This window comes from Aulonocara stuartgranti (assembly GCF_965226115.1).
Source record: "Aulonocara stuartgranti genome assembly, chromosome: 11".
Lineage (NCBI taxonomy): Eukaryota > Metazoa > Chordata > Actinopteri > Cichliformes > Cichlidae > Aulonocara > Aulonocara stuartgranti.
This window is the reverse complement of record NC_138947.1, coordinates 17158277-17230365: the sequence shown is the minus strand read 5'-3', so window position 1 is coordinate 17230365 and position 72089 is coordinate 17158277. Positions and strand designations below refer to the sequence as shown.

At 40.3% G+C, this 72089-nt stretch overlaps 2 protein-coding genes across 7 annotated transcripts; one reads left to right on the top strand and one right to left on the bottom strand.

The window, feature by feature from the left end:
- Positions 1-35809: 35809 nt before the first annotated feature.
- LOC309717325 (polycomb protein SCMH1) lies at positions 35810-59771 on the top strand. Of its 6 annotated transcripts, XM_082551817.1 has the most exons (17): positions 35845-35995; positions 36487-36619; positions 38137-38205; positions 38446-38523; positions 38771-38841; positions 38939-39173; positions 40824-40912; positions 41069-41312; positions 49717-49961; positions 50302-50493; positions 51775-51901; positions 52010-52210; positions 52512-52682; positions 53287-53409; positions 55566-55697; positions 58641-58774; positions 58920-59771. In XM_082551817.1, exons 3-17 carry the CDS (start codon positions 38181-38183, stop codon positions 59037-59039), a joined length of 2187 nt encoding a protein of 728 aa, XP_082407943.1. In that variant the 5' UTR covers positions 35845-35995; positions 36487-36619; positions 38137-38180; the 3' UTR covers positions 59040-59771. The 6 variants fall into 6 exon arrangements, with proteins under 6 accessions (XP_082407939.1, XP_082407941.1, XP_082407938.1 ...); XM_082551813.1 differs by having other exon boundaries at positions 35810-35903; positions 40824-41312; XM_082551812.1 differs by having other exon boundaries at positions 35843-35995; positions 40824-41312.
- An 8529-nt stretch (positions 59772-68300) lies between these two features.
- cited4b (Cbp/p300-interacting transactivator, with Glu/Asp-rich carboxy-terminal domain, 4b) lies at positions 68301-71149 on the bottom strand. The gene is made up of 2 exons (XM_082550398.1): positions 70902-71149; positions 68301-69956 (listed from the first exon to the last, which is right to left on the bottom strand). Exons 1-2 carry the CDS (start codon positions 70905-70907, stop codon positions 69192-69194), a joined length of 771 nt encoding a protein of 256 aa, XP_082406524.1. The 5' UTR covers positions 70908-71149; the 3' UTR covers positions 68301-69191.
- Positions 71150-72089: the final 940 nt, after the last annotated feature.

Sequence of the window (72089 nt, the reverse complement as noted above, 5' to 3'; positions counted from 1 at the left end):
TGTCTGTGAAGGTTTAGATGTGGTTTAAAAGGCTTTTCATGTTATGCAACTTTGAAGATGAAGCGTTTGATGTTTAGTTTGCTAGTTTGTTAGCTATTGGATTAATCTCTCTACCATCTACCTCTCTTTCCCTGCAATTTATCTGATTAGCGTTCGGAGCTTGCGTCACCCTCTTTTTGCCTTTGTCTAGAATGATACTCGGAAGGGTGTTTTTCAGTGTCTCTTCAGAAACTTGGCACCTATCATCTATTTATGGGAGAAGCAATTGAAACTGGAATAACGCTGCTATTTGCCCGCCTGTCTAGCCTTTCAAAAACACGACTGAATTGCTGATGGAACAATGACAACTATTTCTCCCTTTTTTCTCCCCCCTTCTCATCTCCCCGTTTCTCTCACTACTTCTTCCAATCTCGCCTCTCCACGTCCCCTCAGCATGGGTGATTCATTTGTCTCCAACACAATATAGCACAACATGGGCTCGCCGCAGTCCATATTGTCACAATACTTATTTGTTGAATGCTGAGGATTTCATAAATGTATTTCCACACTCTCTCCTCCCAGCATTTTCCTCCTTTGCCCTTTGTCTTTTCCCCTCTTTCACTTATTTCCCTTTCTCTATAGATGCAACACGCTCTTTCTTAGCTTCTCCCCCATTTCTATCTCCCGCTCCATCTTTTCCATCCCTCTTTTTTCCCCCTCTCTCATCAGAGGAATGTAAGAATAGAACAGGGGAAGCCCTCTCACCTCTCTCTGCACGTCGGCTAATTAGCATATTCATGAGAGGTTCCATAAATTATACATGAGATCCGGAGGGGAAACAGAGGCAGAAGAATGAGACGTGGACACACATTCTTACACATTAACGCACACACATGCACGTGAATTCACTCTCTTATGCAGGTACGCACACACACATTCTCACTTACTCCTCACCTCACACCCTCTCTCAATCACACGCCGCAGACTGTGAGATACAGACAGGTAATTGGTGAGAAAGAGTACAGTACATTGACAGTGTGCAGGGGAGACGATACACACAATATTGAAAAGGAGAAGTAGAAGTCACTCTTAGTCAAATAGAAAATGCAGCGCACAAACAGCCACAATGCTCAGAGTGGCTGTATTTTTCACCACACTCAAAGGTAAGAGGGTTTAGCCACTAAGTAATGTTAATGCAGCCAGAGTCGGTGCTAAAAGGAAAATGTAAAAAAGATACTGTTAGATTAAGACAAATTCTGAGGCGATAGAGGGAAAACTAAATGGCTTAAATGTCCCAGGGATTATTCCAAAATGTGGTCCCTATATTAGAGGGGAAAAAATACTGCCTGAATAGCTGGAATGCAATTAAAGTTTAGCTGGTTGTTGTCTTTTGCTCAGGAAAGAGCCTTTAAGTTATTTACAATCCTTCACATTGTACCATATTTGTTTTAAATCCAATTAATGTGTTTTTCTCTCTTACATGATAGATTTCCCAATTTGGAGCCAGATTCTGACTCAGCACCCTGACAGAAGACTAGACATCTTTATCCACATTTACATATGGTCCAAAATAAATGCAGTGAGATGAAAGCTGACAGGAGACTGGAAAGGCTCCAAGAAGTGTGCTCTTTTGGATCAAAAGGTTTTTCCATTATATATAACATCATCACTGAAATAAAAAATAATGGTTTTGCTTTATGAGATTACCGAGGGGAAAATTGATCTGGTTAAACTTACCAATACATTAGCACAAAAAAAAAGATATTAAGGAAATTGTTTTGTTGTTTTCTTTTTTGTTTTGTTTTGTTTTAAAGACATACCAAGCATGTTGATCTATAAAACTTTACAAAACTATGGCACAATTAAGAGCCTGTTATAGCTCAGATTTCCTCATATTGCTTATTTTCTCTAACCGCAACCTACTAGTTACACACATAAAGAAAATTAGGGTTATCATTTGTACTTAATAGTTAATTAATTAATTTAAAAAAATACAGTACACCTCATATATATATATACATATATATATATATATATATATATATATATGTGTGTGTGTGTGTGTGTGTGTGTGTGTGTGTGTGTGTGTGTGTGTGTGTGTGTGCGCGCGTTTGTGTGTGTGTGTGTGTGTGTGAGTAAAACACCTTTATTCTTCAACACAGCCTGAACGCTTGTCCTGAGCTCTTGTCATGTCTTTAAATGACATGTCTTTTTGAAGACGGCTGTAGCACTCTTTGTTGTATCTCTCCTAATCTCCTCCACACATATTGACAATCAAAAAAAGTTCAATTCTAGCCTGTTGCTACTGACTGTCAGTGCAGTTTTTGTATAATTTTCTAAGACCTTTGCATATTACTGTAACACTCTGACAGAAGTTAAATAAATTATGTGGATTCCTACATGATTCCTACGAGATTTCTCCTACTGTATTTTTAAGCCAAAGCATTTTTAACACTTCTTGATTATTACAGCAGAAATCAGAAAAAATTCAACTCTTCATCACACATAAAAGGCAGGTATAACTAAAAGGGGAATTAGTCTGTATCTCAGAGGAACACATATTTATTGGTTATACTAGGCATAGTTTACACATGTATAAATAAAACCACGTTTAATTTACACATTTCAAAAAGTAAGATCTCCTCCTTTCAATACAGACTCCAGATCAATATCAACATTTTAATAACCAGACCAGGCATTTATGCTTTCCATGCCAAAATAACTACACTAAATTTAGATTTCAATGCACAGATGCACAACATCAATAAGATATGCGTACCAAGTACAAAAGGCAGGCCGCTTTTGTGCACATTAGACATCCTTGCTGTTAATTGCTTGCTATCATCGTTTAAGTGTTGTCACAGTTTCTTTATTCAGTAGGAATGATCAAATATAAACAAAATCATATTAGAATTGTATATTTGTCACTTCATTTGCACTTTTTTGAAGAACTGCAAACAGGTGACAGTCTGTTCAATAAAATAAACTGAAACCTGCACAGTTACATGACAGTCATCATTCCTCTTCATTTGCATTAAGAAAGATGTGCCGAGGAACTAAGTAGATTATATCAGAGCAAGATGTGCTGTTACAGGATAACGCTGTGCATTGCCATTTGTAGATCCATATGGCACTTAAAGCAGACAGCTAGGCATGACTGGATGATGAAATCTCTATTGAAATGGCAATAGAGAACCTGTTGTGGAAAGCAATGAATTTAACCTTGCTGGCATCATAACTGAAAAGGAAAACCATATCATATATATATATATATACATATATATATATATATATATATATGTGTGTGTGTGTGTGTGTGTGTGTGTGTGTGTGTGTGTAGTTTTGGTGTATTTCAGAAGTTGGAGCATATTTCCTTTGTCCTCTGCACTGTAGTGTTCACTTAAAAGCTATTCCACTCTTTTCTTTTTCATAAATATGAATAACTAATTCTAAATGTGTGAGAATGTGCACCTCTGTGTCTGCCTACAAATGTGTGCACGCCTGTGTACATCTGTGTGCTTATGTGTGTATGTGCTCCCTTAGTGCGGGTGGCAGCAGCTAATATCAGATTACGGATGTAAATTGGCAGAGTGGCTCTCTCTCATTATCACTAATAAGACTATGGCCTTGCTCCCTGCTTCCACCCACCACCAACCCCCACCCCCGCCCCCATCTCTCAATGGTCGGTTAAATGAGAGAGAGGTGATCAGAGAGAGTGAGAGTGCGCTAGAAGGAGAGAGCGGAAGAGGGAGAGAGCCGGAGAGAGCTCTGCACCTGAATGCAAACGATTAAGAAAAAAAAAAAAAAGGTCCACATGTGCATGTTGATACATGTTGATACAACACACACTAATGTCAACCGTTAAACACCAATAGCAAAGCTTCACTTCACACTGTCACTCTAAAAATGTCTTAAAAGGAGATTGATTGAATTGTGCAGTTTCTCATGTATAGATGATTTTTTTATAATCACCTCTGTAATTAAGCCTTTCTTTCTTTCTTTCTTTCTTTCTTTCTTTCTTTCTTTCTTTCTTTCTTTCTTTCTTTCTTTCTTTCTTATCACTGTCACACATACAATACTGCACATTAAACGGTGCACTATTGTACAAACTTACAATGTGAAAGCATACAAAAAGGTTTGCACGTGTTTGTCTCAGGCAGATATGCATGTATACACACCACCATTCTTCACACATCAATCTCACTACATTACACTTAATGAGACAGATTTATATATAGTCACAAAGATATCTGAGGCAGAACTAACGTTTTCCATACAAACCAGCACAATTATTTTCCCTACTTACTGTCAAAAGTGCTCTGTGCTTTATAATCCTTTATAAGTGGCGAATCACTTTGGTATATGTGTACATCACTGAGCATATGCATTATAATTAACAATGGCAGAAAGAAACTTAAGTTGTTCTAATGACACTGCTGAGTCACCCTCAATGATGTAGCTGATTGGATATAGGGAGCAGTTCAAACAGATCTCTGTAACTCATTCAAACAAGTGCATATGCTTGTTTGGAAATACACAAAGCAACAGAATGCGTGAGTATAAATAAATGTTACAGATTTTATGTATGAATACATAAATATATGTATTTCCTAGCACATAAACCTTGAATGAAGCAAAAATGATCACAAAATTGGGTTTAACCATGTATTAATAACTTTGTTCTAACAAAGAGACTCACTCACAGACCTAATATACTCAATGAATGCAATTGCATTATTTTTTTCCCTCTGTATTTCTCTCGCTCAATGTCTCTGCTTTCCTCTGCGTCTTACTCATCTCTCCACGGACCGTATTCACTCAGTAATTACATTTCAGCCATTATTCTCAGCTGACATTTCTGTACAGTTAATCATGCCCATTTTGCCATCACGTACAGGTCAAAGTGTGTGTGAATGAGAAGGGGGCAAGAGAGGGAGAATAAGAGAGATTCAACCTAAAAGGATGAAACTGCATGTGAATTGTGAGTGCCAGCCACGATGTCTGCTGTTAGCAGCCTCTTGTATATTATTTGCTGCACTTATCCATTTAAAAAAGAGTGTTGGTGATATATGTAATTCTGCATGTGTGTTTGTACTGTTCATCCCTGCACTTTATCATGACACAATATTAGACCAGGGTAATGATGTGCAAAGTAGTAATGTTCAGCCTTTCACTCTCACCAAGAGGGTCACAACCCTCGGCCTTGGATGCACCCTTGTATACACTTGTTTTTGTGTGTTTATGCGTGTGAGTGTGTTTCAAGCCAATCCGACTGGCGTCTGCTCATTCCTCTATCCACTGCAAGTCGTCTGCTGTCTTTTATTTTGTCTTTAATGACCTATAAAGGGACTGTTACTTTTTAACTAAACCATAAAGCAAGGTCATAAAAGGGGAGTGCAATGCTGGGCAATGGCCAAGCGCTGAGAGAATTGTGTGTCTCAGTGTACGCATTCTTGGGTGCGTGTGTGTTGGCATATGTTACCAGTGTGCCACAATATGTCAAGCTGAATTTCCAACCAAGGTGATATCACAGTCTAAAAGCGCTGTGGATCAACTATGTGTTAAACGCAAGTCTGTAAATTGATAAAGATACATAAACGTTAACCTTGCTTCACATAGAGATGAGTGGGTGGGTGAGGAGCAGGTCCAAGGCTAGAGCTTTTTTTTTCCAAGCCACTGTCTTGGAGCTGCTGTAGTGGGTGTAGAAAGAACCGAGCCTGGGGCGGCTTCAGCAGCGCTTCGTACATTGAATAAACCCCTTTACAACAACTTGTATCACGGCGAAATCTTTTATATTCCCACGACTGACACAGGAAGCTTATGAAAGAGCGCAGAGATGCTGAGAAGTGGTTGAGGCAGGTTCAACCAAGCACTACTGACAGTAATATATGGGTCTTAATAGGTGCATGCTGGTGAAATCTGCAGGAGGTGTAATTTCAGTAATACTTGTAACAGAAAAAAGCAAAAAAGTTTAGAAAACGGTGAAGTGCCTGTCTTAGAAGAAAGGTCTTTGCACCATGCATATTTACGTCTTAGTTAGAGGAATGTGTGGGTGCAAGTCATCGCTCCCTGTCTCTCTCCTCTACCACCTCCTTATGCGCTGAGATTCCAAAGCCGAACATAAAAAAAGGGGGAAAAAAATAATTGCCCGTTTTAGCAGAGTGTAACGTTGAAAATGTGTGTCGCTCATGCAGAGCTTCAAACGGGCTCGGCGAGGAACAGAGAGCAAATCTTAGCACGCTGCGTTTAGGACATCAAACGGGCCGCAATCAACCGCTTCGCAGTGAGGAGGAGGAATGGGGAGGCAGGAGGGGCTCCGAGGTGGTGCCGGCAGTGGGGGCTCATTTCCTTTGACGTTCATGCACTTCTTCTTCACTCATGAGAAGAAGTTTAGGTACTTTAAGCATCTATTGAGAGAAAAAGAAGCACTGAATGCCAGACAAGGTATTGGGTTATAAAGATATATGCAAACGAAACAAAAGCCTGGAGGGGCTACATAGGTTGTGATTGCCGGTAAATTAGAAGGACGGAAGTACAAACCATGCGGGGCAGCAGACTGAAATCCTCAACTTTTTAAGATATTTCCCTGAGATGTCATCATCTTTTTGCAGCATTTTCATAATTAGAAGGCAATCTTATTTTCCGTGCAAGTGACAAGAGTGATTTTGGTTTTGGATTCAAGCAGCTTTTGTTGCAGCGACCCTGCAAGTGGAGCTGTTCTGGTGGGAAAGCTTCTTGTGCTATTTTGGAATAGTTTCAAATTCAGTGACAAGAAGAAAAAATTTATACACTTAGGAAAAACGTGAAAACATGGTCGCATATCTGGATCTCCTAATAAGTTTTATTATTTTACCATTTAAAATGTGTGAAAAGCAAGAAGGAAAAACAGCAGAACTCCAATACCTGTGGCACAGTGGGAAAGCTAGAGCTGTTTGTCCAGGTTTGGCAGTTCCATCTATGTGCTGAACAGTCCTTGGGTAAAACACTGAACCCTAAATATCTTCCAGTTTTGTGCATGTACGTGTGAGTGCACACTGTGCAGAAGTTTGTCAGACATAGCAGAGATTAAACAGTCAGGGAGATAGCATAAAATAGAGAAATATAGCAAATCCTGGAACCTGTACGCACTGCATAGCTCTAGGATTGGCCGTGTTATTCTGATTCATCCTGAAATATCTTAAAATTAAGTCTAACAGGCAAAAATAACAAGTTAAGTATTACACCTTTTATAAATCAAAAGGCTACAGTTGTCATTGTGATTATATTCACCTGTTAAGGTTAGCAAAGTGCTGACCCAAAGATGTTAGTTTAGTGATACAGTTTTAGGGTCAGGCTTACTAAAGGTCGTGTGCCAGGTCTTCTGTTACAAAAACAAAAACAAAACTGCTGTCGGTAAGAGGCACTAGTCAAATGCACAGTCCTTTTGTGGTTGGCGTCATTGTATAAATATTTCTAGTTTCCCTAGAAACCTGGAGTTGCCCTTTCACAGAGCAAATTTTGGGGAGGAGAGTATTTGAATAAATTATACATATGTGATTTACTAAGGTTTGCACACAGATACTAGTGCAGAAAGAAAAGGAATTGGAGAGCGCAAAAGCATCTGTGCAACTTTTCTTCATCAACACACATTCACACAGATCTCTGCACAAATTGACACATCACAAAGAGACTTATAGATATTTTTTGTCTGCAATATTAAAAAATATTACATATTATTACAGCTATCAAATGAACAGACATCTGAAGTGTGGAATATCAATTTCTGAATGTTGCAATATTAAAAATTGACTTTATACAACTTGCAGAAAAAAGAACAAGAGCTATGAGCACATTTAAACACATTGCACAGTAAAAGTACATTTTTTTAACATGCATTTGGGTTGGTATCTGATGGTAAATGTCTATTGCACATCCCATAGGATAGCTGTTGTACATAGATTTTAGGTCTCTAATAAGGCAGCCTTCCTCTGGATAAATCTTGCGATCTGTCTTCAATGTTAGGTTTATCCATAGGGCACCTATTCAAGACCCCCGACAATCCCCAGAAATTTTTTAGAGGGGTTTGCCCCTGTATCAGAAAATATTAATACTCCATGATTTGCCTCCCGTTGAGTTGAAATGCCACGCTGATTTCAGAGAGAAACACATGCATAAAACTTACACTGTATTTTTGTTAACTTATTAGTCATCTAATCTGGTCTGCTTGCTTTTGAACTGCTAATTTACACTGATCATGCATGATTGCATTGGTCATGATAAAAAAAATGAACTGGCTTCTGTGTTTATGAATTAACCTATTGTCAGTGGATCATCCCAAAAACCCTGGATTTTTGGAATTGCAATATTACTCCAATTTTAACCCTTGGTAAATCTAGTCCTTAGCCTTATGAATAAAACAGATTTTTAGTTTCATGTTATGCTTTTATCACTTATAATTATAATTGGTTTTAGCAAAAATGCAAACATTTGCTTCTGAGAGTATTTGTGCTTTTCCTGAGATTAAATGATAATAATCTAAGTATCTTTGGGTTTAAACCATTCATCAACCTGGAGTACATATTGTATCCATAATACGGGAATGTCATTAGAGATACTTAACCTAAAGGGACAAATTTGTACTTTAAAGGGATGGGTTGACATTATTTGACATTGACATTTTAACAGACGTTTTCAGCAACAGTTGGCCCAACATGAATAAATGTCTCTGCATTTGTCCTTGAGCATCATCACGAATTGAGCCTGCTAAAAAAAAAAAAAAACTGTTAAAAAGATTGTATGAATGTTAACAGTGTGAACACCATCTTCAGAAACTGCAGTGTGGTTCCTCAATGTGAAAAATATCTGTTGACAAAAATAACTAAACATATTCAAAATGTCAAGGTATGACTTTAATTGCTTTCCAATGTACCTTTTTCAAACGTTACAAATTTGCCCTTTTATGGGCACTGCCAAAGTGACAAACTGTTTGTTGGAAGTTGCTTTTAAAAAGCAGACAAAACATGTACGGAGAAACCTTTCCTCTGGATGCTTACTTCAGGGTAACAGACTGTTTTTTCATAAACCTGCAAAAGATTGACAGGCTGACAAGCTGCAATAAAGTGTTCTTTGATCCTTCTGCTGCTGCACTCATTTTAGTCATCAACTTGTAACTTTTACATTACAAAGATCCTCGCCTCCAATCGCCTCTTCAAACATATCACCTCTCTGCTGGTTTCACTGTATTTTTTTCTCTCCTTGCCTCACCACTCTTTCCTTTCTTTCTTTCCCTCATTCTCAATGCCTTTCTTTCTTAATGTTAATTCACCTGTGATCTTTCACTGCTCTCTCCGCGCTGTCTTTCTCTCTTTCCCCCTTTTTTCCTGCATCTCCCCTGCACTTCTTTTGTCCTTGATTACCTCGTAGTGAGCTCCTGGCTGTGTCTCCCTGCCACTGGGTAATGGACTATTTGCATGCAAATGGCAGTGCCTGGAAAGATTAGACAGGGTGGAGTGAATGGTGGAGGAAGCAAGGGAGGAGGAGGAGGAGAATGAAGAAAGCAAGGAGACAGGCAGACTCTACTGAAGGAGAGAAACCACATGAAAGGCAGGGATGAGTGCATTCTTTTTATCGTGGTGGCTGTCTAGAGGTCTAGATGATTGTCTTCGTTAAGACGCTATTATTGACAGTTACTTCCCTGTGTGTGCGCATATATGCGTCTCAGCGTGGCTGCATGTTTGTGTGTCTAAATGTACATGATGCTCAAAGACTGAGAGAGAAAAGTTTGAATGTCTGTGCCTCCGTATTTGCATGTTTATGTGCGCCTAACTAGCTTAGCTCTGAACTTGGGGAAGATAGGGCACTGCAGCATCTCCTATTTCTGAAAAATTAAAGCTAGAGACCAAAGGTTTTTTGTCTGGAGAGAGAAGCCCAGGCCTCGCTGCCTCCTCCCCCTCCTCCGACTCCTCCAAATAAATAAGAATTTTTGATTACAGTAATCAGGGCCATTAATAATGCAGACGCTGTGATGATGCAGAGGAGATGAAAGATGGCTCTTCTCAACCTTTCTGTGTTAGGAGCGAGGGGAGATAGCTGCTAGCTAGCCACACATACATTTACACATGCACAAGTGAACACACGCACCCACAAGTATTCAGCATTTGTGTAGACTTGAGACCCAAACCACAACCTAAAAGAGATGTAAAGTTTTAGGGCTATTTTCATCCGACTCCCAATTATATTTGGTACAACAGTCCCTTCTCGTTTTACTGCTTAGAACAAGGGTTACATTAAGGTTGTTTTGAGAGTTGTTGATAGACATTAGATATAATATGCTGCAGCAAGTAGCTCTTTATTTTTTATGTTATTTCGCAGCAAGGACGGGAGACAAAAGAGTTGTGAAGCAGATTTGCAGGGTCGGATTATTCTCTTTAGGACTTTTTGAATGGTCCCTTTTGCACCTATATCTCTCATACTCACACAAAATCAGAACATTAAACATACCTCACCTTCCCCGCTCTGTCTCTGTTGCGTGCACACATACACACACATGTGCGCATGCACTTCTCACAGTGTGTATACCTTTCCTTCCCTGAGGGTGAGTTGGCAGCAGGCCAGCAGTGGGGAGAGAATGCATAAAGAGCTATTGTGGCTGTTGTCGTTAATCAGGGCCGTATGCTTTCTGACAGCAGCATGCAAGGAGGCAAGACTGTCTCTTCTATAGTCTCTCTATACACTCGCTCTTCTCCATTAGCTTATACTAGCCAGACAGTCAGTCTCCAGTTACAAAATGCTGAAGCTTAATGGCACACAATATCGAAAGAGAAAAGGAGACAGAGGGAGAGCGAGTTGTGGGAGAGAGGTGTATAGCACCAGGGTGGCATGTGCTGAATGCCTCGCAGGCTCGACAGCGCCATGAAATTCACGGAGTCAAGTTGTAGGTGAGTGAGCTGTGATAAATGAGGGGTTAAAGATGGAGCAGTTTGTGTGTGACTGAGTCTGTCTGCTGTGTGTCTACATGTTGGCTCATGTCTGCAGATCCATCTGTTGGCATGTCTGTGAGAATGCACTTCTGCTGGTCACATGGATGTATTTACATCTGGATTCAGGTCCATAGCCGTGCATATGCGCTCATATACATGTCTGGGTGCTCATCACGCATCCACAGAGATCATGTCAAAGACTGTCTCCTACAGGTGTAAGCCCCGAACATCTGGCTGGCACATTTCAAGCGCTCAGAGAGGCAGGAGGGGTGGGGCAAAGCCACAGTTGAGGGTAGTACCATAGTCATTAAAAAGTGGAGGACCCGGGGGTGGGGACTAGAACGGCACCACTATACCATACACCTGCTCCTTGCATGCTTGTCTGCCCACAAACCAGTATTCCTTCCACTATGTGTGCGTGGTGTTCACTGGCCACCCATGGAAACAACAACAAGGCAGACATCTGGAGCCAATCAAAACCACAACAGTTCATCAGGAGCGAGAGGGGAATTCCAGTTTAGAAATTAGGGTGCATTATTTTGATGGCAAAGGCCAATCAGTGATGATGGCATAACAAGCCATTTAATAGTAGAAATTAAAAGAGAAATGTCAATTTTCATCAGTATTGATTAGACCCTGACTAATACTTTGGTCGGCCAGTCATACTGGCCAATATTGTGCAGCAAAAGTTGCTCAGCTAAGTTAGAAATCTTGTTATAGCAGAGTTTGTCCAGTAGAGTGACACTGTTGTTTATCACACTGTCAGAACTATCTGCAGCACATGTAGTGGAGTATGAATCACAGCTAAGCAGATGATGCCAAGTTGCCAAGATGTCTCCACAGTAGCATGCTAGTCTTCTATGACTTTATAATGATGTCACCATTTTTTAAAAAAGATATTATAATTAAATCTCCACTTTATTCCTTTTCTGAGACTAACATGCCTCTGACCTCAAATACTGAAGAAAAAAGTCGTAATTTCGAAGATTTGATAATGGGTTTTCATTTGCCCAGATTTTATGCAACTGTATCAATGACAGTCATGACATGAGGCACTATGCCTTCAAGCTGTTTGTCCGTCTCTCTGTATGTGCATTGATATCGCTGGGACACCCTGAAGGCATTTCTTCAAATTTGGAACAAACCTCCACAGAGACTGAAGCATAACGTGATTAGAAATTGGTGGCCAAGTCAAGGCTGTTATACCCCACACAACAGATTTTGGCCAGAATTTTAAAATTAAAATGCTAGTTATCTAAAAACTTCAACAAATGTCTTCTTCTTTCAGCTGCTCCCTTTAGGGCTCGTCACAGAGGATCAGCTGCCTCCATCTCCCCCCATCCCTATCATACTCCTCTGTCACAGGAACCCTCTGCATATCCTTCACTATATCCAATCTGAATCTCCTATGTTGCCTTCTTCTTTTCGCCCTGTCTGGCAGTTTCATATTCAACATCCGTTGTCCAATATGTCTAATAGAATAAAATGTAATAAATCCAAACTGCCAAAGGTCAGCTTCACTGGGAGATTATGATGGCCTATCAATGCCATACCACAGGAACAGAGAAAAGCATATTTCACACTGGACCTAGTGCTGACTGTGGAAGGAAAGGCAGCCACTGTACAATCTTTGCTAAATCAAAAATGTGGGTAATCGAGAAAGAGATTTCCATACTGGGTCAGTGCTGTTGTTCAACAGGGTGGAAATTGTGCTAATGTTAGCCAAAGACAAAGGAAGAGGAAAGTTGGAAGGCATGTTAAGAGAGAGAACGAGAGAATTAAATGCAGGAATTTTGAGGTGAGCAAGAGCTTTAAATTTGGCGACTCTGAACAAAATGGATACACTGGACAAACAATACTGAATAAGGAGCTGCCAGGCAGGAGGAAAAGAGGAAGACCACAGAAAAGGTTCATGGCGGTAGCGAAGGAGGACATGCAGAGGGGTGGTGTGACAGGGGGAGAGAAGAGTCTGATACTAATTTGGTGCTGCTGCTTTTGAGTTGTCATCTTGAGCCTGTTCTGACTGTATAGATCTTCTATGTTACCAGGCAGGAGATGTGTGTGTGAAACATCCACCTTTTAAAATTTGTGGCAGGAACATCTAGATTTCAAGCCTTGTCTGCCATCATAAATTAACTTAATTTGCCAAGCTTACACTTAATACTTTTTAAAAATCCTTCAAAGGCTTAACTGCATTTATTACATGGATATAAACTGCAACTGGGCTGGTTGGCAGAAGGATATAACTGTGGGGATGTAATTCTAGTTTGACTTTCAAAAACAGAAAAATTGACAGTCACCTTTTGAGAGTAATTGGCCAGGTGTGGAAGGGTGTGAAAACAGACTGAGCTCCAAGCTTATTTTTCGGTTGGCAGCAATGAAGGCGTTGCACTTTCAAAGAAATGAAATGAAAAGTTCTGAGCAACAGCTGTGACTGATATAATCCAACACTTTCCTTGTTTTGCTTTTAAATGCACTCTTCAATTTGAAATTAAAGACATAATAGGAGATAGAGATACCTCTGTGTTACCTGTAAATTCAATATTTTATATTCTGCACGTTGTACATTGATCTTTTATTTATTCCCTGACTAATTCTGGCTTGTTTTCTATTCCCTCGATACTACTTTTTGATTCTATTTTTGGTATAATGCGTGTTTTGATTCAGTGGTTTCACTTTTGGAACTAGGACCTTTCAAAAATTTTTATCAAGGTTTCGTGAAGGTTGCGAGTTTTATTATGGGAGCCTCTGTATATCTTGCAGTGTAAACATCATGTTGACGCTTCGAAGACATTTCTGGAGACTCTGACTCTGTGATGTACCAATACCACCCCTACTGCGGTATGCAGAGGATTGTAGTTGGCTCTGGACAATATTTGACCTGTGTTAGTTTCCCGTTACATCATCTCCAGCAGGGATTAATGCAAAGTACAGATACACAGCATACAGCTTACACATGGATGACAGAAGCACAGTGCTGGATTTAACATTCACACTATGGGCACTTACATGTCAGCACACATCAGCTGGAGTCAACTATGCTCATGGTGTACGTGATTCACATGACAGAGCGGAGAGTTAAGCTCAGAGCAAAGATTCTCTATGTGGTCTGAAGCTTCGGTCACGTCAGCTTCAATCGAATCTGGGTGAGTCAGGTTGAGAGGGTGATGCATGGCTGGACTGTCAATGCTTGTTCTGTTCGATCTCTCATTGAGCCAGCACGAGTTTTGAGTCGAGCTGGTCCCAATTTACCACCACGCCTGTCTGGATTTGGCTTATAGTTGCTTCTGCCATGATTCACACTGATTCAGACTGGACGTCCACTCACTTTATCATCTGTTTTTATTTGACAGAGAGTCACTTTATATGACAGCAGCGTCTCTCCACCACAACTCAGCATGAATGTGCCGGTCCAATCTACTTCAGTCACAGGCCGTGAATCGTGTTGCATGTCATCTGATGCCTGCTGTGCCTGCAGATGCCAGGGCTGCCACCTCTGTTGTAGGGTAGGGCACAGGTCACCACCCTCTGGCTCTGTCTCCCCCCACCACCCCCTTTAACAAAAAAATAAATATTTTACCTTTCCCTCAGTCTTCCTATCTCCCACTTCCTTTCACCTTCCTCCCTCTTCTCCCTTCTGCTTCCTCTCCCCCTCCCTCGCTCCCTCCTCTTTTTCACTCCTCTGCACCGACACGTTAGTCAAATCTGCCCATTATGCACTTCGTTGGTCATGCATCGCTTTTCATATCTGGCATAAAGCAGTCAATGACACTGAAAAGAGAGAGCACATGAAAAGGAAAATAAAAGTCCACACAGAGAAAGGAGTCTCATGGTTTGGTAGCCTTTAAATGTGAGCAACTAAGAGCAGGCATCAGTCATCAGTGTCACTGTTTGTTTTTTCTGAATGCCTCCTCGTCATTGGTGTATACAGGGTAAGACAGAAGGCTTGTTACAATAATTATACACTCTGCTGTTCGGCCTATCATCGGGCACAAAAGACAGGAGCATGTGTCTCAACAGGACCAGGCCAGAACTGTTTTACATAGAAAAGTGTTTGTGTGGATGCTTTTGGTTGGTGGTGCTCCAACTATATACGATTATTATACCAATAATAAATCATGTTTACATAGAGTTTTCTCCACAAAGTTATAAATAACAACTAATATCACCCACAAGTTAAAGATAAAATGAATAGCATAACGTAAAAAAGACGTTTTACAAAATAAGAGTTTTTATTGAACCTCCTCACATTAAAAAAACAAAAATTAAATATTACAGTTTTAATGTCTATCATATTTTCTGCATCTTGAATTTTTTTTGAAATTGCAATGATGCAATGATGAATGAAATCTCAAAAACTCACAAATACTCCTGTATAAAATATAATACACTAGACTACACTAAATCACATAAATATTTATTATAATACTTTTTTGAAAATTTAAAAACAATCAGAAATACCACCCAGTTGTACATATTTATTTACAGTAGGAAGCTTCCCAAATTTAAAGACTGTAATCAATCAAAGTTAAAAATAGACTAGTCCTAGTCCTGTTAAGCATCTTTTGTAGCGTGCACTAAACTGCAGTATCCAGCCTTAGGTGATAGATCTGTAAGGCTTTCACAATCATCTCCTCAAAAATTAGACTACACTTCAACATTTAAATTTGCTTTAGAACAGGGTAATCCTCAATCTTGAAATCACAATATGCCATGCACGGTAGTATCAATATATTAGTTCATACAGGTCCCATTGGGGCTGAATGCTCTATTTTTAGGCCAAGCTGTAGGTTTCAAAGCAATTCTGGATCCTGCACAGTGTTGCAACTTTTTGAAATATAGGGCTTTGGCCGTGGCTATAGTTGCCTGTGATGAGAGTGAGCTGTGAAAACTATAATCAGTGTCAGCTCACACAGCCAGACCTGACACCGCACACTGCGAGATGCAATAGTGCTCTTTCGCTCTCACAGACACACACATATGTAGCCTTCATGCACACATGCTCTCTTTTTCAATCTGTCTCTCCTTCTCCCCGTCTCTGTCTGTCTCAGTCTCACACCCACGCTTTCTCTCCCTCTTTCTCCTCACTGTCTTGCTCTTGCACTCACACACAAACACAGATGGATGCTGGGTACCATTACAGGGACTGACCAAGCACACAGACATGGGGGAAGACTGGACAAAGAGATTGTCACTCCACATTCAAGTGTGTGGAGTGTGTATTGCTCTTACCGGCACCGGAATGGCAGGACTTGTGTCTGTCTATGTGACAGTGGATATGATTCCCAATGAAATGTCTGTGTGTGTGTGTATCTGCCTGCGTATGCTTGTGCATCTCCTTTTATCTGGGTATAGCCTCAGAGCAATTCACAGCCTGTCACTCACTCTCTGGGCTTGGAACTAAGCGTAAGAGGGAAAGAAAGATGGATTGGAGAGAGAAAAAGAAAGCAAGGAAAAGGAAGAAAAGAGAGAGACTAACAATTGGGAGAAAGAGAAGGGCAGTGAGGAGCTCGGGGGGTGGGGGGAAGTGGGGGGAGCAAGAGAAGGAACGGAAGGGAGGGTGATATAGAGAGTAGCAGAGGCTGCTTGGTCCCTTGGGTGCATGGGTTAGGGCAGCCCGCAGGCGCAGTTGGCATGCAGCTGGGCACACTGTCGCTCAGTCCCTACGGCAGGCTGTGTGCTCGCAGTGCCCTCCCTTAGAGAGCAGAGGTCGAAGGGAAATAGGAGTGTATGTGAACAAGTGTGTGTGAGTGTGGTTGTGTGTTTGTGTGTGTTCATGGCTGCTGCCTCATCAAAAATGCCAACGCTGCTACGCATATCTGTTTATAGGCTCATTGCTCAGTCCTGTTGTTGCTCAGGGGGACCATTTGCAGTCACACTTGCATAATGATAATAATAGGGTGACTTGGAGTGGTTGCGAGTATGTGAGCATGCGTGCGTGCGTGCATGTGTGTGTGACTGGGCGTACATGTTTATGTGCACATTCTGTCCTTCTTTCTTTTGCCCTGACAAATACATTTGTCCATCGTTGTCTGCTCTGCAGTCCTGTTCTCACCTGATCTTATACTTATCTTATTAAATCCTTCCGTCTTCGTCCTTCTTCTCTACTCTATCAGCCCTCTAAGTTTTCTCCACCCTGTTTCTTCCCAGTGCTGTTTCAAGCACCAAGCACCCTACACACATGTCCTGGAGTGACCCCGTTGGCATGCTGCTAACGACCCGGGCACATCCCTCTTTAACAGTACGCCGGACGAAAGGTGAACATCGCGTCACATGCATCGCTGGTCTCCTTGCTCTTCCACCGAAACCAGCACCTCACCAACCCATCATTAGTTCACATGCCACATTGGGCGCGCTCATTTTTCTTCTTCCCCTTTTTCTAATTTTACAGGGCTGGGATCATTTTACACCCAGTGCGTTTTTTCTTTTTTTGTTAACCGCAGGGTGGTTTGGGCCTGCAAAGTATTTTACTGAGGGAGAGAAGCGAGTGAAAAACAGAGTGACAGTAAGCAGGAGGGCCTTGTGTATATACTGTAAAATTAAAAATCCTTTTGACTGTCAGTTTTTATACTCTTTTCGTGGGATTATATGTGTTCGCACGGATGGCAATTAATTTTTAAACATACATGAATCACCCAAAAATTACATCCATATTTTTGTTTGTTTCATGTTGCTACAGAGAGTGCGTGTAAATGGTAAATTGACTGGGAGTTTAAAATATCCTCTCATTTTAAGGGTGTAATTTAGGTCTTATCATTTATTTCATACAAACTGAGACAGCGTGTGTTAAGCTTACTTCACATTATTCATTTCAGACGTCAAACCCGAGTATGTTTTAGTGGCTTTATTTAAACAGGAAGATTTTTATATTTCCTCCAAAGTAAACTTAAGAGTCTCGTAAATATAGTGTGTGATTTGTACGCTGAACACTCCACAGTGGCCGTACAGGTGTCATTGATGCTTACAAGGACTGATTTCCTCTCTCAAGATGCCTCTACTCATTCTCAAGGCTGTTTCCAAAACCCTGCCAGCATAACAAGAACAGGGTTGCTCATCCTGCTAATTCAAAATCCTTCTCTTGAATAGACGAAGGACAATTTTTTTTAAAGATGGTGTGTTTAATCACATCAAACCTCGTCACACAAGTCTCGCTACGGCACAGTTTGCATGCCTCCTCTCTTACCTAACTTGACCTCGTACCACATGCATTTTCTGTAAGCATGTGTACGCGCCGTCCATATTGTTGGAACATCTGTGCCCACATATGAATCAGAGAGTCCAAAAAAATATATGTGTGTCATGGCACATTCCTGCCATCTGACTAACCACATTCCTGCCATAGCCTGGCAATTAAAAGCTGTTACCTCCAAATCCCCACCACATAGTCGAAGCCAGCAGTGAAATAAGAGCACAGAAAGCCCATTAAAATGGGAAGTGCATGCCAGCTTCTTAATCGAAACACATGTAAGCCATTAAGAGTACACTTTGAATTCTTCTCTCTGAGCTAAGGGGGGAAACAAGACACAGGCAGAGAGAGAGCCAAAGACAGACGTCAACCCACTGAGGAAATTTGGGATTCTCATCTCACTTTAAACAACTTCAAAGTCAGTAACAGACGGAAAGAAAGGGAGATAATAGAAATAGAGACAGTGACGAAAGCACAGACCATGTAAAGAGGAACTAGGAGCTTTGATTAGTGGGCTGGATGCTAGCAGTATATGCACTCTTTAAGCACTGATTCCACACTGCTGGGTCTTAGCATCTTCAAGCCCCCCACCCCCTTCCACATCTTTCAAATGGTTTGGCTGGGGGTTCTTTGAATTGGGTCCCTATGGCGACAGCCCGGCTGGCGGCCAGAGCAACACTCTTTCCTGATGCTGTTTGGAAGTGGCAGGGATCACAGAAGGCCACTTCTGAGCACTGACTCTGCAAGGGTTTTTCTGTCTGTCTCACTGGCTTTCTCTGTGTGTGGAGTGATACCTCTGGTAATTCAGTTATGTATAAGATGTTTTCTTTTTTACTTAAAATAAACATGCATATGTTTGTTTGTTTTTCGTTTAAAAACTTGAGCAGTTTTAAAGCCCTGTCTTACTTATGCTGTATAAAATGCTCCGTCTGTGGTTCCTTTCTGTCTCATTTTCTCTGCTTTATTCTTGCTCTCTTCCTCAATTTGTAATTCGAATTCAACCTCCCACTGACTATGTCTTGTGGTTGTTACATAAGTGAACCCTGCATCACACGCATATGTACACTCACACAGTAGAGTTTTCATTACTTCAGAGGACATTATTGGCTCGTGTTCATGTTCTTGAGGCAGCTAATACTTACATAAACCTAAATGTAACTCTACAACCTTAAACGGAGATTTCATTGCAAAATACTTACCTTAAGGGAACTGTGAACTGCATGTGACACATGCTTGTTGACTCACCTGTACAAAACTCCATTCATAGACTAAACTGATTGTGAATGGCACACACATTTATAGCATCTCTGTTCAGGTGTATCTGTTATATAAATATGTGCACTGCTACGTTACTCATGCCAATATTTAGTCAAAGAATGTAACCATTCTCCTGCAAATTAATTTTCAAGTATTTACTGATTTACTGTGCAGGGTTAAAATGTATCTGATGTAATAATTTCACACTGGCCTGCAGGATAGCAAGATATCAATCCATCAACCAGGACATGACAGAAATGTAATGGTGCTGTGTTAAGATACCAAGACCCATTACCTTTATAGATTCTATTTACAGAATTGATCACTTCCTTTATCAATTTTTGATCAATTTTCAGTGTGAAAAAAATGCTGTTATGCAGCAACAATACAAGTGTTTTTTTTCTTCTTTTTTTTAATCTCTGAGTCTAAACAAAGTATACAAAAATGTAACTCGTGTACAAAATCCTCTGCTATGAATTTATTATTACGGATTTGCAATGTGAACCTGTGATAAAAACGCATTAGAATTGGTCAAATGAAACTTGAGCTTATCAGTCCTATGGATCTGACTTTTCAGAACTGCATCTCACTTCCCATAGATTTATTATCTGAGGTATACATAAATCTCATACTTGTCAGCCTAAACATTACTTAGAGTCATGAAGTATAACATTTAAATTTCTTTATTATGATTATGATTATTATTACTTATTTCCTTTTTTTTACCCTTGGTGTTAACGTTTCCCTCTGTGAAATGTAAAACTTTATTTATCAAAATAATGAAAATCATGAGATTTGTCAGCTGTCCCAGAATTCCAGTACAAAAGTCCATACAAATACATTCTTTTGGGTCCTAAAAAACTCTGCAGGGCATAAATGGTTTCAGCACTGGCAGCTCTGTGGTAAACATACTACATGTGCACAAACACATATGTAATGGGCTGTGGTCAAAGTATTATTCATCCTCCTCTTTTTATTAGATATTTTCTTCACTTTGTGACCTGCTTATCAGTGCTTCTTTCCATTTGTTAGATCTGCTTTTTTCCTCATTCTTTGTCCTCTGTAAGCTCAACTTCTTTCTATCTACCCTCAAACATATGTATAAAAAACACTTGGATGCACCTGTTTCTCTCTATATGGTTCAACTTACTTTCATTCTTCCTGATTCCCTTCCTTACATCGTCCTCTGCCCATTTGTCCCTCATGTCTTTCCCTCCTGCTAAGCTAACTCATCCCTTAGTGTCTTTGATCCTGCTGGCCTCTGTGTTTGCTGGGCAGGCAGCCCTGCTGTGGGCTTATTGACCAGGGTCACAACAGAGGAATTCCCATTCAACCCTCTCCCTCTCAGTGCAACATAGGCAAGTCTAGCACACTGGCTCAATTACTGACAATGAAAACATCACTTGATTTGCCATCCATAATTACGAGAAAAAGGAAAGATGTTCAAGGTGAAGTATGTGCCTGTGTGTAAATTTCTTTTTAACAGGGTGCATTTGTTTTCTTTTGATTGGGCGTGCATGTACATGCATGGAATTACAGATTCAAACCAATCTTTTTGGGGATGGTGTGATATCTTGCATTTATACAAATAAAATATTCTCATTGTCTGTGGACCTGAATTAAATTTGAATTTCATTCAAAGATGTTTTCAGTACGGGCATTTATCCAGTGTTAGAATTTAATAGTGCAAATGAACCTCAAACATACAGATGCTACTTAAATGTTTAGCTCTGCTTTGTATCTTCATCCACTTAAGCTGGGCATACACTGTGTGATTTTTGGCCCATTTTGAGCAGATTTTTCAGTCGTGCGACCGTTTTGGTGATTGGCCCGAGTTTGGCCTTCATCGTGCGTCGTGCATCGTGTAGTATACGTGGGGTAACGAGAAGCGATTAACACCTCACGACCAACTCCCGATCATCAATCGCTTGGTCGGGAGGATTTCAAACCTGTTTGAAATCCTCAAACAGAGGGTGTCACCGCAGCTTGTCACACTGCGCACGAGCAAACACATAAATGTCGGCGAAAAAGACGGAGTAGCACGGCAGTGCAGCGTGTGATCTGGACACAAGCGATGTAGGCACTTGTAGAACTTTGGAAAGCTCATCCGAGCCTTCGATGTGGCCTCACAAAATTATCACGACCACAACAACCGGGAAAATAGTTGGATGGACATTGCTGCTCAATCACAGCTGCCTGATCAGTGTTTTTCATTAGCAATTTAGCAAAGTTGATGGTGGTGTGTCTGTGTGAGTGAAAGAGAGTGAGAGTGAGCGACAGATTTTCTGTTATAACCTTCATTTTCATGGACGCACAGTGTGAGCACTCAGGTCGCATCAGAGCATCGGGCCGTATAGTGTGAGACCCTGCATCGTGACCTACGAACTTCTAACCTCTGCGAGTCAATCGTACAGTTTGAGCAGGAGCGGAATCGCACTGTATCCTAGCTTTAACGCTCAAGCATTCTCCCAACTTGGCTTTCTAGCTCTAATCAATAAATAGATCAACCAGTCAGCTTACTTGACACACGGGCCCACGCCGCACTTTTTTGCCATTTGAATGCCATGTAACCTACAGTCAAATTTAATACCATTAAAGGTGAACCTATAGACATGTCTTTGGTGAAGTAATAATTCACTCTTTAGAAATATATTGATGTTTGTGACTGGGGAAAAGAAACACAACCAGTGATCCAGTTGTGAGTTGTTTTGGTACCACCTGGTTGAATTCATATGACACTTAAGTTTTTTGCAGCTCTCTCCTCAGTGTTTCCCTCAATTCTTTAGCTTTTGGTAACTGCATATTTAGTAAAGTTCTGTGTATGCATGTTAACCGTTTGTGTTCTACTGGCATAATATTTGCAGATTTAAAGCTTTTCCTACTTCATCAAAAAATAGCACAATCCTAATTCTCCTTTTGGCCCTACAGGTCTGTTTTGCATGCTGCCTAGAGTTGTCGTCTCGTTTCTTTTTTGGGCATTAAGGGGTAAGGGCTTTCTATCCCTTAAAATGGCTCTCTTACATTTTGTTTGGCACGCTTACTGACCACTACCTCAAAATAACCTATTTTACCTTATTTTAAGAGACTGTGCACCACAGGCTTTGTGGTTTGTGGTATCTTTCCACTGAAATCTGAATGTCAGGTGACATGTCCAAATGTCAGGTCAGACAGACAGTCCAAGGTTAGAAATAAGGTAAAAACAAAGGAAGACGCAGATAATAACTGCCCATTGACATACCAGATGTGTAATTGTAGTGACTGGATTCTTCTGGAGCACATATATGGCACATATGCATGCAAACTGTGTTTTGTGCAGTATGCATGTTTGTACAGCATACGTATGCATGCAAGGCTGTGCATGTGTGTACATTGCTCCCACAGGCAGACACATGGGAGCCTGAGGAGCGGTGAATATTACAGAGAAGTGGACCACAGAGGGACCAGACTCGTAGCCAAGAGACAGGCCCCACTCATAAATCCTCTCCACACTGACGCCTTTCCCCTCTGTCTCTCAGTCTCTCTCACTCTCTCTATCACTGTCTTTTCTCTTTTCTCCACTGTGCCTTTCTGTTTTGTCTCAATCCCCTACTTTGTCTGGCTTTGTCTCCATAGCTGGGAAAAGGGAGTTTTCACTTGTGAAATATTCAAAAACCACAAGTCTATCATATGAACAACTTGCAACCCTCTAGGTTTCTGAGCACGAGTTCATGGATTAATTCAGGAAGGAACAAGAAAAAAATGGGCCCATTATACTCCATTGGTATCTCAGTTGGAAACCCTACACAACAGCAACAACAGAGCAGTGTGCTTAAAATATTTAACATTTCGACCGATTTGAACCCTTTTTACAGTTTTATTAATACTTTTGTTTGTGCACAGGTGTCTAACATGCTACATGTATCATAATCAGTCTTTATATGTATTGTTTCTCCATGCTTTAACAACTGGATATACTGGAGAGAGTGCAGGAGACATAAGCCTGGATGCACAAGCTCCAAGCCATAAACAGTAATGAAGCAATGTCTAAATGAAATATCCAAAATGTGAATCTTTCAGAACTGGAGTCATTAGATCTAAATACAATCAATATAGAGAACTAAGCTCTCTGGGATCAATAAAGGTATTCTTATTCTTATTCTTAAGCAGCACCTAACTGAAGCCATAAAGGGGTGCAAGAAACAACTGTGGAAACTCTGAAGAAATTATATTAAATAAGTGCCCTGCAAAACAATACAGAAAAACAACTGCTACAGGACTGCTACACTTTTCTGCTCCAGCCCATTTGTACACCTTGACTTCCTCCCTTTTCTCTCACCAGCTGAGGTGTCAGAGTGGCTCGGATCTTTTCAGCAAGCAAAATGAGTTGTGAATAGCAGACATAAGATACATAAGATTGATTTTAATCAGAGAGCCTATAATTACATTGCTGTTGTTGTCACTGATGCTGACAACAGCCAGCCCTCCTATCTTCCTGTCCTTCGCTATGACTATATCTTTTTTGTCTCTTGCCTGAAGCCTGTCTCCTTTTCAGTTGGACTGCATCTCACTCTGCTTTTCAGGGTTCTTCTGCTGCCTCTACCTGTCTTTTGTCTGCTTGACTGTCAGCCAGACTTACAGCATTTTCTCACACCTATTTTTATTTTAAATGCAACGAAATAAAAAAATGTTCTTAATTGTTTATGTCGCTTTCATTTCTTTGAGTGTGGGAATATCTTTCGGTGAAGAGGAAAAAGCCTTGAAATGGCAGCTGAGAACAAAATAATCTTGGTGTGACTCAGAACCTTCTCGTGAATTCAGGCGTCCTGTCTGGTCTTAGTGTTTGCTTCCCCAGTTATACTTTGTATGAATGTAGTGGCTGCTCAGTAAATCAGTGGCCTTATGGACCGTAAACGTTCCTTTTGTACAGCGTCTACCTTCAAGGCTCCCTTTGGGGCTAATCAGTCAGAGCAAAATATTGATAGGGAAATCTATATGGAAAATGCATACAGATGATGTGCATGATTTCTGTCTATTTATTGATGGAAGATTGATGAAAAAATCAATATAAATTAAACAATACAAGACTAAATGGTTAAAACAAAGATAAAAAATAGTGCATCATGCCTTGTATATTGCTGTACTGCAACACGCGTTAGCATTGCATTACAAAATTTGCAGTGGCAGCAGTTACATGTGGTGGTCATAACTCAGTGGCTGGCTGATCACAATCTCTTTCTACCTTTTACAAAACTAGAGTTTTTAAATTACAGATTCAAAATAGCACTGGGAGTCAATAAGTAATCAACCAAATCCACAAAACATGATGTCATACTGGGTGAAAATTTGGATATATGTTTTAGTTAAAACTGCTGGAACAAAAGAAAAACAAACCACAACATTGTTAGTTCATACAATTTTGTAAGTTCAGTGTTTACTGTAAAGCATAAGAAACATTTTGAGGTCGATGAGTCAGACATATAGTTAAGCTGGATGCTGACAATAAATCAAGTACCTTTAAACTTTCCCACTGCATTTGAAAAATACACAGCAATTCAACATTTAACAGCAGAATTAAGAGAACTGAAATATTAATCAGAAAAATTGTTTTTATTATTAATATTATTGTACTCTAGCTTTGTATAATGCATGAATTAATGCAGATTTAATTAACTCATTGATAACTGCTTGGTACAGGATTAGATATTCAGCAGTAAGAGCTGTCTGAGCTAAAAAGGGATATATTTAAAGTGAAACTGTGGCGAACAATTATCTACTTGGTTTCATTTTTCAATGGTTCAGTTTTGACCTTCAGCGTTGGTTGCTCAGTTGACACTGAACGGTAACACTGGAAAAGTGTTTATAGAAATATTGTTAATTTACTATATGCACAGCTGGTTTGCTTGATTTCCACCATGTCATAGTGTTACTGTAGGAAAGCCTTTTAATTCTCTCTCTCTCTCTTTTTTTCATCCTGGAAAAAAAAATTATCCGATTATCCAAGTAGGACCTGGTCAGGCCAAAAGGTCCTACTTGTTCAGAAGCCTGTCGGTCTGTTGGTCCACTTGTATGTTTGACATGGCAGGAGGCAGTGTGGTAAACTCTGTTGCCTGCTGGCTCAAAGGACTTGTGACACTGCTCGTCCCCACGCGGTGCATAACATGACAGGATAGTATAGGTCAACTTCTCTCATCCCCCTCCATCACACTGAGTTCCAGCAGGCAGAGTGGACCCCCAGTTAAGTGACTGTGACTCCTTCATAAACACGGTCAAATGAACTGGAAACAGGGAGGGGGGGAGGAGATCATGCATGAGTATGGACCAAAGAAGCTAAAGGTGAGAGGATAACCACATACAGGTAGAGATACAGGGATCATGTGAGTATAGGGAGAGGGGCGGGGGGAGAAACTGGAAGGGAAAAAAAGAGACACAGAAAGAAGGGGAAAAGAGAGGGAGATTTGAGAGACAGAAGGAAAAGGCAGTATTAATATTCACAGACTCCCAGCGCTTCCTAAATATTTTATTACTTCCAGCTGTTTGATGTTAAGGAGACTCACCAGAGAGACACCCCCCCCCCCCCCCCCCAAACAACTAACACACACACACATTTACACTCACACACAAACTCACACTAATAAAAGTAGATACATGCACACACCATCACAAAGCCACATCGACAAACCCACATGCAAGTAAATACCAGCACATGCACACAAACAAAAACTCGCCGCCACAAACTCACACACAACATGCACAGAGACACGAACGCCAGCATAGGGGTAGACGTGCTTGCTAGTATTAAAAAAAAAAGGCACGCTTAACTCCCCAAACTGTCACACACAAAGTACCACGCAGCGTGGATCCCCAAATGTAAAAATTTATTTAGAAAAATTCATGCACATCCACAAATTGCACACTACCTTGTGTGCATCGATCACAGTCTGTCTTTCACGTTTATTCATTTATTTATTGGCTTATTTATTTATCTGCGTATTCATTATTCGTTGGACTGACTTTCTTTTTTATTTGCAAGCTCTGTTCCGAAGGGAGAGCGGGAGAACATTCATCTTGCGATGAGAGCAGTCATTAATTCAGAACAGGCCCATCCCTCCTTCTATTCCTCTGTCAGACTGTCTCTTTCTCTCTGTCCATCAGACGGGCTCTCGCTCCCTGTCTCAGCCCATCAGTCCGACTTTCTACCACCGTCTCTCCCTCTGTGTCAGTCTGTCTTTCCCTCTCTATATTTTCCAGACTCACCCATTCTTGGCCCGTGCCTCTCTCCCTCTCTCTTTCTTTTTTTTCAGTTTCCCAGAAATGCTTTCTCCTTATTTTGCACACTCTAGCCACACTGAGCAGACTAATTATGAAATCAATGCGTTTGCAGCTCCACACCATTGTTTTCAGGTCATCTTCAGAAAGATCTCACATGACCACACATCCCTCGCCACCTGATAAAATGTGTGTCAGACACAGTCCTGTGTCTATTCCTACTTTTTGCGTTACATAATATAACTGAACTCAGTATTCAGTTGTTTTCTTATTTTTATATGCATCATAAATTAGAATATTTCCTCATCGTTATTATTATTTGTGTGTGGCTCTGCTGAAAATAAAGTGGAATCACTACTAGAGGGGAAGAGGAAGTTTTTTTCCTAAAGTTTACTGTTACAAACCAAGATTTTCTCATTTTGATTTTTACAAAACCCACATTACTTTTAAGAGGATGTGTGTATATGTTGTGTTGAAATGAAAAAAATATTCAAAGCAGTATCATGGAATATCAAAAATTATCAGTTTCTAGAAGCTAAAGCTAAAAATTTTGTTTAGCCTTTTCTGTGAAGTTGTACCTATACGGCATTAGCATGCAGACTGGATTTGTTTCCAAAAAGCAATAACTTGAGTCTGGAGATTTTAGATTTTAAGCGCTTTGGAGAATGTCCATGCTACATTTGTATTTCTCACAAAACAGACCCACAACCACTTAAACAACGCACAATAGCCTGTATTAGTTAGTGTTTTTATTTGTGAGGTGGAATCATGATCAACTCCTCTAGTATTTATTGATTATTGTAAAATTATGGCCTTTGCATTGTATTTCCAGTTGTAATAACCATCCTTGCAGTATTAGGGACTGCTTTGAAATGCACGGAGCCGTGGATTACAGCTTTTGCCCTCTGCACCCACTGTGATAGCACATTTATCTCAATGAAATGAGGAGCTGCCAATTTGTTACACATTTCTATTTCGGTTTGAACATAGTCTTACTGTGGCCATATTCTAACTCGGATCTTCCCTTTTTCTTTCCCGCTCTCTCATTTCGCTGCTCTCTCTCTCTACTTCTGATCCATCTACCTCCCGTGTTCCCAAGCCTGTTAATCAGCAGATTGTTAATGAAGGCCCAAGTTCAAAGACACACACAGTGAGAGAGCGCACAAGAGAGAGTGAGAGCGGGCGCAGAGCAGAAAGACAGGGAGGAGTTTTGGACCAACTGTCTGTTTGTCAAAACATGTCCACCCGTCTGTCTCTTTGCCTGTTATCTCTTCTGATGTGAGTCCCTCAATGAGCTTCCCGCAAGGACCACAACACAGCACTCGCTCTTTGGGTTTCCCTTTCATGTTCCATTAAATGTGAGCAAGTAGGAGACAGAGAGACAGCCAGAGAGGGTGAGAAAGAGATTAATTACATGTTTCAATAATGGAGATTAATTAGTATTATTTAAACATTGACAGTATCAACTAGTTGTCAAGCATTTTGCGAGACACACACAAGAGCTGTGGCCTTAATGGGTAAATTCATGTCTCACTGTGGCAGCCTAAAAGTCATCTCTTCACATTTTTTCCCTCCTTCCAAAGCCTTTTCAATACTGTACATCAACTCCACTGGCATCTGAAATTGTTGTTTTTGTGCATATCATTTCATGTTTATTTCTACCTATATTAAGATTCACCAGCTAGACATAATCTTCTTGACATTTATTGTTTGCTGCCTCTCCAGTCCACAGACAAAACACTGCTTTTATGACAGACAGCAGCACAGAGAAAACTCTGAAAGTGAAAATGGTCAAGTTCGGCTAACAAAACATACCCTCCCCCTCTCGACGAACGCTAACACAAAAGTGAAAATACGGAAAGAGAAAAATCAGACCTAGTGGAAGACTAGTCACTGTCCCTGAAAAAAACCCATTTAAATGGGTGACAGGAAACGGTGAGGGGAGAGGGAACGACGACGGAGAGCGTGAGCTTTCAAACCACATCCCGACACCACAGGCTGACTTCACCCTTTTTAACAGCACTATATTTCCCCAAAATGTATCAGCACGGGACAGCATGTGAAAGCCAAATGGCAGTGAAATCTCTGATAAATCAAGGGAAGTTTTACTCTAGAGGGAAGTTCTGTCTGCTATAATCATTTACGAGGGAGTGACTGCAAGATCTGCAAATTATCACAAGTAAAATTAACTTGGACTTGTGGGCACAGCTTTGTGCTCATGCAAATGCGTACATATTAATGCAAACACGTACATCCACCTACAGCTAAATGGGCAAGAAGGAACAAAATATGTTATCGTAGTAGATCCCAAAATAAGGATCAGTCTCCGTTTTATTTGGTAAGATGTTACATCTTCTTTTCCTACTTGTTTTTCCAGCTTTGCTCATTCCAGGAGGTAGGCGTGCTTTTCCTCTACACTAACCAACTTCACATTTGTGCTGCATCCATGCTCTAACACCTGGAAACTGTCTGGTATTAGCTTAGGTGTTTTACGGTGAGCCCTGAAAATGAGGCTTATCTCCGTTAGAGCTCATATAGGCTAGGTTTGTGTGAGTGTTTTAGATGTATACTAAAGTAACAACATCTCTGGTTGAACTCTCAGCGAGGGAAGTGAGAAAAACCAAACAGCAGGCATCCGCCTCATACTTAGCTCTACAGGGTGCGTGTGTGCGTATTTCTGCATGTGTGTTTATTAGTGTTTGTGCCTGTATGTTATGAGTGTTTGTGCATCCTTTCTCCAGCAGGACCCCCAGATCAAAACCGCAACCCACTCTCCCTCCCCATGCCTCTCTCTTTCTCTTTCTGTCTCTCTCTCTCTTTCTCCATCTCTCCACCCCCTCTCTCATTAAAAACTGCAGGCCCTGGCTTCTAATTAAATCCCACTTGAAAAGTCTTAAAGTCAGCCTCAGATTGATTCAATTTGCATTTCTGAACAGAGAACATTGCCTAAAAGGATTAATAAATTGGACGAAAAAATGCCTTCTTTCTGCGCCATGCCGTCAGAGCTTGTAAGACAACATCCAAAGAGAAATATCCCCCCTCAACAAACGTCTATCCAACATATGCTCTTGCTCGCTCTCTCTCTCTCTTGCATTTCCCTCCCAGGATGCCAGCAGAGTTGGGAAATGTGTATCACGACTCTGTGAGTGTGTGCGCATGCATGTCCTCGTCTGTGGAAAAAGTGCAGAGTCCTCTGAGGCACGGATGGGAAGGAACACACGCAATGTGACTCTCGCTATGCGTACGTGTCTCGGTGTGCGCGCGCGTATGTTTGTGTGTGTTTGTGTGTGAGAGGGGCGACTTTGTTGGAGCGTGCCATAGTGCCGAAAGTGACAAGGAGGCACAGTGGGAAAAGATCCTTGCTGTACTGTCTGTATGTGCAGAAACAGACCACGGTGGTGGAGCCATGCCATTGGCTAGTGTACACCTACAGGCAACATGTTTGGAAATCTAAAGACTCGTTGCCAAATTTGAGAGCCAAATTCAATTAGTGCGATAAAATGAAAAGAGCAAAAGTAAGACATTCTGAACAGACCAAAAACTGACACGGCTTCAAAAAGAAAAGAGCAAAGACTAATATGAGAATTTAGATTCTAATAGACACAATGGGTTGTTTTGAAATTGTTCATGTACAGATTTGTTGTATTTATTGTGGAACAAAATAAGGGAAGATTACCTCTGAAATTTCTTCTGATTACAGCTATCAAAGGCATTTGTATCTGCAAATAAAGTGGTGCAATTTTTTTAATAAACGTTTGCATGTGCTTTGAGTATGTACAATCAAATATTTCAGTGTTTTCAACTCACACATTATTATAGAAAAAATGGCCTCAGATTATGTTGTTTATCTGGTTTGTATTACCTTTATCAAATGTCTGTGTTCATTATGTGGTTACAGTCACATACTGTCTTTCTTATAATGTCATTTTTTCCCTTATAAATTCTGTCTTGTGTGTTTGAAGAGGTTTTACGGAATCAGCAGGCAATTGGTTGTAAATATCACTTTGTATTTCAGTAGATTTTTACTGACTTTTTTGAAAACTGTACTTTGATTGGGGGGGGGGGGGGTATTTATAGAAAGCCGACTGTTGAGTGGGACACATTGTCACTGTTGTTATTTGCCAGTCAAACTAGCTTGTATAATGGCTGATGGGTTTTCATAGACTTCCCAGTGGCTCAGTGGGTGAAGCCTTATTAAAAAAAATAAAAACCGTAAAACCACATGGCAGAGAAAAGAACTCAGTTTACAGTAGACATGGCCTGACAATACTACAAGACAGCCAGAGAAGTTAGAATGTGAGATTTGAAGTATATGTAATAAATAGCTATTGGAAAAGAAAACCAAACCAAAATATTTTAACTACTACTAATTTTTTTAAAGGAAAATAAAAATGCACAATCAGAATAAATTTTAATGAGATTTTAAATGATAGTGAGTGGCAAAGATAAGCTGTAAAATCCAGTGGCCAGAGGAAAGCCAAGTTACATTATGATGCGATGAGAGCTTCCCTCTGATAGAATTATTTGCCCCTGCCTTGTATAAAACAACACTGACCCCTAGTGATAGTGGTGAGGATCATCCTGCAAGTGATTTGCATATTGTCTAAATGCAGACAACATGCATGGACATGGAGAACAGCAGTCCAGAATTTCTGTCTGAGTGCGTTTCTGTCTCTGTGTGTGCAGATTGCGTACAGTGCATGTCCATGCGCCAGTACATGCATGTGTGTTTCTGCGTGTTCTAATAATGGTGCCTAGTAGACTGGGGCTGTCTTTGATGCGATGAAGGCTGACAAGCGTGAAACAGGTCCAATCAGGCACGTGGGCGCTGCCAATTAACCCTTTTCACCGTGTGAAACCAAACATAATTGCCTGGGGTGCAGGGGGCCACTGGGGCATGGCCTGCCCAGCGTAGGCTGAAATGGGCATTAGCAGTACTGCCAGGTGACCATTACACACAATTGAACTGCTGGGTGTTTCTCTTAATCGCATGGTTACAGTTGCTACCCAGACCTAATTGGTATGGCATTACCAAATAGCTTCTATTTCTAATTCTGACATCTACACAATTTGCCTAGAATTTCTTTATACATATTGTGTTAGAATGTTTGGTACAGTACTGCACTTCTGTTATGTTTTGCTCCGATTTCATTGTGGAAGAATGTGGATTTTACTGCTTAGACAAAAAAAATCCTCTATTTAGTTTTATATGCTGCCACAGTTATCTTCATAGTGTCATAATAATCTCAACTGGAACAAATAGTGGTTATTAAGCAAGCTTTGCGTGCTTTGATAATTAAATTTTATTCATTTTATGCTCAAGACAAATACCGCACATCTTTAGTCAAACACCCAAAACTAGATCATTTCTCTGTACTGAAGCAAAAAGATTTTCTACTCCTATTTGTCTTCTTTTAATATTCTTGTGATCAATTAATTATCACAATAATTAACAAGAAGTACTTCAAGAGCGCAAACCTCCACCAAGGCAGCTCTCTCGCTCTAGGCAGTGTTTACATTTAAGGGAATAGTATTGAATAGTATTGTATTAGTATTGTATTTTGTTTTTTTGTTTTTTTCAGAAGTCAAATGTGATATATGTTGAATCATTATATATAACTTTCTATATTTTGACAATGCATACCACACTTGTATTAATCATAGTTTCTAACTTTGTGCAAATTTCTGACCAATAAATCATTAAAAGTACAGACAGTATTAGTTTGAGGTTATTTAAAAGAACAACTGTACTTCTAAATATACATTTACATTTTCAACAAACTGATGTATTCTCATAAACGTATAATTAATCCTGTTAAAAATACACAGAAGCAGATTTGTAGTTTGTGGAAGCAGCCATGTTCCCCCACGATGTACTAATGGCCTTTGCCCCATAGTACATCAAAACAGAGAAGAGGAGCAGTCACAAGCGTGCCATAAAGGGACATTTAAATTTGTCCCTGCGCCTTCAGACTCAAAATATGAAGGTTCATATCTATTTTTTATGTATTATGTATAAAATGCATTATGTATGTATTAAGAATATTATGTATTATGTTTATACCCCTTCACCAACATACCTTCACCAAAGGAACAAAAATGTGAAGGAAAGAGACAACCACCAGCATCTTAATAAAATGTCTCTTCTGTCTGAACTTACGCCTCCTCTAATGAATTTAACTCAGGGCTCTAAGCAAATGTACAGAAATATGCTTATTTATTCCAGATATTGTTGCAATTACTTATTGTCAGGTGTCAGGTGATTAGACATGCAATCACCTTTCTGGACGTCCAGACAGGTGAAAAGAGCAAGCTAAACAGCAGCAACAGCTACTTCTAAGCTAACATTATGCTAGCTAATGTTAGGCTTGAGAGTCCTAAAAAAAACACATTAATAATAAACAGTTTGATTACATTCTCACATTTCAAATTCAAATTCAAATTCAAATTTTATTTGTCACGTACACAGTCATACACAGTACGATATGTAGTGAAATGCTTGGACAACTGCTTGTGACCTAAAGAAAACAAAAAAGGAAAAGGCTATGAATAAGATAGGAAATAAATATGAAAAATTAAAAAGGGTAAATTTAACTAGGAAGGAATAAAATATAAATTAAGGTTAAAAATGAAATAACTGTACAACACAAATTAGAATGAAGGGTAAATTTAACTGGGAAGAATAAGATAAAGATAAATATATAAATTAAAGTTGAAAATAAAATAACTGTACAACAAAATACACAATATAGAACTATATAAGAATGTATGAAGAAATCTAAATATAAATAAATATATACACAATAACAGCAGCTGTACAAGTATTAACCGGAAATCCATTTCTCATCCATTTCAAATACAGTTTCACTAAAGTCAGTTAACAGCAGCTATCAGAGGTTAGCAATACCTAACAGTGACAAAAACAACAGCTAACCAACAGTTTAGCATATCCTAGACAACTCACCTCAGTATAACCATATCGGGCTCCTTTCAGAAACTTTTACAGCTTCTTCCAGAGTAAATAAAGGCGGTCCTTAGTTGACATTGACAGCTGAGGTAAACAGTGGACTGACTGCCTCCCACAGGATGGGAAAAGCTTCTGGGTGCAACCGGATCCAGTCCAAATACTAGCAGAAACACACCAGCCAGTAGGAGTCATTGTGGGCTACAGTCTAAATTTAACTTTTTTGATCTCTCTTTGTTGACTAAAACATGTTTGTCCTACAGTAGCCATACTAGGTAGGACTATGCACATCCAAAACTATATTTTAGAAAGAGTTATGTTTGGCGTTAATGTATTTCTAAAATTTGAACAATTAATTACATTCAAAAACAATAAATAAAGGGTGTTATAGAGATGTGAGTGTTTCCAGGTGCCTATGGTTGATGAACATTTGTCATTTTATTTAGTACTAAAATTCATACACAAACAGGAAAATTCACAATTTAAAAAAAAATCCGCATGATAAGTGTCATTGTAGTGTAATTACTTACTGAATACAAATACACTCATGGAGTAATTTTGGCAGGCCTGCGAAATTGGCTCTAAACATGGTTTGCTGGAATCCCAAAGCCTTGGAAATATATTTAAAACCCTTTCCAGACTGATAGATGAGCAGTGACTTTGTTTTGCAACTGTTTTATTAAGATTTTAGCATGATGTGTTACTTTGTGCAACCTTTAGTTCACTTTATGCGACAGGTTCTATTTGAGTGAAATCGGTTTGATGATCTGTAACATATAAGTATGTAAAATAATAATAATAATAATAATAATAATAATAATAATTATTATTATTATTATTATTATTATTATTATTATTATTATAAAACCTTTCCACTGCATTAAAAAAAAAATACCAGCTTTTGCCGCTAGGGGTCACTGTTGTGCCGTTTCCCCATCATTAGCTCGACTTGCCCGTTAGTGATGGGATTTCCGGCTCTTATTAGAGATCCGGCTCTTTCGGTTCGACTCACTAAAAAGAGCCGACTCTTTCGGCTCCGAACCGGCTCTTCAGGTTGTTTTGTTGCTTTAATTAATTTATTATTAACAATAATATAAAATTATGCACAAAAGGAATTACTAACGTAAAAAAAAGTGGTTTTATTTGTACATGTTTATATATAAATATATGCGGTGGCCCCTAGAGACAAAACACGTACAAACTCCAAAACACATTTCTAGCATGAACTGAACTTCCAAAGCAGAGCTACTAGATCACTTAAATTACACAATTGAAAGCATGTGTGTATTGTTTGTGTATTTATACACAGGCACTCATATATATTCAAATAATTTAAAAAAAAGTTCATTTACCTGTTACTACCACACACCGAATCCGGTCGCTGGTACTTGCTGGCTTGTGTAGCCACTAGGTAACAAAAGCTCAACACTGCGCCCAGCATCCTGGAGCACTTCTGTTGTCTTTTGTACGTGTTTTGAGTTTTTATGTGCTTCTGAGTTTTTTGTACGTGTTTTGGAGTTTTTACGTGTTTTGGAGTTTGTACGTGTTTTTACGTGTTTTGGAGTTTGTACGTGATTTGAAGTTTGTATGTGCTTTGTCTGTAGGGGCCACTGTAAATATACTTTTATTTTTTCACTCCACATAAAATGTAATAAATAAATCATATAATACAAAAATCAACTATTCACATTTCAAATTTTAACTATTTAAATTTTCAGCTTTTTCCTTTTACAAATTTAAAGTGAAAACAACACAAAACACTGCAAACCACAACACAATTAAATATAAATTATAATATGAAAACAAAAAGAAGATGCATATTCTCTGTCATATGGGTCTGCATGAATAAACTTTCTGAATCCTTTATCATCTGCAACCGAAAATAGTTGTGGATGATTACTATACCTTTCTAATGTGACGTTGTTGTCCCTGGCTCTCTTTCTCTCTCTCTCCCTCTGGCTCTGTTCCTGTGCTAGTGAGTGTAACTACCGCCCCTCCCCCCTCTGCCCAGCTTAAAGCACAAGGCTCAGGTGCCAAGTGAAGCGGAAAAAAAGTGCGAGAGAGAGAGAGAGGGTGAGAGAAAGAAAAAAAAAAACCCACGTGACGGCTCGCGATAAGGAGCCGGTTCGCGTCGTTCACGTCAAAGAGTCGGCTCTAAGAGCCATTTCGTTCGCGAACGACCCATCACTATTGCCCGTCTGCCGGACTGTCTGCCAGACAAGAAATGTTGGCAAAACACCCCTCCTCATCGTGTAGGGAAAAAATGGCGGACCCACAAAAGCGCTAGAAACAAATACACACGTTACAAAGCAAGGTAAACATCCTCGGATACACCGAGCGGCATCTCCGTTAAGGCTCGACTTCAGCGCTGAGCCGAAATGACCGCTAACTAACCTCACAGTGCTGGTACGCTCCCGTTTTGCTAATGCTAATATTTATAATCAGGTCGGCGAACTAGCGTGCCACCTAGCATGCTAAGCTAGCACGCTAAATCCGTGGGCATGTCTGTGAAGCCGTGCGTAGCATAGCCTGCTGGATGAGATGTCTGCACTGGCTTCATGCATGTTTGACTTTCATTCAGTGGTGTTTGGAGAGGCTTGTGCAGCAGGGGTTGCTGTTAAACTCCTGATTAATACAGTTAACGCTGCTGTCATGTAAATGAGTATTCATGGAAATAAAGCGTAGGAGAGGGCGGGGAAGAGGGTCCCATGTGCTGGCTTTGTGTTTTGAATGAAGCTCAGTAAATTTCTCCAATGTAGCCGGTGATGTTTTGTTTCTGAATATAAAGTTAGGAGCTCCATTTATGTGTGAAACAACTGTTACTCCCTGGAGTTTGCAACAGGAGGGATGTGCTGCTGCCGATCACTGATGCCAGTCCTCCTGTCACTTTTTTTCAGCCCGAAAAACAGGGAGCCGGTCGCTTTAATTTGGGAGCCGTCCCCCCTTTGGCGGCGGAAAAAGGCGCACTTCTATTGAAAAGGAGCTCATCCGATAAGGAGAAACGCAGCAAAACGGTTATGAAGTTATAAGGTAGGCGCGTTTATAATATGAACAGCCCATATCTGGTTTAAGCGACACTGTGGATGCTCTGCCTTTGCTCTTTTACATTTTCCACGCAAGCTCGGTTAATTTATAACAGCCCTCATAATAAAGCGGGAATATTTTTCCTCAGCAAATTCAAATGTTTGGCAGATGGTTAACATCTGCGTTGCGACTGTTACTAACGTCCTCACATTTCTGGCTAAAACTACTTAAATATCGGCCTTGTTTGATTACTTTGTGGTAATAAATGTCGCAGTGGGGTGTGGGGAAACTGCAGAAGCAGCCACTTGAAGCACTTGTTTATATCCGTTGACCTGCTGACCTGTGTGTTGTGTCTGGTTTGTAGTGTTTGTGAGCCGGGGTTAGGTAACAGGGGTCACTGAGCCTTAAAACATGTTGCTCTTGCCGTAACCTTGGCCTGCTGACAGACGGCGAGACATTCATGAGCATTCAAGACAGTATGCTTTATGTTATGGGCAATAAACCAATTTTCTGTAATCAATACTAGTTGTTTTTTTTTTAAATTAATTATTAAATTATTTGATCAAAGTTGAATAGAAAGTCATCCCTGGGTGCTATTTCTGCTGCTTTAACTGAGAGACCGGTGTCATTTTTTGGGATAAATCTCTTACATAAGCAGTCAATATCTCAAGAAAGTTATTCATTATGATCTCACAATGTATGTGTAACATGTGAAAAACTCCACAAGTCCACATGCAGTGCACTTTTGATCTTTGTGATGAACCCCTGAGAAGACAAGTAAGCTTTAGTAAAGTCTCCAGTTCTCTGTTGCCTTTGAATAACAATAGTACATTTTATATGTAGTAGCTGAGCCTTTGGCCTCAAGAATATATTATAGAATATATTAGTGTGATTGGTTCTTTGTCAGTGATGTAAATTAAGAGTTGTGCATTTTGATGGCCTTAATTATCTATGATTTTAGAAATATTCCGCCATCTGTTAGTATAATTTAGTTTTTTGGGGAATGTCTATGCTTAATAGAGTGGTGCGCAGTAAAGGTTACAAGTCTGTTTTTCCTTACTGAAGAGAAATCCTGGAATTTCCTGTTTATTTCTGGTCATTTCAGAAACAAAATGTTGCACTTGAGAAAATGAAACACAAGTTAACAGGTTAAAAACAATATATTTTTTCACAGTGCTTGTAAACTAGTTCACTTGCCTCAAGGTGTTTCTTTTGTGAGGTAAAGACACTAGAATAACACAGTTCCATTTAAACTGGCTGAAAATTTCAAATCCAACGTGTGTAAATGGATTTATTGAAGTTTGATGCTGCAGTGTTGTATCAAAAGCATCATGTTAGCTGCTTTATGCCCAACTGTCTCCAGACTTCAAGGTGACATTTTGTGTGTGTGTGTGTGTGTGTGTGTGTGTGTGTGTGTTAATGTTTCGAATGTGACTATTTTTAAATCGATAAAGGAAAAAATTGCCACAAACATGCGTGACTAAGCTTTAACTCAGTTTTTGTGTGTTTTATTGCCTTTACAGTGGAGGCCACTTTTGTTTTGTTAGTTGGTCAGTATTGTTGGAGCATGAGGAAACCTGTACCACAAAAAGGTGAGTTTGTTTTATGATTAATATATTTTTAACATGTTGTATTATTTCTAGATTGTAGGTGAAGCTAGAAATATGTAGCGTGTCATCTTTTATCCCCTGAAAATGTATGTTATGTTGTAATAGTCCTCTAATTCCTGACATTGCCTGGAGCAGTGATTTTTGCCAGGTATTGCAACGTGTTGACTGATGAGAAGATTACCCATAGTTAAAGGATTTTCTTGCCTTTCTTGGCCCTTCTAGCGATAGAGTGGAAAGATGCCCGAAGGATTAAGCATGCTAGGAGTGGACGGCCTTCCCGCGTGCCCTCACAGTACCAAGGTATATAACGCAATGGTAGATGAAGTAATTGTTCACCAAATGTAAGCAAAAACAATGTGATACTGTTTTTTCTCAGTATTTTTATTAACTATTCAGACAATTTGTTACATAAATACAATATATATATATATATATATATATATATATATATATATATAAAAATGTAAATCTTGTACATACAATGTAACAAATGTGGCAGTGTGCGTGACTGGAAAAAGATGTATTAAAGTTTCCTGTTATTCTGCAGGGCACTTCAGTTGGGAGAAATACCTGAAAGAGACAGACACTATTGCTGCCCCTGCCTCATGTTTCAGACAGGTATGTAGATTCATGGCTGATTGCAAAGTGTCATTTTTATAGGTCTTCATTCCTTTTTCTTTTTTTTCTCCATATTTTTACTATCATCACTGTCCAGAGCCTAACACCTCCCGTAAACGAGTTCAAGGCAGGCATGAAACTGGAGGCTCAGGACCCGCGAAACACCACGTCTACCTGCATCGCCACAGTGGTGGGCTTGACGGGTTCGCGGCTGCGGCTGCGCCTGGATGGGTCTGACAACAAAAACGACTTCTGGCGTCTGGTGGATTCCTCAGAGATCCAGCCTATCGGCAGCTGTGAAAAAAACGGAGGCATGCTGCAGCCACCACTTGGTGAGGACACAAGCACAACCACACATGAGCATCTTTGCATTTTCACACAGTCATGAATTAACTTCACAAACTCTACTGTTATCTCTGCTCTGAGAAAGTGACAGAGCAGAAATGGAGTCGAATTATGATGAATTAAAAAGAGCTTAGAGACAGTTTTCATCAATGACTGTTTTTCCCCCCAAAACAAGAAGATAACTAAATAAAAATTAATGCATGAGGACCAAAACTATGATGACATGTATTGACACTTTGGAGAGACAAGAGACAAGATCCAATCAGGGCTAATTAAGATGTGTAGATAGGCGGGACTAGTTTGGAAGTGATCCAATCAGAAGTGATTTTCTTCTGATTCGATCTAGATTCTAGATTTTCCTGTCTAGCTACCTTTGTGAGGACCGAAATCTGCGTTCTACTGTACTTGTGAGAACCAACAGTCACTTGTGAGGACACATTCACCAGTCCTCACAAGTTTGAAGGCCTTTTTGAGGCTCAAAATGTGGTTTTAGTGTCAGGGTTACAATTAGGTTATGGTTGGGTTTAGAGTAATGGTTAGGGTTAGGCATTCATTTTTAATGGTTAGGGTTAGTGTAAGGGGCTAGGGAAACCATTATGTCAATGAAGGTCCTCACTAAGAAAGCTGAACGGGCTTGTGTGTGTGTGTGTGTGTCTGTCTGTCTGTCTCTCTCTTTCTTAATCCTGAACCCTAACCCACACACATTCAAGAACTCCAAAAGCACTACGACACTCTTTGCCAATTTAATAAAGAGAGACTTTGTCATGCGTATCTCGCCACAGTGTGCCAACAGTGTGTGTCAGTGGAAACATAGGAAGAGGACAGGGACTAATACCGTAGGCAGTATTAGTGGGCAGAGGTCTGGTGTGCGGGTTCTTACTGTCTTGGTGCGGACTGAAATCTGAAATTTACTATACTGGTGGGGACCAACAGCCCTCATGTGGACCAAAATCCAGGTCCCTACGGGATTAAAGGCATTTTTCACACTCAAAATGTGGTTTTAGTGTCAGGGTTACATTTGGGTTATGGTTAAGTTTCATTTTTGTTGGTTAGGGTTATGGTAAGCAGCTAGGGAAAGCATTGTGCATATGGGATGTCCCGAGGATAGCAAACCCAGACGTGTGGGTGGGTGGGTGGGTGGTTGGGGAGAATCCCGTGCTCCATGATTCTCATGAAAGAAACAAAATGTCAAAGTGAGGAAGGAAGAGAGGAGTAAAACAGTTCACTTTTTAAAATTCTCCTTTAAAAATCAGCGTGTGGAGCAACTTTGAGCGGTTAAGAACATGGCAAACTTTTACACTTTATATTTTAGTCAACTGAACCAACTTCAGATTTAGTCTATGGTACTCTTTTAATACGTGGTTGACTTAAACTAAATGACTTTAGATGCATAAATAGGACTAAAACTAAATGACGTTTTAGTTAAAAGACCACGACTAAAACTGAATCAAAATTTGCTGTCAAAATTAACACTGCCTACTACTTTCGTAGTGATTATCCTTGATCATAATGAATGATTCTTTTCACTCTTGCTTAATTTAATTAATAATTTCATGATTCATTGTTTGATTCATGGTGATTCAACCTTTTCATTTTGAAGCTGGTGTCGTAATGAGAATATTTGTGTCCTTATTCAGGTTTTCGACTCAATGCGTCCTCCTGGCCCATGTTCCTTCTGAAAACACTAAATGGAGCAGAGATGGCTCCCTCTCGCATCTTTCACAAGGTACCTGTACAAGGCTCACAAGCTCAAAAAGCTCAGCATTCACAAAGATGGCCAACTCTTCTGATGTATGACACAATAAGAACATCTATCACATGGTTTGACTGTTTGATAACTACCATATTTGACCCTTTTCTTTCACTCCATATTCCCCAGCAGGAGCCTCCCGCCCCAGAGCAGAACTCCTTCCAAGTGGGGATGAAGCTGGAGGCTGTAGACCGGAAAAATCCCCACTTTATCTGCCCAGCGACAGTAGGTGCATTGCGTGGTGTTGAGGTGCTGGTCACCTTTGATGGCTGGCGAGGAGCCTTTGATTACTACTGCCGCTATGACTCAAGGGACATCTTCCCTGTTGGCTGGTGCGCCCTCACTGGAGACAATCTTCAGCCACCTGGCACGAAAGGTATGAACCTCATAAATACGGTGATAGCTAAGAGTGTATATAACTTGAGTTTGACTTTCTCTGTATTTTGCGTCTAAGTCTTCCTTCTATTTCTGCTGCAGTATAGTGGCTTTAAAGTTTGGCATGTACTATAATATTGGTGATCTTCTAAAACGGTGATCAGAGCTTGAGTTATCTCTATCCTGAGCAAGTGTTCCATCATTGAAAATAACTAATGGTATCTATTAGGGATAGACCGATCCGATATTACGTATCGGTATCGGTCTGATACTGACCTAAATTACTGGATCGGATATCAGAGAGAAATAAAAAATGTAATCCGATCCATTAAATATCACAAAAGCGCCTCACAAAACCCAGCTCATGACCTTAGCACGTTGGAGCAGTATGCGTCATGTGATAGGGCGGCTGTGGTGTGCGAGACCTGTCAGCGATCTGGTTGAGCATTTGGAGCCTCGCTACCAAACCATCTCCGAGAAAGTTATCCCAGAGAAGTAAAGCAAGCGTGTAAGTTCATTTCTGAATGTTTGTAAAGCATTCCCACGTTAAGCTTAACAACCAATATATGGAGCGACTGTCTCTCATTCTCTCCCCCTCCATCTCCCTCTCCTGTTGCTACTTCAATCATGAAACTGATCAATGATCAGCTGATCGGCTTTTCTGTCGCAAGTCCCGTCTCTCTTGTTTGTTTATTGCCCACTTTGCGCCAGAAAGAGAAAACCAGGGGGTAAACAACAGCAACACGTTTAAGTTTGATAAGCTGTTGTTAGAATTTATTTAATATTACTTTCTACACCGTGATCATTTCTACACCAGCTGACAGCTGGTAACTGTGCAGGGGCGTGTCTAGCAAAGTTTTGTCAGGGGGCCAGGTAGGGCATTAACAGGGAAAAAGGGGGGGCACAGAGAAATACTTTTCTTTCTTATTCTCATTTAAAATGTCTAGCTTTTAATAAATAATTATCTGAATCTTACAACCAAAGTTTTCATCTGATGTAAAATGTATAGAAGTCCATTACTGTATATAGTAACTATTAAATCTAATATATACCCTAGTAAGTTATAGTACTGTTTCTTTTGAGAAGGTACCATCTGTGCAGTCTGCAATTCTGTTGAAGAAAGATGTTGAATCTATTTAATTATTGTAGAAAAATAATTGTTTTCTGTGCAATTTTTTTCCAACCTGCATTAAATTAAAGTCGATTACGTCAATTAAGCATCAGGAGGCGGAGGGTGGGGGGGTGGTTCCCTATTTTTTTGCTGGGAGTTGGCAACCGTATTAGTTAGGTTGTTGAATATTTCCTCTAAGTACTCTTTAAAATACCAGAATAGGGAGGACGGTACAGGTTTAAGTTTATTAGATTGATCAGTATTGCTGAACTATGAAATCTTTGGGGTGCAGTGCATTTTCTGCATACAGGTATAACAGAAGAGCGTTAGTGTTTGGTTTTTTAAAACTTGAGTATGAACTTATACAAAATACAGCAAGATATTTAAAAAAAACAGTTTTATTGATGGTAAAATACACTATATCGGATTCATGGCTAGAACTGCGCAATTATGACTAAAACAGCAATCCCTGTGCAAATATAACACTGCCTTCACATTCATGCTGTCATGCATTGCTGCTAATGTAAACTTTGTTGCATTAATTAAAAAAATTTGGTCCTGCTCATTCATATAAATAAGTGCAGCTATTAGAAGAAATAAAAAAAATTTTTTTATTTCTTTGTTGTTTTTAAGTGTACCTTAAGTTTGTGGCACAGTGAAAATAGTGCATTTTGGGGTTTAACCTGAAAGAAAGGTAGATGTGAAATATAAAAGTGAGATCAGCACTCAAATGGGACATGACATTTGGATGCAAGCTATAATTTGATATTTAAAATTCCTATTTTCTAGTAGGGGTGGGCGATATAAACGATATACGATAGAAACTATATAAATTTGGCCAACGATAGAGATTCTACCGCGATAGCGCATGTTGATGATGTCATCAAGCTGCGCCTGTTTTGGTCGAAAGCATCGCAGCGGCTACAACCATTATCATCTGCAAATTATGGCGGGCGACAGTCATAGCAAAGAGATGAAGCACTTTTGAAATATGGGGAAAGCCAAAAACTGCGCTTCCTCCACTTCCGTAACATTGATTTATTAATGTTGAATTCTCTCGCAGCTGCTCTATTCCCATGTTGTTGCAGTATATTAATAACTAACCTATTATTCTCAGTTGTTCTCCTGACTGAAGTTTGGCCCATGTATAGCACCCTGCTATGCGATTGCATTTGTCCCTGACCACCAGAATCCCTCACGTTAACTTTTATCGAGTGGAAAAAAAGTTGACGTTAGGGCTGGGCGATAGGGCTGGGCGATATGACCCAAAATTCATATCTCGATATTTTTTAGCTGCATGGCGATATAAGATATATATCTCAATATTTTTTTTTAAAAAGCCATAAGTTAAGAACAAAAAGAGAGTTCTTAGTCACACTGTGTCCCAGATGTCACACGGGCATTTTCTTTACATACAGCGTAGATGTACATGAAGAAATTACTCATAAATAAATTATCAGCATTTATTAAATAATCATGGTCCATAAATAAAAGAAAACAATGTTGTTTTTGTGCATAACAAAAAGCTCACAATTGTGCAGTCAAAATGTAAACTAATAGAAGCTGAGCATAATAACAAAGAGACAGATTTCACAGCTGCACCACGTCTCTGAACAGGTGCCATTTGTGGTCCTTATACACACACGGTACGGTAATATTACGTTGAAGCACAGTACGTATCACTCCGCGAGGCGGCTCCATCAAGCGGTGCAGCTCCTTAGCTTAGCAAAGTCATATTAAAACATTTTTTGACAGATTGCTGAGCGCTGTGCACCACATAAAATCGGTTCGCGGTCAGTAAGCACAACCAGAATTCATACATAAGGCGCACTGTCGAGTTTTGAGAAAATGAAAGGATTTTAGGCCGTGCAGCCCCTTCGGGCTGCATGTCGTTAGCGCGGTTAGCTCGCTAACACGTTGACGCCGCACGGGGCGATCCGCGGTAACTCGCTAACGGAGATTTTCCGCTTTCATCTTGTCATTGCCTGCAGGTGAAGCTATGGGGGAGGCGGAGTTGTGTTCAGTGAAGGAGAGGCGAGGCCGAGTAACGTTTCGTAGAGACAAAAGTGGACGAAAGAGAGGCAAACCTGCGGCTCCACAACGTAACATAGACTATATCGATATAAACGATATTGTCACATCTTATATCTCGTATGAAAATATATCGATATTTTTAAAAAAAAACTCGATATATCGCCCAGCCCTACTGGGCGATATGTCGAGTTTTTTTTTAAAAATATCGAGATATGAATTTTGGGTCATATCGCCCAGCCCTAGTTGACGTTCATCCTCCAGCTTCACTGTGCTAATGTTATGCTAACATAGCTGTGTCGCTAGCAATCACGTAGCAAAACATTATATACCAGATAGTCCAACTTCAGTAACCCTGCAAACGCCACTGCTGTTTAGTTTTCTCTCTTCATTTATGTTGGAAGTGGTAGCAGAGCTGTACGTTTTAATTAGTTTCAGAAATCTCTCAGTCAGAACATGGTATGTCATGTTTAGGTGGAAACTAGCGAGCTAACTTCCTGTTAACTTGTAACTCCGTTAAATTTAATAAATTCTGTTTTCATGGATGCTTGGATGTTAAACTTAATTGTTACACTTGGTAAAGCAGCAACGGTGCTGATTTTATTAAAGGTGAAAGAATTTAGACCGTTTTTAACTCTGTGTTCGTTTGACTTTGGGACCTGAAATGGACAGAGTTTTGGACCCAGATTACTCCGTGAAGCTCCTCACTACGGCAGCCGTAATGCTCTGACAATCCATCAAGCAGTGCGGCTTACCAAAGTTGTACTAAAACATTTTTAACAGATTTCTGCACGCCCAAATCAGTTCAAGGTCAGTAAGCACAACCAGAATTCATACATAAGGCACACTCTCGATTTTTGAGAAAATTAAAGGATTTTAAGTGTGCCTTATAGTGTGGAAAATACGTTATACAGAAGAAAAGAATATATCGCGATATATATCGTTACCACATGTGCTTCAAATTATATTGCGATATGGATTTTAGGCCATATCGCCCAGCCCTATTTTCTAGTATCATTTCCTGTAGGGTTGCAGATTAAATTATTTAATTTTAATTAAATAAGGTTTTGAAATAGGTTCTGGGGGTTTTTTTTTTACCTGATCAAAGTGCACTTCCTAGAAACTAAATATAAAGTCTATCACACCTTTCATTGTATCTACAAAATGGATGTGAATTAAACTCATAGTACTTAGTAGCCTTGTGTTCCTCTAAATTTCCCCTGTAATGTTTTGCACATAATGCAGGTATTTTCACTTTGATAATATATCTTTTGTCCAGTAATTTGACTATTTTCCTGAAACCTTTCTCTACTCGCCACATATTTTGGACACATATCTTTGGAGACAGTGTCAGTGATTCTAGTGCATCTTAGTGACACCTAGTACGCATGTGCTGTCTGATGTTGGATGATTGATTTTAATAATCATTGCATTGTTTCTCTAGTCCTTCATGCATTAATTATACTGCAGTTTGTCTTGTTTTCAGGTGGTTGAATAATATAGTTGTGTTGTACAGCATTTGCTGCTTTCTTTCTTGGTTAATGTCCATTTACATGTGGGAAGCTAACGTCACAATCAAGATTAAAATTAGTTATCGAATGGGCAGCCCTGGTCCTGGACTAAAGGGTGTTTTTGACTGCAAAGCTTGTCATGCAAGAGCAACTGCTAGTCCCTACCTGGTGCATGTGAGGTTGACGGGTACAGATGGGGCCTCTAGGGATTGCACAGAAGCTTTGGAGAATGACGGCAGACAAAGCTTTTGCCGGCTCTACTCCAAAAACGGCTTTTACTTCCTTAGAGGTTCTGATTATCTTTGCATTGTAACACCAAAATTGTAATTCCAAAATAAAATGAAAATAATCACGGCTGGGTGTTCAAATTGCATTATTTTACTTTAAAAGGTTTTTTTATGTGCAGAAATTATATGGATATCAACTTAGTTCATCAACACATCTGTGGCTAAGTCTGGAAAAAAATTATAACTCCTGATAAAGGCATTATTTATTCCTGACTCATGGATTAGATTTCACTACACTATGAGATTTCTGCTTTTATTTTGTCCATCTGCTGTATGTCCACATTTACACTGCATATGGTTAAAGTGTTGTTAAAAATTTCCTTCCTATTTGCATGGGGTTTTTTAAGTGCAAAGTTGGCTCTCAGTGTCTATTTGTATTCAGTTTGGTTTGTAAATGTTGAAGTAGGCATGCCTGCGGTTTTTACTTCTCTTTTAGAAGACTGTTTACAATGCAGCAGTTCTTTGTGATATATTGCTTCCTTTGTGACTTGTGGTAAAAAATCATTGCTCTTGTAAAGCAGTTATATTTCAGACATTGTAGCTGTCTTAACTTGTTTAACATCAGGAATAAAAGCCAGACTCAAAGCTGGAAATGTGTTACAGAAGAACCACAGAAGGTAGAAGTTGCTTACAAGGGTTATCAGCCACAGGGTCAGCTGTCCTCGTGTGTAGAATCCACAATATGTGAAGGAGCCGATTGAGGGAGGGAAATGGAGGATATGTCTTTGTAGCCTGCTAGTGTTTTATGTAGGCCTGGCACTTGCCCAGTTAGCAGAATCAGGGCATGACGCGAGTGAAATGAGTCTGTGTGCCCCTCCACAGGCCTCTCATTGGCACACTGGCTGTCGAAGTCTGATTAGACACCTTGGAAAGATTAAAGAGGCAGAAATCAAGAGAAAGGACAGACATATGCTGTGAAAAGTGGATTGTTTACATTGTCAGTACATGTGGGAGGAGAAAGGAAGAGAAGGGAGGAAAAAGGGAGAAAAGGAGGAGTCAGAGGAAGAGTGGGAGAGGAGGACAGGGCAGGAGGAGAGGGTGAATTTGAGGACAGCTGTGCTGACAATCAGACACTTTTGACTTTCGTTTGAGACAGACGGTGAGTAAATGAATGAAATTACTGAAATGCAGCCATAGAGCGAGTGTTAGATCAAAAGCGCTTGAGAAGTTATGTTGCTGTAATATGAAGCTGGTAGTGGTGGCTTTATGAACTCGGTGAACTCAGTGCACTCATGGGATAAAGAAAAAAACAAGGGTTTGCTTGTTAAGCGCTTGCTTGGCTGTATTTACAAGCAGTGCAATTGATTGTAACCTCAATCTCTTTACACCGTTAAACATATTATCTAGGATTTGTTCAATCTGTTTAGGATCAATCAGCTGTCTTGTTTTTTTTGTTTGTTTTCCTTCCCTCTTTTTTTCTCTTTAGCTTCTCTGTGACTTCTCTGTGAAACGTAGCAGTAGCCTGCAGACTGTGTGTTGCATTGATTGGTCTGTTTGTGTGAACGTGTTTAATAAATACAGACCTGTGTTAATGAATGTGGCCGCTCCTCTCGTAAATCTGTCCCCAGCTGATCCAGGATGAATACCAGCGCACTTTAGGTTGTGCAGTGTGTGTGAAAGCGTGTTTTAAATCGCAGGTGCATATGAAGCCAGATATTCCGACTATACTGTGGCTCTGTTTTTCTGTGCGGTTGTTTTTGCATGCACACATTCTTGAAGTTTTGCCAGCTGTAATGGCTTATGTAAAGTACACGGACTGCTTGGTTGTTTTCTTGTGTTTAGTAGAGACCCTCTGTTAATGTTTTTAACATGCGCCTGTTCTCTGGGGATTACGTGATTTCAGAAGTGCTTCACATTCAGGAGTGAAGGGCTGTGTGTTCATATTCTGGAGATACATTTTTGCAGCAGCTTGCTTCTTCATTTGCGTTTTAATTCTTGTGCTTTTTCTATGTTGCTTCTTGTTTTTTTCTGGCCAGCAGAGTCTTAAAGGTAGAAGAAGAGGTAACCAACTTTCGTAACCTCTGTCTTTAACAACTGCTTATTTTTCTTCTTTCAGTTGCTACCTGATAGCTTTTAGTCTTTCTTTTGCTTTTTCTTGATCTTCATTTTGCGGCGTACAGTGGATAACAGTTTACAAAGATAACGCCTGATTGTGTGATTTCATTATGTTATATATGATGTAACACCAAATTGATGCATATACTTTACTTGCCTGTACTTTTAGTGGGATCTGCCTAAAGAGATCATTTGTATCTGATCAGATTTTGAGGCATATCAAATACTACTCCACTACACCAATGAAATGAAAATTAATTTTGTTTAATAAACAGAATTAGCACTTTTATTAAACATATCTGCAGACTTGGTTATTTTCCCAGGAAATACTTTATATAAAATAAATGTAAATTTAAAAATAAGTCTCTGTTTGACTTTCAACACAGTTATGCAATCTGCCACACTGAATTTTATTGAACTTGGTTTAGAGTTATGGCATGATCAAAGAATAAGCCGGATCTTTGGTAGATTGTTTATTAGTCAGTTCAAAAATAATTTCTCAGCCCTTGAGCACCAAACAAAAAGAGTGTGTATTCCTTCTTCTGTGGCTTAATGTTATTAGAGGCTTGGTTACCACTCAGTGGTGATGCCGTACTGGAAAAGAGTGCAAAGTCAAATTGCTGTCAGTTTCTCAGCAGTTTTGATTTTGTTTGTGTGTGGGAAAAAAATGACTGAAAGTTTAAATTCAGTCTTAAAAAGGGAACTTTTTGATGCGACCACTCTTCTCTTTTTCTTCTTTTTTTTTGCTCGCTACCTGTTCCCTAAGACTGTAAAAAGTGCTTGAGTGTGAGAACTGCACTGTGGTGTCCTTGGGCTTATAACTGAAGGACATAGTTTGAGAAAGAACTATTTTGTTGCTAAGAAAGTTTGACCTTCTTGGCTTTAGTGCCACTGAGAGAAGTTCAGATGTTGTAAACAATCTGGATTTTGTCATCCATTGAAGATAACACGCTTTACCTTTAGCTTTTCAGAAAGTCTTAGAGTAGAGATCAGAAAACCAAGTACCTTCCCCATGCACAGAGAGTACTTAATGTCTGTGCGTGACTCAGCCAGCTTCTTATTTGGCTTCAATTTGAAGCATGTGAGGACATTGCAGCCAACAGCACAAAGGCTACTTGAATGCATCAAGCACATGACTCATTCTGCAATGTGGCAATGTTGTGTGCATATTGCACAGCAGGTGTTTGGTGAAGTTGATTTAGGATTGTGACTGAACACGTTGCCCTTGTTGTTCACATAACATAACCACAAAAGGCGTTCTAGATTTAGACTTCTAAATTGTAGGCTGAATATGGAAGATGTGAATACCTAACTGAGAGGCACAGAGCAATAACTCTTAATTAATTTTGCTGCCGATACCAAGCAGCTTTTCAACTTCTCCCATTTTCTTTTCTCTCTTTACGCTTACAGTGGTGCTGCCCAAAAGCCTTGGAGCATTGACAGACGGAAGTGTGGAGAGCCCAGTCATGCATCCCAGCCCCACGGTGGGCAGGCCTCCAGGCCAGAGAGGACGCAAGCCAGGCCGCAGGAAAACCAAAGTGACAGGGCACTGGAATCAGAAGGGCTCTACACTGGGACCACAGAGCATCCAGCCAGAAAAAGTCCAGGAACCCGTCAAAATTCCCAAGAAGAGAGGACCAAAACCAGGCAGTAAGGTGGGCATGAAAAAACAGTTTTTTACTTTTGTGTGATAGTGAAGCAGTTATGACACTTACATATAGTATACAAATAGTTTCTGTCCGGTGTAGCAGGGACAGTGTTTCTGAGACAACGTGTTGCTGTTGAATCTTTCAATTGAATTCCAAGTGGTAGAAAGAATTTCTATAGCCTGTTAATAAAAGAAGTAACGGGTAAGTGAATTTTTAACCAACCTTTACATTAAACTATGAGACTGCTCACAATGGCATCCCAGATTAGTTGTTTTGTGTTTGAGGGGCATTATTAAAAAAAGAGGCATCCCTATTTGACTGTGTGTCCTTTGCTCTTTGTTTGCAGCTGGGGTGGGCAAAGAGAGCTAGCTGGCTAGAGGATTCCATGGCTGGGCCAGGGCGGCCCGCGACAGGCCCAGGGCGAACCAGGGGCAGACTGCCCGCCAACTGGGCGCAGAGGATAACTTTGCAGCAGGGTCAGACTCAGGCAGAACCTATCAAGATCCCAAAGAAAAGAGGGCCGAAACCTGGCAGCAAGGTAACTGTCCAGTACAAAAGAACCCCAGCTGTCATTAGACAACTTCATGTCACATAAACAGCTGCCTGCTTGAGAAATGCTGATGAAAATGTGAAAAGGGAAACTTCTGCAGTATAATTCTTGGAGCGCAAATCATTGGAGGCTTGTCCAGTGTTTTTTGACTATATTTGGATTATTAAGTTATTTAGCCAGAAACTAACCTGTTAGGCTACGTTCACACTGCAGGCGAAAGCGCATCAAATATGATTTTTTTTTGACCCTATGCGACCCATATCCGATCATGGTATGACAGTGTGAACGGCACAAATCCGATGTGGTACTGAATCCGATACATATCCGATGTTTTAGAAAGCGACTGCTGTTTGAACGGTCATGTCGCATTAAATCCGTCTTTTACGTCACTGACACAAGACAGACGCCAATTATCAGCGCCGGAGAAGCGCCCGAGAAGACATCGCGAACGCTTCCTGGCCATCCAGTGAAACTGCTGGGAAGACAACGTTGGAGAAACATGAACATTTTATTTGTACTGTATAATCTGCAGATTCTGACAGAAATCTGCAGCTATCCTTTGAAGCACCGCTCCTCTCTAAAACAGCAATAAGGATAATTATTAGGTTATTTACATTATTATGTAAATAACAAAATAACTTAAAGCAAAAATTGGGAAACTTAAAGTCCGAAGTCTTTATATTAAGGCCATCAGTCAAACCATATTGTTTGCTCTGGGTCTAAACAGAGCGCGTTGTGTGTGACGTCTTCTTTTGCGCATGCGGGCCGCTTTGAGCGTTCACACTAGAGAGCGTTTGCTGTCGCATTTTATTTGTAGTGTGAACGAGCAGACAAAAAAATCGGATTTGATCAAAAAATCGGAATTGAGCATTAACACCTGCAGTGTGAACGTAGCCTTAGTTAACCCTCTGATCTGACAAAGCCCGTTCCTGTTTCTGTTATCATAAGTTTCCTAGCTAGTTAAACATGCCTGCTCATTTGTAACATACATGCTATAAAAAATTTTTTAAAGCCTTGGTTTCATCATATTTATGTCTTTATAAACGATATAGTTGTTTTTGGGTAAGATGGACTGAGCTGGTATCCATTTATTAAGCGCAAACAGTTGCAAAACCACAGTGCTCAGTCATTGGTAGTGTTTGCAGCATCCAGTTTGTATGTTTGTTTAGTTTTCCATTACCATTTACAGAAATGTACTTAGCTCAGTTCTTTTATTTGCTTTTCTAAATATATGTACTGATGGCTCTGAATTTGTGTATTTGCATACAGAGAAAACCACGAGTGGTACCTAATCCAGTCCCCACGTCTCCCACCAGCAGTACCCCAGAGCCTGACACCAGCACTGTGCCCCTGGACAATGCTACCATCCCTAATTCTGCACTACAGGCTCCCACAGGTACACAGCGTCCACAGGCCTACACATAATGCACATTGCTTTTTGGGGTTTTTTGCATCAACTTTTTCATTCAGTGTCATTTAAGGTCATATACCTTTCGCCTTTTAGTTTGTGTGTACCTAAACAAGTACGGCAAGATGGGACCCCATTTAGACCAGCGGCGTATCCAACAGCTGCCAGACCACTTTGGGCCAGGCCGAGCCTCGTCGGTGCTTCAGCAGTGTGTCCAAGCTTGTGTGGACTCTGCTCACAACCAGGGCACAGTCTTCTCCTGCCTGAAATCTGGACAAGGAGGAGAAGTCATTTCAGGTGTGCATTGGTCTAATTTGAAAGCAAATTCACTTTCTTCACCCTTTCTTCTCTTTGATTTAGTGCTTATGAATTTACTGTGGCAATGCTCACTTATCCACGAGAACATCAAGAACCAACAAAGTACGAAAAAATAAAACAAACCACTTGGCTGATTCTATTGTTGTTGTTTGAGTTACACAGATTGTGTGGGTCGGATTTTGTTTATTCATGAAAGCTCACTCACATCTGTAACACAGCCTGTTTATTGAATTACACTTGAATGAAGCAGCTGAATTAATATCCACCATGTCTTTTCCAGCCTTTTTTGACCAGCAGCAGCACACCTTGACCCTGCCAACTGTCAGCAGTGTCACCTATGTCCTCCGCTTCCTGGAAAAACTTTGCCACAACCTGCACTGCGATCCTTTGTTTGGCAGCCAGCCTGTAGCCAGAGGCGGTCTTCACTACGACAGTCACACGTACACTACAGGTCAGGGTCGCTGTTTGCCCACTCTGTGTTCACGTGTGCAGTGTTCATTTATTTTAACATAGCTGTTAGAACCATGCTCTTACATTGAAAAGTACCAGTGTCAAAGACTCTGCTCACTTTTACTACATTTAATGAAAAGGCAGCTAAAGTTTTATAATAGTCATTGGGCTCTTGTGTCAGGTGGAAAAATATGCTAAGCTTAGTAGGAAACGACTGGTTTAGACCGTTTTCTAAGTGGTTTAGGTGAGAGGAAACAGCAGACTATTATGTGTCTGCCTTATTTATGCAGAGATGTTGGCAATATGCTTCTAGAAAATGAATCCTTATTTGCTGTATTGTGGAAAGCAAGTAATGTGTTGAAATTGCAAAGACAGGGGTAGTGAAGAGAACTAGGGTTGGGCAATGTGGCCTAAAATATGCTCTCTTTTTTTTCTTAAAACGAAGGATAATTATGTAACACACATTCAGCGTAATTGTTAGAGATCTAAAATATCACTGCTCTGGTACACTGAGTTGCATCTTTGTCACATCCAGCTTCTTGATTTTTAGTTAACATGGAACAATAGCCTCCAGCTGTTCTTCAACCCATGTGTGCTTCTTTTAGAGAGGAGAAGTTTTGGAGACAGTCTGAAAGCGGTCCCAGTACGAAGCACAAAGCGGTTCCTTCAGGACTTCACCAATCCTCTGTCTCCGAAACTGCCAAAAATCCCACGGCACTCCACTGATGGTAATCTGTTTCATCCATTCATAATCTGTTCTTATTACTCATACTACCATTCATATAGAATTTGTTTTGCTTTTATTTAGAGCTAGGGAAAATATATATATTAGTCTATCCATGAAAGTCTGTGATATTATTAGTCAGGTGACATTGGTAGATCATTAAATGGCATTTTAAAATAACTGATCAGCTCAGTACTGGGCTGGCATTGGCTGATCACCAGATCATGAGGCTGGTTAAAAAAAATCTCTTTTCTGTGTGGCTGCTGTAAAGTAATATTGGTGCTCCCCCTTGTGTCAGTTTTTCTTCCCATTATAACTCAATGCTTAAATGGTGAAATGTGCCAGTGCTGAATGTAAAGCTACCTGAAATGAACAATGTGACGTAAATTTGTACGTAGTTTACAAAACTGTATATATTATTGTATATATTATATATCTCTTAAAAAGATAGAGAGAGAGATCTTTATAAGGCATAGAGGTGTTTGCAGTGTGCACTGCATTTTAACTGACATAAAGTTGATCATTAAATAATGACCACCACACTGCATAGGTACCAAGTGTGCATGCTTCCTCACAGCAGCGTGTGTTTGTGTATATATATGATTAATGATTTATCATTATAATTTTAGATTAGATTATTATGTTTTTATCGCTTCTCAAAAAGCATAATTTAACTTTCATCTACTTGCTCTTTAGGAGGCTCATGCTAATTTGCTCCATACTTTTATTATTGAATTTGGACTATACCGGCCCTTAGTGGATCAACTACAGAGCTGTACTATCTCAGACAAGCCCTTGTAGCTTGTGTCCCTTTAAGCCAAATTTCTTCTGTAAGTCGGCTGCCTTTTACAAATAAAAGGTTTGAATAGCAGGTCGATGGGGCTGGTGTACAGTAAGCCAGAGCCGTGTGCTATTAAGATCTCCTCTCTTTGACATCACAAGTATCAAAGAGTGCAAAAAACTGTGTGAAACAGTGTGTTCAAAGTGAAGCCATGGCCACGTTTGACCATGTTTAATGTTAGCATTCATCATGGTGACAAACAGAAATTAAGGAAAATAATAGATACACAGGTAGTATCAACTATTCAGGAAAAAAGGGGAAAAAAGCCATATTAGGCTTTAAAGTCGTGCTTTAAAATGTTCGCACCACATTTTTTGGAGTTGTCTGTGAAGGTTCTCACTGTAGTTGTTTGCACTCTAATAAAGAATTAGGCTGTTTCTTTGGAGGATTGATCAGTAAAAAATTATTTGTGAACCTATTTGTTTTTATTGTGGGCACACACTTTGTTGAACATTTTAACTTACTAAACGGTGGTACCAAATACAGTTGTGTATTAAAAGAGGGAGCCTTTTCAGAGGAGAGCCTGACTGCATCCATAGGAATTAAGAGGCTAAGTAGCAGCCAAGTGTTGCTAATCAAATGCCTTTGATTTATTGATCATCAGCATTCAGCAAGAAGGCAGAAGTTTTAGCAGTTTGCTTGTCTGTAGCATTCAGGTGTGTGTTAACAAAAACTTTCTTTCTCGCATCACTGTGTGTATGTTCTGCCTCTGGTAAATTTCTCTTTTGTAAAATGCCTTTAATCATATTTTTCTTTGTTCTTTATTTGTGTGCAAAAATAACTGGAAATAAGCTGACATCAAAGGATTCCGCTCATTTAGTATCAGAGGCTATTCAAAGTGGAATCCGGCATCATATTTCTGTCAAACATTTTAATTGTAATAACTGGGTGCTCTGACTTGTCTAGTAAAGCTTTCTGTAATCATTTAAAAGGAGGTAGTTAAACAGAGCTCAAGAGCGAATGCTATTAAATTCTGGGGCAGGAGGTTAATCATTTAATCATCTTTCCATTTCCTTAAATTTTAATTAAGTTAATGTAATATTGGAAGATATATGTGTAAAAGGGGTAATATCCCCTTCAAAGTGCCCTTATACTTTTACAGAATGCCATAGCCCTGTTAAATCACCGTGGTATTCTCTGAGGGGTACTGCAAAATCGCTGCGAAGCAGTGTGTCTGACAAATACGCTGTCAGTTGGGCCTCTTTTTTGTTACTTGTTATCTTTTTTTTTACTACATTGGATGTTTAGCTGTGGGACCTCTTTGTTATTTTGCTTTTTTTTTTTTTAGGTACTAGTATAATTGTGTTCTTTGTTCCCAGGTGAGTCCTTCATGGAGAACAGTGTTGCCACATCAGAGCACTTAAAGAAGAGCCCCCTTTCCCAAAACTCTACAGGACTGACTTCTGGCCTGAGGTCCTCCTCCAAACTGCTGCATCATAACAACTCTACAGGTAGGAAAAGAAACAACATTGTATCTATGAAAAGCTTCGACAAATTTGTAAGTGTGAATGTATTACTTCTGCAAATGCTAATATAGTGACATGCAATCCAGTAAGTTTGGTTTTAACTAAGGTTATTCACTAAATTCAAGCGTGGTGCTGTCAGAGGATGCCTCCCTGCTAGATATGCCTCTGTCAGTTGTAAGTGGTGTTATTGCAAAAAAAATGTGAAATGTTTAAGAACAGCCTCAGAGTGGCAGGACAAGTAAAGCTATCAAGCGGGATCACTGAGGACTTAGGAGCAATGTGTGTAACAGTCAATTATATGCAGAGTTCCAAACCTCCTCTGTCATTAATGTCAGCACAAAAAGTGCACCGAGAGCTTCATTGCATGGGTTCTCAAGGTCAAGGTTATCCATATAGTGCATATGTAAATTTTTCTCTGCTTTATCTTTACTTACACATACATAAATGTCTTCAGCGCAGTAGAAATGTGCTGCAGATCTTGTAAAACTTGTTTAGAACTACCCCCTTTTTGTGTCTGCATTACAGGAAGTGAAGTCAGTTGTAGTTCTTTGACCTCTGATGTTGTAGTTTGTTGTTTGTTTGTTTTTTAAAGCATATATTGCCTAATGACAGATGAGCTCATATTATGCCGAGGCATTCATTGTCTGTCTGTCAGTTCACAATTCACAAGAACCAGTATTCGTCCTGAAGCATCAGTCAAACACAGTGATCGCCAATAGTCTTCATCAAAACTGTGCTCAAGTCGAGGTCATCTTGGTCATTTTCACTAGTTTGTGCAATACAGCCAAACAGTGACAAGAAAACGTAACACTTCACTTGTTATGTCTGTGAAGGTTCTCAGTCATCCAGGTCATCGTAGTCAAAGGACCTCACACACATGTAAAGAAAGCACTCAAAACGTGCGGCTATCCTAAATGGGCGTTCTTAAAGTCAGCAAAGAGGCAGCAAAGAGGCACAGAAAAGAAGATCAGACACCAGCGAGGGAGGATAAGAAAGACAGACGCAACAACATTGTCATCCCCTATGTAGCCGGTGTATCAGAAAAACTCAGGAGAGTTTTCTCCAAGCACGACATCCCAGTGTATTTCAGACCCAGCAACACGCTCAGACAAAAACTGGTTCACCCGAAAGACAAAACGCCAAAACACAGACTTAACAATGTGGTGTATGCGGTACAGTGCAGCGAGGAATGCTCAGACCTCTACATTGGAGAGACCAAACAGCCACTTCACAAGCGCATGGCACAACACAGAAGAGCCACCTCCACAGGACAAGACTCAGCAGTCCATCTGCATCTTAAGGATAAAGGTCACTCTTTCGAGGATGCCAATGTTCACATTTTGGACAGAGAGGACAGATGGTTTGAAAGAGGAGTGAAAGAAGCCATCTATGTCCACTGTGAGCGACCATCTTTGAACAGAGGCGGGGGTTTACGACACCAACTCTCTGCCATCTATAATCCAGTTTTGAGATCCCTTCCCAGACGCCTTAACGCCCACTCACATCCTGGGCCATCTGACCTCAGGAATTCGCATGATAAGGTGGGGCCAGGTTTCACAATGAACACACCCGAAACTCTGGCTGATTGGGACCCACACCCAGTTTCACACCTTGGCTCAGGGGATTAGAGGATCATCAGGGGGTCCTTTTGTCCCTCTGTGGGGGGATACTCCAACTAGGTTTATATCTGGGACTCTCCACCATTTGACCTTAGAACTGAAGAAGCTTCTCGGATGAGAGGTGAAACGTCTTCAAGTAACTTAAAGAAGTCCAGACGCCTTTCTTTGCAAGCTCCTTTGACTACTTCACTTGTTACCTTAACCTGAGAGTTCTAAGGGACTCTGAGCTGGATGAGCGAGTATATCATTGATGGAGGATCGGGTGCAATTACATCACTGCCATGTAATTAGTGGCTCTTCACATTTGCCTTAAAATGACAATCAGTGAAACCAAACACACGAATGACTGCAGTGGTATTTATATAGCAGCATTTTGCCCTTAATAAGCACTTAAGCTGCTCTTACACTATGGTATAGGTCCATTCAAGAGTTCATGAGAAGAGTTTGGTCAGAAACTGCCTCTTCAGTGGCTAAATTGCTACTTTGCCAGATATCAGTAGTGCATTTTCTTACCCTCTGTGCCACTCATGCCACTTTTATTTCACTGGAAAGACCCAATTCAAATGCTAATAGCAGTTTGAAGTCTCTAACAAAAAGAGAGGACAGAGCTGGAGGTGGCAGAATTGAAGATGCGAAGGTTTTTCATTGGGAGTTAGAATGGAGTACATCAGAGGGGAAGCTCAGGTTGAGCAGTAAGGAGATAAGGGACTCAAGACTGAGATATTTTGGAGATGAGCAGAGGAGGGATAGTTGATGTAAAGGAGAAAGGATGCTGAATATGAAGCTGCCATGCAGGAGGAAAACAGGAAGACCACGGAGAAGATTTGTGGATATAGTGAAGGAGGACATGCAGAGGGTTGGTGTGACAGAGGAGGATAATAAGGATAAGGTGATACAGAGGATCCACTGTGGCGATCTCTAAAGGGAGCAGTTGAAAGAAGAGATGGTGGCATTTGAGTGTTATCTTATAGTAGGTGAAATATGTGTAGTAGACAGTGACACTCCATTCACTGCTGTTTGCCTGTGCAGCCTGTGTGTTTGAGTTAAAATAATACCCTTGTAGTGGTAGCCCAAAAACACACTGAAATTTATAATCACACAAATGCAAAAAGTTTTATAGAGTTTTGTCAAAAAAAGAGTACATTACATTTTCAGGATCCATCATTTCAGCTCAATTGTCAAAACAGATGTTGAGCCTGTGCGAAAGACCGCTGCACTGGGACAGTGATAAACATGTTTGTTTTTTTGGGCTTTTTACTACTCAGTGAATAACTGTCTTATAAATCTGTATTTGCACATTTGCTCCCAGGTCCGGGTAGTTTCCGTGAGAGCCCCAGGCCCAGCGGTCAGGATCCCAACCTGTGGACAGTAGATGAAGTCATGCAGTATATCAGGGATATCGACCCAGTTCTGGCCCCACATGCTGACCTTTTTAGAAAACATGTACGTATCCATTCATTCATGAATAAATGTATAATGAATAGTGAATGCTTCAAACATGTCAGTTTTATTCATCACTTTTGAGCAGCTCTGTTTAAAAGAGGAAAAAACAAAAAGGTTTACTTTTCCTCTGATTCCTCTGCTACAGGAAATTGATGGGAAAGCCCTTCTGTTGCTGCGTAGCGACATGATGATGAAATACATGGGTTTGAAGCTCGGCCCTGCCCTCAAACTCACCTTCCACATTGACAAGCTTAAACGGGCTTGACGACATCAGTCAAGCCTTCTGAAGGACTTAACTGTATCGCCACCTCCATGTTCTAGGTTCAGTATATCATGCACTTCATAATGGACATATGCTGACAATTTACATGTAGCAACTTCCACCGTACTCCATCCAGTATACACGCCCTTGTTCTGACCTCATTCAGTCAGGGATGTTTATTTTGTGTAGCACAATCCAGGCCTAAGGCAGCATGGGTTAGGGGTCGGATCGGCCACTCGTCTGTCATCACTTTTGCATTTCAGTCTAACTTGAAGAATCATATGTGGCCATTTTAACTGTAAAAGGCCTTTTGGCCTGCTTTTGTTATGTTACATTTTATCTGTACATTTCATATTTTGTACTTCATGAATACAAGTATATGGACTTTTTCAGTGTTTTGTGTTGGAATACGCTAAAAAAAAGAAAACCCTAAAGGAAGAAAAGAAATGCTACATCCCAATAGTTGGGATTTCTTCCGATCAGTCTCTGTTTGAGGCATAATTTTGCAACTACAACAGTAATAATTATGATTAGAAAAACGTGTTTTATAAAACTTTATTCTGAGAAAAACTGCCATCAAGATGGGGTTTTTCTCTTATTCTGGATGTTGTTTACAATGCCTTGTCTTGTCTTTGTTATTTGTACTTTTTTAATTTTTTATACTATATTATTAGAGTTCCTACATGGAGAGCCCTATCATGCTTAACATTGTTCAATAAATATATAATAATTCAAGTCTCCTTTTTCTTGTTTTGTTTTGTTTTGTTTGGTCACAAATTCCTATATACATCCTGTATTAACTGTCTGCTGTTACACACATGACGCGCAACATTCAAAAAGCTGAAACTTGAAAATCGTTCACAAGAATAGATAAACTGTATTTTGATGATCACATTTAGTTTGTTGAGAGTTTTGCCCACCAGCAGAGGGCAGCATATAGCTGTCAACCTTTTTTTGGTCATGTCCTTACGTCTCTCCTAGAGACACTGCCATGCACTACCATGGGTGGGCATGTCTCCATCTGTTAGACAGCATGATAATATCAGTGATATTTTTAGACCATGTAAGGCCTATTTTACATGGCTGCCTCTGTTATATGTTCATATGTTTCTTCTTTGTTAGTACCATTTCCTTTTGTACATGTTATTTCATTAATCCTCCAGTATTTAAAAATGTCTTATGGGTATTTAAAGACAAACTCATTTTTATTTCTAAAGCAAATAATAAATGCACAAATATAGTCATTTCTCCAGGAAAAAAGGAGATCAAAAGAAGATTTAAAAACCATAAGTGTTAACTCCTAGGAAAATGATAACAATCCTTAATACAGTGCAACTTCAGAAATAACACAGAAACTCAACAGTTTCGGATAAAAATGTTACATTTTAAAGGAAGCCATAATTGTTTAAAAGAGATTAAAAGATACTTAGCAAATTTCCTCAGAAAGGTTGTTCCCAAAACTTAGGAGCTCTGCAGTTGCTTTGTTGCCTTTATGGTGAAGTGGGAACTGTTTCCTGCCTGAGGATGTCAGGCTGCTCACTAGCAGTAAAGAGACAGTAATTCTAAAACAAATGGGCAGTTAGTCCAGGCTTCAACTAACAGAGTTATCATTTGCTGCTGCATTTTAAGCAATATAAAGTCTACGCTGTGTTTTGTTTGTTTTGTTTTTTTTGGGGGGGGGGTCTGATTGATTATCTGATAAAAGGAACATTGCAGCAATCTGGTCATGAAGAAATAAAAAGGTTGAATGGCAGTTTGTGTGTTGCCAAATATCACTATGACATCTGTACCTTCTCCTTTGATTTTAAAAGGTTTACTGACAAGGACGTGGTGTCTCCTGGTTCACTGAAATGTCATTATCAGTGCTTGTGCAAGGCAGGCTTCAGGTTTCTACATAACGATTGCATGGGTTGCCTTTTAATGCTTGTAGGTCCACACCTTAAACTTAGCCTGTTTGGGTCGACATAGAGCAATTAGTAATATTCAGAAGAATAATTTTAAATTGTGTCAAACTCTGAACATGCATTCATTTATGTGGAAACAAATGGCTGTTTTGATATTTTTAGACAAGAAAACATCTGATCCTGGTCGATATATCACCTTTGATTTAACATGTTCTGCTCTAACGCCACAATAATAGCTTTGCAAACTTTTACTAAACAAAAATGTTAGCAGATGTCAGTCTGTGGAAAAATTTACACCCTTGTAAATGTACCAGCATTTATAGCACACTGCACACTACAAGGTACACGCATACACTTCATCTGCCTCACAGCCACAACCAATTTGAATCCACCAATTACATGTAAACATATGTGTTTTGGCTGTGGGAAGTCCTGGTATCTGGAGGAAACCCCCAAATGCATAAGAACATGAAAACTTCAAAGAAAGACCCCAGCTGGGTTCAAGCCAGGAATCTCCTTGCTGTGAGTCAACAGCATTAACCACTGCACCATCCTGCTGCCTTGTCCGCTGTAGCAAGATTCCTTGCATAATATTCCACCAAATTCCAATTTTTTACTCTTCCATGCAAAACTCCCTTCTCTCGCAAGACGTTTGTTTTTGTTTTTTCATTCTTTCTTACATGCATTGTGTGTTTTGGATTTCCCAACAACATTTCAGTTGGATTCAAATCTGGGCTTTAATTAAGTCATTCCGTAAGCCTCCGTTTCTTCTTTTTTGAACCACTCTTGTAGATTTGTCAGTGTATTAAGGATCGTTATCTTGTTGTAAGGTCCACTTCCAACTTAAACTTTGGGACAGATGGCTTCACTCTTTGATATGATGCAAATTTCATAGTTGAATCAATGACTGCAAGCTGCCGAGTATTAGAGACTGTGGAGTAAACCAAAATCATAACTTTTCAATCGCCACGTTTCACAGTTGGCATGAGGAGCTTCTTCCAAAGAAGCTGTCTTTGGTCATTGCCAAACATGTCCTTTACTGTGGCCAAACAGCTAAATCTTTTGATTAGACTGTCCAGAGCACATTATTCCAATAGGCCTGGTTTTTGCCAGTATGTTCACTGGCAAACCATGGCTTTGTTATACGGTTCTTTTTGGAAAGCAAAGGGTTTTTTTTCCTTCTTAGTTTGCCTTACATGCTGCTCAAATATGTGCATGTATTATTGATAGTACATGCATGGACTTCTACAGTTGCAAATGAAGATCTTGTGGCCGGGTTCTTGGAAACGTCTTTTAACGTCAAAATCTCTGCCGGTTGTTTGAGATCTATTTGGAGAAGATGTTCGTTCCGGAGAAATTACTTATTTCACAAAAATGTGGAAATCTTTTCAAATCCCTTACCAGAGTTACACACATCCACAACCATTTGTCTGAAGGCCCCAGAGAGCTCTTTAGATCTTGGCATGACAGTGCACCCTTCAATAGCTGAGAAAACATCAGACCCTCCATGTCAAAGGGTTTAAATAAGATAGCTTCCACCTGTCGACCCCAAAGGAGGATATATTCATTGGGAGTCAATCTGGAGCTCCCAATTTACAATTTGAAAGTGTAAAAAATATGTGTGCTTATTTTTTGCTTGTGAGTTTTTTCTTTGATGACTTTTTTGCAGACACGACTGTTTAATTGTTTAAATATGCTGAAAAGCATGGCACACATATTTTATTTTGTCCTGTGACTGCAAATCATTCTGCACAATTTAAGTCAAACATCAGTAACATTAACCAAAACACATTATGTTTTAGTGAAAGGTGACCTTAAAGACCATCCATCAATCCATTCATCTATCCATTTTTTTTCAACCTATTGTTCATTCTGTTTCTGGTAATTTTGCTGTCACTGTTCCTGTCAGACTGACTGGATTAATGGGCACGTGGGCACAAAATTACTTCTACCAAAGCAACACAGCAGAACACAGAAAAGTCTAACCACATCCTGCCAGTAAAGACAAGAAAGCAAATCACATAAGACTGAAAACAGTGACCAAACCCACCCTGGTAAGTGACATCAAGAAGGATAAAATACATTTCCATGTGCATGCAAGCATATGACACAGAGTCTGTGCTGTTTGTGTGTTATGCTCAGGCACATGTGACAGGCTCAGAGCTTGTGGCTGATGCTTGTGCTTGTCGGTGTGCTATACTAGCCAATATGTTGTGCGTGAAGCCAGCGCTATTTATAGAAATAACAGCTCCGTGTGCTGCATGTTGTGTTTATGAAGGCTGTGAAGTCAGTTTTCACTTTACTTCTTAACACTGCTGTGGGATTTTTTTTTTTCAGGTGCCATTGTTGTTTTTCTGTTAGGGCAGCAGGCAGAAGACTTTAAATATCATAGTGAATAACCAACATCTGTGGCTGCCTCTTTGGTATGACTTAAAGTGGTATTTGGGGAAACCCTGCAGTTGATGTTTACCAATAATGCCGTGCTGAGCTCCTCAGTACTCTTCTGTCATTGCTAACAGTCATACGCCACTGAGCAGTGAGAGAGTTTCGGTATGCATGAAAGGAAGTTTTGTGGGCTTGCAGATCAGTCATAACTGTGAGAACAAAAAAAAACGCTTTCTCAGATTTTTGCTTTGAGTGTCACGTTATGGCACAGATATGCCAACTTTTCTGTCGAACAAGCATGGCATGCTGCTCTTTGCAACAAAGTGTGGGCACAGCTGGAGAGAAACAAAACAAAAATAAGGTGCTCGGTCCACCACCTTCTCTCCATCTGATAGAAGAATTCCCAGCATGCATTTGGGCAGTCAGTTGAGGTGCTTTCAGTGAGGGTGAGGGTCCTGCTGTGCCTTCAAAGCCCTAAGACCTCAGTTCTAGAAGAATGTACTTGTATTTCTTTGATTCTTTTAACTCCTGGATATAACACCTCGGTTTCACACAACAATGCACAAATTCTGCAATATTAGACACTTCCATGTTTGACTGGTCAGTCTTACAATAGCATTTCTTGTGGATTATATAACAAGTTTATAATGGATAGAGAAGAAAATGGGTTCACACCTCAGACTCACAGGAAATATTTCCAAAATATATCCTTTTTTTGTTTACTGCCATCCATGTCTATGTACGGCCGGGGGTGGGTTGTGGCTTCAAGGTCGCTGACTTTCTTCTGTGGTAATACACTCTGAACCCTGTGATGGTGAAGATCCAAAGGCAAAATCTGTTTATCACCTTACTGATGAGCGCAAAGAAAGCACAAATGCACAACAGCATCGATACAGCAGTCGCCTAGGTGAAAATTAACACTTTATCAGAGGATTTCCCCCAGCAGGATAACACATGAGGGGATGGACAACAACTGTTCTGTTGCAGTAATTCCACCCACAGCCTATGGCTTGTTACTCGGCCTTTGGTAGCATGTGCTTGCCACTGTCAACAGATTAGCACACAGGCTTAAAGCCCTGTTCACAAAGACACTGTGTACAGAACTAGACTGCTTCCCTCTCATTCACCCATTCTATCATATGAATCTGTAACCCCCCTGGACTGGCCCAAATAATTTCCCAGTTGACACTAAACAGGTCAAATAAACCTGCAAATACAGAAGTTACTATATAACCCACTGATGATAAACAAATAGCAGCTTAAAACGTCGACGCTACGTCCCTATTATTAGAGCTCACTGTACAATATATCTAACAGTCTCATAAAGGGTTTGTTTCAGATGAGGGTACATAAGTGTCCCTGTGATCTTTCATTTCAGCGCCTTCTAAATGTTAGTACCTTAGAGTTTGAAACCTATAGCTGACTAACGTCTAATCTGTGCAGTTACCAGACAAACAACAACAAAAAATGAACAATGGAGTGCACAAAAATTTCAAGTTCTGCTTTGCGTTATGCACACTGACACATGAGTTAACTTTCTAACAAAATTGTGAAATAGCAACTGCTCAGTTTGGGTCAACTGTGTAAATCACACAACCCCTAAATATTTACCACCTTTAGACATTGTTGGGACACCTTGATGTGTTTGAGTCGGGCTTGGCTGAGAAGTGTCAGCTGCGCGCAGGAAAATAAATTATTTACACCCCCTCCTTTGACTTCAAAGGGCTGGCAAGCCATTCAACCCCAGATTTGGGGAGGTGGGGGTCGGAGGAGGAGTTGCTAGTCACTAGGCAACATCTGTCTCACCTGCCCCAACATGCCAGAATTAGATATTTATCTCTGAAGGATGTATGCACAGGGTACAAAAGGTACATATAGATGACAAATTAAAAGCGAATTTATCAACTCCTACACTGCGATGGCTCTTTTTTTGAAACATGGTTTGAATTTACTTTTTCACTTAGAAAGACAGGTCACTGCAAATTGTACACTGTGGCCTTTGCAGCTAGCGCATCTCAACTCAATTAAACGCCTGCGAGAGATGCTGGACTGACATGTTAGAAGCAGCTCTTCAACATCATCAAAATCACAAATGGGACAGCATTACACCAGTGAAATTTCAGAGACATGTACGATCAGTGTCACATACTGAATCAATGCCTTACTAGGACAATTTATGTTGCTTTTTTGCTTAAATGTATTACCCATCTGTTCTTTTAAAAGCTTTGTCAGTATGAGTCATGTAGAAAGCTGACTGGCTAGACTGTTGTGTCCAGAAAACAGTGTGACAATGTGATTTTCCTCCTCATGTGGAAAACGGTTTTGTTGCTTCTTTATTGCGCAACAGCTAGCAGCTACCCTAAGATGGCCTTTTGCGTTGCAGTATCTATGATATTTTGGCTGTGCCAAGGGAAGTACAGGGAAGGACAGTGCACAATGAAACTTCGTGTCAAGTGGCGACACAAGGTGACCGTTCAGCTAGAAAATCAGGAACTTTGGCTTGAGCAACATGGCCACTGTATGAAGCCTGCCCTAAGGGAGCCGTTGTTTATTTTCCCTCTGCCAGCACGCAGACACAATGTTAACACAAAGCATGCCAAACAACACCAAACTCTCGTTAAAGCAGGCAAGTTCAAGCATGTGCCACCATCACACAGTATTCACAGAGACAGAACCAGTCTTCTTAGTGATTATAAATAACTCGTCCATTCATCTGGGAATCTCAGGTTAATATCCTGTTTTGTTTCTCTCAATGTGCATTTCAGCCATTTCTTCACATCTCTCGCACTGGTGGGAAAATTTTTATTTCAAAATTAAAACTGAAGAGGAAAAATGCTTTGCCATTGCTTTTACATTTTATGAATGTTTCTCACTACCCGCATTTGCACAAGTACTCCAACATAATCCGACAACACAGATGACGTTTTAAGGATCACAATGACCAGAGATGAGACATAAAACCTTTATCTTCCCATTGCTCCACACTGATACGTAGGTAGCCCTGTTAGCCTGTTTGATCAGGTTGTGTGCGGATGATGCGCACGTGCGTGCATGTGAAGACCTGGCCATGCGTGACAACAGCAAATGACCACCTATCCGTCACTGGCACTAGGGCCAAAGATTAACATGAGCTTAGGCTTGGCACCAGCTGGACCACAGCCTGGAAAGAGAAAACTAGACAGTACTTAATGCAGACATGGAGATCTGAAGAGAGGAACGTAAAGTATTTTGCATGATGTGTGGTTTTTTTTTTTTAGTTTATTCCTTTTAACTGGAATCATAAAAGTTATGTGGGAAAATCCAGCTAAGAAATCCCCGAGAGCAAAAAACACGAAAAAAATCCCTCCACCTAATTTCTAATTGTAAACTCAAGAGATCCTTACAATTTCTCTCTCTCTTCTTATCTTTTGTCTCTTTCAATTTGCCTGTCTGCACGTCTTAGAATGTGGCTTTTGGTCTGTGACTTATATTGAGAAAACAGCAAGCTGCCACAGGAAGACTGTTGTGCTGAAGCAGTTGCTGTGGGTGGGCTGAAAACGAGAGAGCAAGAAAAACAGAAGTTAACAGTAAACGTCTCCATGTGTCCCACCCTGCTTAGCCTGCGTCTAGACTGGCCTCCGTGAGGCAGGCGGCAGTCATAACAAGGGATTCAGAGAGCAAACAGGGCTGTTTTGCGTAGTTAGCCACTCGTCTATGGAGTTGCAATCAAGAAAAAAAAACCCTCTGCATTTAATTGGGGCTGAACAAGAAGCTCGCAGTGCAACGTACAATTATGAGATATAAGAGGAGACAGTTCTGAGTTCTGACAGTGTGCCAACATGCCCCATGTGCCACACACACCAGAAGACCATCTCACCAGATTGGCACTGGGCAAAAAGGACCTGCAACCGTTACTAAGCACTGTGCCAAGGCTGTTGGCCTACTTATGAGCTGTTCTCATGTTAGTGTCAAGCCAAGAAAATCTACACATACACACATGCACCCTTAAGCAAGTCTTTGTTATTTAAAACATGCCCTGCATTTAGGCCAAGATATTTCAGCTTGGCCCATCCATTATACCATGCTTCAAATTGAGCTTGTTGGCCTTTAACACAATTGGACAACTGAACAGAGGTGGCTGTTTGAAGAGCTGCACCGACTTCAAAATTGAGCAATCAGCTAACACTATTTTTGCAACCATGCTCTCATTTCCCATCCTTGTTACTGATGATGCCACTAAAGATGCCTTTGTTGACAATGTGAAGAGCTAACTGTGGTGGTGACATTCCCAACATGACCTCAATCAAGCATTTTCATAGCCCGGAGGCACAAAACAATTCAACAAACTCAGACACCGCAGAGAATCTCTTTACCCTCATTTTTATAATGAATGCAATTATATTAGGAAAATTGTTTTACTCCTCCAACAGGCAGTGGCCCTGACTAGAGAGGGGCTGTTTTGAATTTGTTTGGTTACTGTTTACAGTCAATTGTCAGTTTCTTTGACCACCCTCTATGGACGGCACCATTTCTGAATTACAGTTTATGCGCATAAAGTCAGTTAAAACACGATCAAAAATAACTTAAGTACTCTACACAAAGAATAGAAAGAATTGGATTCAGCATTGTAAGCTGAATGCACACCACCCTATGACTGGATATGTTGTCAAACACCTTTAATGTCATCTAAACACTTATTTTACTTAATCACCAAGGGGAGAAAAATGCTCAATGTCATTGGTCATTGAAAGTCACTGCAGTTATCACCATGTCAATCATGGTCTTATCAGTGATACTTAGTTTTAGCTATGAAAAGGTAAATTAAACTGTAAACTCAGGAGATCTGGACCAGATATCCACCTCAAACTGCACAAATAATGTATTTTTTAAAACATTCCTTCTCAGATTTGAAAGAAAACCGAGGATTCACCCAGAGGTTAACCTAAGCACTGCCTGAGGGAAGAGCTATGCAATGAATGGAAAAGCAGGCCACACATCTATCCAGGCCATTTTTATTGATCCTTGAAACCCCTTTCACAAAGACCATCCCACCCCCCCATCTCGACCACAAAAAGGGGACAATATAAACAACCAATAAATAAGAATCTGCGTGATTAAGGCGGTTCTACATCTCCAATAGAACACAACAGTGTGGACATGTTGGAGTTATACAGCTTCATACAGTACAAGCAGTAGATTTTTCAGAACATCACATCTAAAAAAGGCAGCACTTCATGAAAAGTGAACCATTTTTAAGTTTGGATGAAACTCCCATTGTAATGAAACAACACTTTACTTCTGTAATTTAAAAAATAAAAACCCATGCTCTTTTAGATGACACTGGCATCAGAGCTTATTTCAAGACTATGCCACATAGAGTTGGGAAAAAAATAAAAATTGCAGAAAACTAATTTTATTTTCCGCCCCCAACCTACGTTCAGAAAAAGATCATTAAACCACTTCAATCCCAAAATGGAGAAGCTGGTTGTTCTTTATATCAGGTTTCTCAGATAGGAATAAATAAATACACTTTTTAAACTGGTAAACTGTCTTGGAATCCAGGCTTGGGAGGCTACATAGTGTCATAGCATTGTTCAGAGTGGCTTTTAAGAACTTCAGCATTTCTTTATTACATTCATGTCCAGGAAATAGGAGAAGTGGGCCCTAAAGCCATCCACCCTCTGGCCACAAGTGCACAAGACGCGTGCCCTGTGCATTCAACGCAAATACCCAGAGTTCTCCTTTGTGCACCCTGCACAGCATTGTGGTATAGTCGTACGGAGAGGTGCTCACAAAATAAAAAGTGAGGAAATGAACGCTCTTCGTCTGTTCTGAACAATTCTCACTCTTCTGTCTCCATTTTTGCGCAACTGCAAATAAGGTCCTCTCAGCAACTAACAGTGCTTGGCTGCTGTTTGCTGACAAAGTCCGAGATGAAATCAAATTCATTCTGGCCCAGGAAGAGTTCTGGCAGCTCCTGGACTCGGTCCAAGCCCAGCTCCATGACCAGTGAAGTCAGGACATCTTCGTCAATCATATCCGCATCCATGCCATTCAAGGCTAGTGCCGGGCTAGCCATGTGCTGCATGTTAGCCAGCTGAGCTGGGCTCATGCGGTACTGGGCTGTGGGCCCCATGTGGTTCCCACCCATAGGACCCAGCGGATGTCCATGGTACTGGGTGTTGAGTTTCTGCAGTTGCATGCTGGCCATTAGCTGCTGAGAAGTTAATCCTCCATTCATGAACTGTTGTTGCTGTTGCTGCTGCATATGCTGGGCCTGCTGTTGGTGCTGTTGCGGATGCATGTGGTGCTGCTGTTGCGGATGATGTTGTTGTTGCTGCTGGGGCTGGCCATTATACATCATGTGACCAGAGGTCATTTGATGGTGACCCATCTGGGCCCCATTCAGCTGTCCATTCATGGGTCCAGCCACCATGCCCTGTCGCTGCCTCATGGCGGTCTCCATGTTGGCCTGAGTGCCACCATAGTGCATCATCTGGCCACTGGGCAGCACCCTCATGCCCTGCTGGTTGGCATGCTGCTGGGGTCCTGCCTGTAGGCCGCTATTCATACCCATCCTGTAACCGTGGAGACTGGCACCCGCTGAGTTGTGATTCATGGGCATCATCAGATGATCTGCCATGCCTCCTGTCTATGGACAGAGAGGAGACACTGTTAGAACAAAGTAAGGGGCAGGCAAGGTGTTTCAAAGCACTAAGAAAATTTAGGAGAACACCAAGCAATATGGAATGTGCAAAGCTAGCCACCCATTTAAACCAGTATCAAACTGGTTAAAACAACAACAGAAATAATGTCACCATGTTTTAGGTTTTACTTGGCTGTGTAGTCCAAACCGGAGTCTCTATATAAATACTGACTTCTTTTACAGTCACCACGCTCTTCACCTTCATTGAAAAGAAACAAAGATACACGCTTCCTTACAATGTCACGATTCCACCTCGAGTTAAACCACCGAAATCGATTCCGGTGGAATAAATAAATAAAAAATCTGCAAGGTTGTTTTGCCCACTGGCTAATACTGAGAGAAATACTGGTGTGTTTAGTCTTCCTAAAACCTGCTCTCTCTTTGTGCCAAGGAATGAACGCCCAGGTTGAAATTACAGGTTAACGTACACTGTTTGGGTACATTTTAAAGCCAGATAATTCATCCATGACGGGATCGGCAAAACAGAGGCAAAATGCGTGCATCGCGTAATGCACAGTTTAAAATCCTATATATGTTGCATGACAGCTGAGGCAGAAAAATCTGTTACATTTTACGCACGTAAGGTTGCAACAAAGAACACTGACATCATGCAACATCTCCCCAACAGCTGAATCACCATAATTCTAACAAGGTATAAAATTAAACAGAGGCTCCCGTTTTCCACCAATTACGGCGATTCGTTTGTTTAAATGTTAGTCTCTGATAATATCCTCCACACTCTAGCCTAGTGTTATTCATTTTCGTAATCTCGACTTTGAAACAAGGGAATGCAAACAATGGAGCAGCAGCAGCAGCAGCAGCCCCCAAGACCACCACAGACTAAAACACCAATTTCCCCAACAAATAAATCCGATAAAAAAAATCACTTACCCGCATTCACTACGTTTCCACAAAGTTGCGCGACTTTTCTTCAGCTCCGGCTTTTTGAACAGTTTTCCTCTTGTAATCGTAGCTCCTCTGAATTACAGCGTGTATTCCATAGGGTTACGCTTCATGCTCAAGCGGGGACGGTGTGCACAAAGACTGCCGCATCAGATCTTGAAACGACTGCCTATTTTCTGGGTCAACTCAGGGATTATGTACATCTAAAAAGCTCAGAGGAAGGCAGTCGGGGAGAGGTGGAGCCTCGGTCCTGCCTCTTCTTTGTTCCTATTGGCCCTACTTAATATAATTGTGCATGGGCGTAGAAAAAAAGGGGGCAGTTGGAGAGTTGTGACACAGTAGCCAATTTAAATACCCTCCTCCCCACAGTTTCTTTTTGAAAGATTATTTAGACATCTTATTTGTCATCAAAGCAGGTTTAAATTTCCTGCTGTGCTTGCAAAAGGCGAATAAAATACTAGAGTGACAAGGGATAGATAGATAGATAGATAGATAGATAGATAGATAGATAGATAGATAGATAGATAGATAGATTTTGTCTGTATTTATGCATAAATGCATGAGCATGGACACACTAAGGCAGTACGTCAAACATCACATTGGTGTGGAAAAACTATGCACTCAGCTTTTCTGCACGTACACTTCATCTCCAAGATCACCGAGATCTCTGTTGGTCCATGTGAGCCATAGTTTGCTGTGTGTTGGCTTCAGTGAGGGAGGGCGGAGGAATGTAGACTGTGTGCTATTCTCAGGCTGTAGCGGCAACGTAACTACTGCTCGATGCGCTGCACGTGTGGGAATTTCTGCCTGTTTGTGTTTGGGTGCATGTGCATTCACTCTTTAGATGCACACATCTCTTGATTGGCCACTCCAGGACGACAAACTCTTTCCTGCAATTACATTTGAATGCAGCCACTTTGGGAGGGAGAGCCAACCCATTGTCCAGGGAATTCATCTATAAATGGCCAACCACTGGCAAGGCATTTGTCATTGTTTGACATTGTCCAGCAACTTTAAGCTAATGTAAATGAACCACTCCCAGGTGTGAGCGCTTTCTGTTAAACTCACTCGCCCATTCAGCCAATCTGAGTAAAGTATAGAATCAACACAAGAATCAAGTTTCTATTGTGATTTTCCCAGAGAAAGTATGGTGTAATTGCATTAGAGAGCACAGAT

Excerpts from the sequence above, each read along its gene's own strand:
- LOC309717325 (XM_082551813.1), top strand. The coding sequence starts at position 38,181 with ATGAGGAAACCTGTACCACAAAAAG. Across the intron at positions 38,524-38,770 it reads CGTGCCCTCACAGTACCAAG|GGCACTTCAGTTGGGAGAAA; the intron begins GTATATAACGCA and ends GTTATTCTGCAG. Across the intron at positions 51,902-52,009 it reads TGCACTACAGGCTCCCACAG|TTTGTGTGTACCTAAACAAG; the intron begins GTACACAGCGTC and ends TTCGCCTTTTAG.